This window comes from Equus asinus, chromosome 3 (genome assembly GCF_041296235.1).
Source record: "Equus asinus isolate D_3611 breed Donkey chromosome 3, EquAss-T2T_v2, whole genome shotgun sequence".
Classification (NCBI taxonomy): Eukaryota; Metazoa; Chordata; class Mammalia; order Perissodactyla; family Equidae; genus Equus; species Equus asinus.
The window spans coordinates 161,221,248-161,282,195 of NC_091792.1; the positions used below are offsets into that span (position 1 = coordinate 161,221,248).

At 59.3% G+C, this 60,948-nt stretch overlaps 2 protein-coding genes across 4 annotated transcripts; one reads left to right on the plus strand and one right to left on the minus strand.

The window, feature by feature from the left end:
- Positions 1-14,300: 14,300 nt before the first annotated feature.
- Positions 14,301-17,767, plus strand: NKX1-1 (NK1 homeobox 1). Its single transcript, XM_044766694.2, has 2 exons — positions 14,301-14,745; positions 16,870-17,767. Exons 1-2 carry the CDS (start codon positions 14,301-14,303, stop codon positions 17,724-17,726), a joined length of 1,302 nt encoding a protein of 433 aa, XP_044622629.2. The 3' UTR covers positions 17,727-17,767.
- A 9,467-nt stretch (positions 17,768-27,234) lies between these two features.
- Positions 27,235-59,208, minus strand: UVSSA (UV stimulated scaffold protein A). Of its 3 annotated transcripts, none has more exons than XM_070506377.1 (14): positions 59,165-59,208; positions 57,418-57,517; positions 55,262-55,592; positions 54,358-54,478; positions 53,117-53,464; positions 51,973-52,085; positions 51,723-51,851; positions 42,108-42,219; positions 36,347-36,491; positions 35,709-35,834; positions 34,806-34,989; positions 34,174-34,285; positions 31,289-31,463; positions 27,235-29,561 (listed from the first exon to the last, which is right to left on the minus strand). In XM_070506377.1, the coding sequence occupies exons 2-14, from the start codon at positions 57,513-57,515 to the stop codon at positions 29,468-29,470; spliced, it is 2,088 nt and encodes a 695-aa protein (XP_070362478.1). In that variant the 5' UTR covers positions 57,516-57,517; positions 59,165-59,208; the 3' UTR covers positions 27,235-29,467. The 3 variants fall into 3 exon arrangements, with proteins under 3 accessions (XP_070362478.1, XP_014695740.2, XP_044623940.2); XM_014840254.3 differs by having other exon boundaries at positions 58,999-59,194; XM_044768005.2 differs by lacking the exon at positions 59,165-59,208 and adding an exon at positions 58,299-58,428.
- Positions 59,209-60,948: the final 1,740 nt, after the last annotated feature.

The window sequence follows — 60,948 nt, forward strand, 5'->3', positions numbered from 1 at the left end:
AAATGAGATGGACGGTCAGGAATAAGAGTGTTAGCCCCGAATCCAAACACACAAATAACTATATTAAATGTCAATGGTCTAAATCACCAAGTAAAAGACAGAGATTGTTATACTGGATTAACAAAAATCCAACTACATGCTGCCTACACATATCCACTTTAAATATAACTACGCAGGTAAAAAGTTAAAGGATGTAAAAAGATATATTGTGGAAACAATCAAAAGGAAGGTGAAGTGGCTATAATATCAGATGAAGGAAAATTCCTAGGGGTAAATAGAGACATTACATAAGCATAAAAGGGACAATTCAACAAGAAGACATAAAAACCTAAATGTGGGGCTGGCCCAGTGGCCGAGTGGTTGGGTTCGAGTGCTCCTCTTCAGCAGCCCAGGGTTTCACTGGTTTGGATCCTGGGTGTGGACATGGCACCGCTCATCAAGCCATGCCAAGGCGGCGTCCCACATGCCACAACCAGAAGGACCTATAGCTAGAATATACAGCCATGTACTGGGGGCCGTGGGGAGGAGAAGAAAGAGGAGGAGGAGGAGAAGAAGAGGAAGAAGGAGAAAAAGATTGGCAACATGTTAGCTCAAATGCCAACCTTAAAAAAAAAAAAACCAAAAAACCCTAAATGTGTATTCACCTAACAACAGACCTTGAAAATACATGAAGCAAAAACTGGTAGAACTGAAAGTCAAAATAACAAACCCACCATTACAGTTGGGACCTCAATGCTCCACTCTCAGTATCACTAGAAGAAGCCAACAGATCATCAGCAAGGAGACAGAGGGGCTGAACCCCGTCAACCCATATTCCTAAGTGACAGCACACACGCTCCGTCCGACAACAGCAGGACTCATACTCTTTCCAAGCGCACACACAGCATGCTCCAGAGAGACTGGATCCCGGGTATAAAAGCAACTGAACAGATGTAAAAGAAGTCAACTGAGACAAAGTATGTCCTTGCCCACAGGAGAATTAAACTAGAAATCAATAACAGAAAATTCTCTTTAAAACCCCAGATGCTTAGAAGTTAACACACTTCTAAATAATCCACGGATCAAAGAAGTCTCAGAGGAAATAAGAAAACATCTTGAACTAAATGAAAATGAAAAATTTTAAATATAAAAATTATTTGTGGACTGCAGTGAAAGCAGTGCTCACTGGGAAACTTAGATCCTTACACGCTTATGTTGGGAAAGAAGAAAGATTGCATCAACAATCTAAGCCTCCCTCTTAGGAAACCACAAAAATAATAGCAAAGGGAACCCAAAGCGACCAAAAGAAAGGAAATAATAAAGACGGAGTCCAGATCAATGAAATTAAAACCAGAAAAACTTGAGATAAAATCATTGCAATCAAGAGCTGGTTCTTTGGAAAAGTCAATTAAATTGATGAATCTCTGGCTAGACTGACAAAGGAAAAAAAAGAGAGAAGATACAAATGACCAATAAGAGGCGAAACAGAGGGTTTGTCGCTGCGGAGCCCACAGACAGTAAAAGGATGATTTGGGAACACTCACAAACGCAACAATTTCCATGAATGGACCAATTCCTTGAAATCCACAAACTAGCAAAACTTACCCCAGAACTAATGACCTGAACATTCCTCTATCTACTGAAGCAAGTGGATTCATGGTCATTAACCTTTCAAAAGAGGAAATGCCAGACCCAGATAGTTTCACTGGAAAATTCTACAAAACATTTACAGATAAAAATAACACCAATTCTACCTCACCTCTTTGAGAAAATAGATGCAATAACAATTTCTAGCTCATTTTATGAGGCCAGCATTACCCTAATTCCAACAGCAGAAAAACACAGAACAAGATGCCAAGCCGCAGAGCAATCCTTCTCAGGAACATGTACACACATCTCCAACAAAATATTCGCAAATCAAATCCAGGAACAGATAGACAGAAAAAACCATCATGATCAAGTGGGTTTATCCCAAGAATGTAAGGGTGGTTCAACATCACAGTGCCAGCGATCTTAACCGACCTGACGGACAGACAAAAGAGACTCCACCCGAAGGAGATGCAGAAAAGACCTTTGATAAAATGCGACGTCCGTTCATGACGAAAACTCTCAGAACACTAGGAATAGGAAGCAACTTCCTGAACCTAGAACTATTGTAAATTCTTTTTAAAATTTGGAACCAGAATTTAAATACACTGATTGCTGGTGTATAGAAACTTGCCCTTTCTTAGATTGTGTCCTCTTCCTTCCTGACTTAAGGTCTTGGGAACACTTCACAGGTCGCTTGGGGTTTTCTATGGGGATGATCACGTCCTCTGTACATGGGGATAGTTTTCGTTTTTCCTTTCCAGTCTGTATACCTTTTATTCCTTTTCTTGCCTGAAATATTTACAGGTGAAGGGATTTGCTGTCTGGAGATGAGCTTCAACACATTCCAGAGAGAGAAGTGTGGCTGTGCATACATGATGTTGATTGACAAAAGGTTGATGATGGTTGAATCTGAGTGACAGCTACCAGGAGCTGACTTCATGCTTCTCTGTATTTGTGTGCATGTTGGAAATACTTTATAATAAAGGCTTTTTAAAAACCCTAACAGAGCCAGCCATGAAGGCCTAGTTCAGCACTCTCACCACTTTGGTGGCCCGGGTTCGGTTCCCGGGCACAGAACACCCGTCTGTCAGTAGCCATGCTGTGGCAGCAGCTCACATAGAAAAACTAGAAGGACCTCCAACTGGAATATATAGCTATGTACGGGGGCTTTGGGGAAGAAAAAAAAAGAGAGGGAGAGAGAGGAAGATCGGCAACAGATGTTAGCTCAGGGTAAATCTTTCCCACCAAAAATAACAAACAAAAAAAGCATTAAAAAAATCATTTAAAAAAATCCATTACAGCAAACAAGCCCAATGACTGAATAAATGGAAAAGGGACAAAGGCAGTTAACAAAAAAAGAAAAACACACATGACCAATGTTCGTTGAGGGAAATTTTCTTTCTCACCAGTATCAGCAGAAATGCAAATTACAGCAAGACAGCGGAGTGGCCACCCCATGCATGGAAGCAATGCCTCGCTGGAGACACTGGTCCCTACAACCCAGCAGCTCTCGTCTGTTTTCTCCTGAAGAGGGGACCAAAATCTACACAATGTGTTTAGAGTAAGCTGAAGCAAGGAATGAGGATGCACCCGGGCCCCGCAGTGGAACGCAGCGACCATTACAACCGGCATTACCGTCTTTGATGACGCCCGGAAGGCTTGCCGTGTAAGGTGGGGCGGAGGAGCCGCCACCAGCGCTGGGTGTGCAGCACCGGCACGTGTGTTTGTAAAGAGCTGAAAGTGAGATGAGAGGGAACAGGCGAGGGGTAAGCTGGGTCGTGGCCGTGCAGCCGGTCATGGGAGGTGTTCTGGCTTCTTTGCACTTTTTCCTGAGCAGGTGACACTTCCGTCCTCAGAATAGGTGCAGGCTGTCCAAGAACATCGTGATAGCAGGGCTTGCCAGGCCCCACAGCAGAGCTGGGCCAGGTCAGCCGGGAGCCCACATGGCACCCTCTTTACAGTCGGGAGGCCGCAACCCACGCAGGAGGATCCTGCGGCCCCCGGCCTCCACACAGGGCCGGGTGTGCCGCCCAGGGCTTCTCTGCTTACCAGCCCCGAGCTGCCCCGGATCTGCAGTGTCAGGGGAGGCAGGAGGTGACCACGACACTCACCTGTGCCATCCTCAGTGCGACAACAGAGAGGTGCCAGGAGGAGGGGTGGGGAGGACCCCAGGGGACAGAAGAGGGGCGTCTGCACTGGGGCCAGAAGAGCGAGGCTGCCACCAGGATGCACCTCGAGCACCTGACACCAGGAGCACAGCTACGACCTCATGCTCAGCAATCATCGCCAACGAAACAAGCGACAGACAATAAATGCTGACGGTGAAAATTTTCTTTCATTGAATTTTATACCATCAGTAAAAAACTAACTAAATATTACAATGCAAGAAAGGGAAAAGGTACCAGGTTGCTACTTTTATATGACATTAATGTATTTTAATAAGCTTTCTATCTTGGAATAATTCTAGAGCTACAGGAGGGCTGCAAAAGGCTCCCGTGTGCCCCAGGCCCTTGTGTCGGCACCTCCCCGCTGAGCCCCTGGCAGAACCAGGCGTCCGCCAGGGACCCTGGGAAGTAACTCCAGGAAGAGAAACTACTTGGCTTCAAGCTGTCTCCACTCACGTCCTTTCTCTGTTCCAGGACCCAGTCCAGAACACCGTGCTGCATTCACTGTCACTGTGTTTTTAATGGGAAAAGGCACAGAAGAACGATTTCCCGGGAAGTCAGCTCGGGGGACCTGGGGATGGCTGGCACCTTGACCCACGGAGGTGAGGTCACCGTGTGGTGCATCTCTGTCTCTGCGTCTGTTGATCTGGGATCTGCTGTTTACACGCAGGGCCGTGTAGGACACGTGGATGCAGACAGCGCTGCCTGAAGCAGATGGATGCTCACTCCCAGCCGACCCTCCCAGGTCAGGGGCTACAGGGGTGACCCAGGAGGACGAGGGGCAGGAGCAGCATTACCCAGCGAGTACTGAGGGCGATGCACCCATACACGCAGCTGTCACCCCACCAGCCCTCACTTCAGATGACTGTGTGTGTCCTGGTTTTACGCACAGGAGGACACTGCCCTCATCCAAGCTCTCTCCTCTCAGGAGTCATTCCTCTATTCCAGCAGTAAATAAACAAATCATGCATTCTGGACAGTCACGGGGGAGGAGTTGAGACAGGGCCTTTAAAGAGGTGCTGCTGGAGGAGAGAATGTATCAGTGAGAAGATGGGGGGCAGTCTGGAACAAAGGAATAGCCCATGCAAAGGCCCTGGGGCAGGAGTGAGCTTGGCCTATTCCTGCAGTAGCAGGAAGGCCTCCCGGGCAGGGGTGTGGTGAGCCCAGGGGAGGGATGGTCAGCTGCAGCAGGCCTCTCAGGGCCACAGGCTTGGGTTTTATTCTCTGTGTGTCAGCAAGACAGAGGAATGTGAGGTGAGGCCAGGGATCCAAGTGTTGAGCATCGTGAAGTGGGGACCCCTCCAGACCAGGCTCTCACTTCTGAGAAAGAGCAGGTGGAAGGCGGCCAGGACCTGGTACCTGCCTCCCAGCGGGACGTGCAGCCCCCTCTTCCACACCCCGGCCACTCAGAGTGGGGGGCAGGGGCCCACTTCACTGCAGCCCGTCTGTGACAACCCCACAGACCCTGGTTCCGACGGATCCGGCTGCGCCAGGCGAGGTCTGGGCCCAGGCAGGCGGCCAGTGAGTGGGCAGCTGGGTCCTAGGGCCGCTCCCAGGCCCTCCCAGCACCTGTCCCCAGATTAGATTTCTCCTTTCTCATTACCACCGTAATAGGTCCTTCAGACCTCATTCCCACCCTAGATATTATCTGACCCGTATAATTAATTAATTATAGCCCAAATATTATAGATTATTAAAAATAGCATAACTAATAGTGTAATATCTCAAGCTGTCGACTTTAATAGTCAACATTGTCTTGGCGGCGCTTATCAGCCCGGGACACCCGGTGAGAATATTGATTCCGGGTAATTTTAGCCGTCATCTGCCATCCTGACGGGATTGTCAGGTCCTTGCCCAGGCCGGGCTCATTTGAAATCGTTAAACCGCCGCCCGGCTCACAGTGGATCTTAATGTTTCCTTTTTCTCCCCCTTCAATATGTTTCAGCAACAGAGAGGAAAATAAATAGAGAAGTGGAATTGGAGAGAAGAGAGAGAGAGGGACAGAGAGGTGGGTGGGGGGGGGGGGTGATGACTGCTCATCTCTCCTCTGGACCCCCACCCTCCCCGGGCCCTCTTTTCCGGGGATTCTCCTGGCAGAGCTGTGCAGGGGGAGGCGCTGAAGGACAGGGCGAGGGGGTCAGAAGCTTGTAGACACCCGCGTGCTCCAGTGAAGAGCCAACCCAGGGCCCCTCCCGTGGGCTCCACCCAAGCTGCACCCCGATGACCCCCAAACCCACTCGCAGGCACAGGGCACACAGGCCGGAGCTGGAGAGTCAGACCTACGCTGGGCACACACCTGCGCACAGCCACACACACATGGATACACTCAGACACACACATGAACCACAGACACAGTCACACACACGTGGACACGGACACACGCACGCACAGGAGCAGACACACACAGTCACACCTGTGAATGAACACACAGGCACGTCCATGTGAAGGACACGGACACACACCTCCTTGACCAGCGTGTATTCACTGAGGGCCTCCTTGGTGCCGGCACGCAGCGCGCGGACTTGGTGGGGTGGGGCGTTGGAATACGAGGGGGGTGCAGTTCCAAAAGGCGTCGGCAGGGGGTCCTCGGGAGAAGAGGGAACGTAGAACCAGGAGCCCCTCTCTGCACCGCTGCCCCCATCTCCTAGTCCTGCCTGGCCTGAGGGCGTGCGGGAGGCCGCAGGGAGGAGGGGCCCGGCAGGGCGGGGGGCAGTGCGGGCAGGGCTCACCCACGTGAGAGCGCTGCAGTCCGGACACGCGCCCCCCGCCCGCCGCCGGCACACGCCTCCCGACGTCCCTGCCCAGCGCGCGCCCGTCCCCGCCCCCCGACCCCCTGACCCGGCGGCGCAAGGGGGACCGGTGCCAGAATCGCTCCTCCGCGGCTTCCCTAGAGCGTTACTCAAACTTCTAATTATGATTCATGCGTGTGATAATAATAATTTAATAATCAGGGAGCTGCGCAAGAGGCATTAACCTCAATTAAGCTCATTACGAAGCCTGACCCCCACCCCCACCTGCCCTCGGGACTGCGAGCGGCCCTGGAGCGGGGCGCGTGGGGGGGTGGGGGGGGGGAACACTTCACTTCGCTCATTTATCTAGCGCCTTCTGTGTACCTGACCTGGGCCCCCTCCTGGCACCCTCCTTGGCAGCTTCCATGTCTCTCAATCCCCCACACTCCGCACCCCTACCCCACTTCCTCCCTATGCCCACCCAGCTCTGCACTCTCCTCCGGGCCAGAGAACGCCCACCTTCTCACCTCCCCAGCCTGCCTGAGACCCAAAACCTGCACTAGCCTCTTCCCACCCGCCCTCATGACCTCCTCCCTCCCTCCCTCGAGCTGTGTCAGGTGGTAACTGAAGGAACACCATCCGCCTGCTGCCCCTGATAAACAGATAAACGCCCCCAGGGCTCCTTGAGGGCGGACCTGCCTATCTTGGTCATTCCCGCTCCCATCCCACCGCAGGACCCCCTGTCAGAGGTGAGCCATGGAGGCTAGCTGGACGCATGTGGAATGGAGGAATGAGCCGCCAGTGGGATATCGGTGGTGGAGGACACACTGGTACCTGAGTCTGGGTGGCTCTGGGAATGCTCAGAAAAGAGGCGAATGACTGCAGGGTAGGTGGACAGGCCAGCTGCTGGACACATAGAGGTCTGGTCACAGAGGGAGAAACTGAGGCAGGAGAGCCAGGTGAGATGGGAACCAACCAAACAAACGAGTGGGAGATATGAGAAGCCTTCCCATATGTGTGCACATGTGCACAGACACACAGCGCTGCAGGGTCAGCAATAGTTTTTCCCTTGTGCAGGGACTTCTGAGGTCAGTCTCCACCCCCTCCTGACCTGTTACCCCTGGGGAGGCCCAAGCAGAGCTGGAAGCAGAGATTCAGGCCCCTGGAATTTACTCAGGCAGGAGAAATCTAGGATGGAATGGAGCAAGGATGCCGTCACGTAAAGTCCCACCTTGGCCCCGTCTGCAGGGAGCCTTGGAGGAGGGGGCGGTGTCCCCCCAGGTGTCTCTTGGAAAGGCTTCTCCTGTCAGCCAAGGGCACTTCTCCCAGGTAGCTCATGGGTGTGGTGTGAGCTGGAGCCACCACAGTCTCAGCAGCTGGGCAGGGGCTCTGGGGAGGGACCACCCGCATCCTCTCCACCAAGGAGAAAACTGACTAGTGCCAGACCACACTGTTAGTGGAGGACAGAGCCAAGGTGGCCAGGGCCCTGACTCCCAGGCCAGGGCCATTTCCCTATCCACAGGGGCCGGGCAGACAGACCAGGAAGTCGGACCATGACGGGGCGGCAGTGGGGCACGCGGCTGAAATGCTTGCTCCACCCTTTGGCATTGCACCTTCTAATTTTCATTGTCTGTGTGAACATGTTTTTGCATTTTGCATCCTGCGTCCTCTTTGATGGAGACACAGAGCTAAGTGAGACCCACACACAATGTCCAGGAGCCGACAGTCTCGAGCCACAGCCACAAGTGAAAGGGAAAGATCCCATGACCTGTTAAGACAACAGAGTGAAGCTCAGGGTTTGGAGGGGCACCCAGGATGACACCTACCTCCACATGAGGAAGTCAGATGGCTTCCAGCTGGTGCTGCCACTAAGGTGAGTAGGAATGGTGCATGTGGACAAGTGGCCAAGGGCACTGCCAACAGAGGGAACCACATGTGCAGGCACACGGCAGCTTGACCATCTGGGTACGGTCAGGAGCTGTGGGTACAGGACACAGGTTTAGGGACCATGCAGGACAGCCTGCAGTTTCCAGGCTTACAGTCAGGAAGGCCTTGATGCCAGGCTGCAGATCCCAGACCCTGAATCGTGGCACCCGTGGGGCATTTCTGGAAGAGGAAGAGTGTGATTCTATTTGTGGTTTAGAGTGATGGAGGGTAGATGGGAGGTGGCCAGGCTGTGGCAGGGGCAGTGAGAGGTGGAGGCGGTCATTGTTGGGAGACTCTGACACCCAGTGCCCAAGGCCTCCCCAGGGATCTTCTGACCATTCACCTCTAGACAGGGAACTGGGGCATTCCCCTGGGTAAAAAAAAATCCATAGAAACCCCAGATGACCCTGGTCATCACTGACAGTGAGAATGCCTGAGCTTGAAGCCCTGTGTGCTGGCAGGACCCTGGAGGGCAGGGAGGGGAGGGGGCCATCCTGGGCGGGGTCAAACCTGGACACCGCTGCTGTGCCTCAGAGATGGACCTGTGGCAGCAAAGAGGACACGGATAGGGCAGGGGCAAAAAGGGGCAGTCTGGAGGGACAGAGCCTGCAGAGGCAAGGACCCCTCCGGGCACCCCACCTGGACTGCCTTCCCTCTGGCACCCAGTTGTCCACCATTTGTCACTTTGCACATTAAAAATGTTGGCATCAGAAGGACCCAGCAGTCACATCAAAGCTCCACCAAGTAATAGCCGGATGACCTTGAGCATGTTATCGATCCTCTCCAGCCTGAGTTTACTCATCTGTAAGGTGGTGATCCCCACTCCTTCCTGGCCTCTGGTCAGAAAACCCTTTGGCCCCTCCGAAGCTGAAAGTGGGACCTGGCCGCCACCTCTGCAGCCCTGATGTGGGAGTCAGGTACCCCTTCTCTCTACACAGCACCCTGGGCCCCTCATAGCCTGAGAGCCACTCCCAGTTGTTCCAGTTTTGACTTTTTTGTTTTAAAGGATTGAAACCTCACCTTTACATCTGAATGAGCCTTTGCCATGACCCTGCCCCAGCGCTACTTGCTTTTCATCTCTGAACTCATGCAGTTTACAAATAGGAGAATTCAAACCCAAACCCAGGCAGTGAAAAACCCTGTAAAGATCCCCTGCCCTTTGGTGGGTCCTGGTTTGGCTGTGGTGAATTGGCTGCCTTCTCATCCAGGATGTAGCATATTCTGTGCCAGAACTCCACACCACGCACAAAGCCTGTCGCCCTCTTCCTCCTCCGGGGTATCCCAGGGTTTGGGGAAGGGAGCCGAGGACGGGACACAGGCGTGAGAAACAGCGGGTTGATGCCCTGGCGAGCAAAGCCCATCAGGGTCTGTGGAGCTGTCCGCGGTCCTGAACGAGGGGAGGAGGCGCGCAAGCGCGCTGCGGGGGAGTGCCGGCGGGGCGCTGTCCGTGGTCCTGAAGGGTCGCCCTGTGCTGGCGTTGTCCGTGGTTCTGAAGATGCCCTGGCGCCGGGACCGCGCGAGGCTGAGGCCCTCGCCTTCCCAGAGCTGTAGCGCTCCGGGGGTAGTCAGCAGCCCGTACTTCTTCTCTTCTCCAGTTCTGAATGTGGGGTGCCCTTTCTCGTAGAGTCAGGAGACCCCAGGGGAGAGATGCCTTAGAGAAAATGAATGAAAAAAAACAATAAGCAGAAAGTTCCCCACTCATTTTCCAAACTCTGGGTGAGCAAGAGAGCTTGTCATCGAGCGGAGAGGGTGGAGAGGCAAGAGGAGAGAGCATAGGAATCTCCATCGCTATGCTCCGCCTCTACCTCCTGCATCCTTTCCACAGGCGCACAGGAAGGTGGCCCATTCAGAGACAGCACGATGTCAGCAGCAGGACCCAGTCTGGACTCAAGGAGTCCAAGCACTAATTTGTAGATGGGGATGGCAATCCATATCCTATATATTTCGCAACGATATTGGCAGGACCCTGGGTGGTCTGGGTTAGCGTGTGCTTTGCATGAAGCAAACATTATACAAATGTTATATTTGTATATAACATATATACATATGTATAACATAAGGGGGTTATTTATCCATATGCCCCTGGAGACCACTGAACACTGCTGCCCTTCCAGCCTGTCCAGTAAAGCTCTCCAGGTGCAAGAGGGGAAGAGAACTCCCCTCCTCACCATTTACAACGAAGGCTGTGATCTTGTTGTCATTGGACCATTGAGGGGAGGATATAGGGACCTTAGAGGTCACACGGAATCCAACCCTCACGATTGACAGATGACAACATTGAGGAGGGTTTGGAAGCACGTGGTGAGTTAGTGGCAGAGATGGTGGGATGTCCCTCCTGCTCTAGTCCCCCAGAACTTCCCGAAACTCTGATGCTGGGGAGAGCATACAGGGCATGGATTGAAAGGGCTGGGCGCCCAGCTCTCCCCAGGCCTCTCCCTCAAACACCTCCCCTCCCTCTCTGCACAGTCTCAGCCCTCATCCACTCCTTTTCCTGGATCCACTTCTAAGACATTTCACCACCAGTCCCTCCCCCAGATTTCTACCCTGGTCCCATGTCGCTTCCTGCCTTGACTCCCCCCTAGCTCGCCAGTGACCCCATCTGGTCCTGACTGATGTGCAGTGAGTGGTGGGGGCTTAGCAATGAAGGGGTGTTTCCTCCACTGGGTAGGCAAAGGCATCCCTCTCAGGCACTGATTTCACCTGTCAGTGCCCACCTGGGGCCCCGCAAGTGAAGCTGGTGGCTTGGAGATAACCCGATATGGCAGATGGGCAAAGATTGCACAAATGAGGGTCTAATTGACAATCAATTGTGATTAGGAGTGAAAGGACGTCTTTATAGCTGCAGACGCTCTGGGTTGAACTTGGGGGGAGGGGAGGGTTGTTTCTGGGTATCTAGGAGAGGAGGAGGGGTGCTGAGCATCTCTATAACTCCAGTTGTTCCTTAGAGATGGGGGATGGGAGAGGAGGGACAGGAGAGGATATGACGATCTCCCTGATCCTTGTCTACACACAGCACCCCCTTTCTCATGGGAAAGTGACCCAAGGTGCCCTATGCAGCTCTGGAGGTCCTCCTCACACCGCTGTCCCACCCCTATGCCCCTGGTCTGGACTGCGGGCTTTGCAGCTCATTACCCTGCCTGTGGCAGCTCCCATTAGATCGTTGGGGGGTGCGGAAGAGAGGGGAGGGAAGCACCAGGGAGGGGTTCTTGACACTTCCAAACTCCAGGACAGTCAGAGCACTTTCTTTCATCCAAGTAGCACCCAGCCCTGAACCAGCCCCCGCCTCTCAGCAGGGAGAGCATTCTGACTGCTGAGTGTGTGTGCGTGTGTGTTTGGGGGCAGAACACCGAGGGGCTGTATACTATGATGCATTGCTTCATTATGCTCATTACGTATCATATTCAGCGTGCTGTATTCTGCTTACTGTATTCAGAGAGGCTCGCCAAACATTATATGACATCTGCGTTATATAAAACGTCATTTTGTGTGTGTTTGTGTTCGTGTTGAATGAAAATTCTACCAAGAGGGCTCACATTTCTCTTCCTCACCTGCAGGTGTCTAGTGTGTCTAACTGGGGTGAGAGCAGACCCGTGCCCGCCCCGCCCACACCGCAGGCTGTGGGGGTTGTGGCTGTAGGGTTTGCGCCTCGCCTGGTGACCTGTGGTAGAGACAGACGCTTTGTGGCATGGAGTGTGAGTGTGCGCTTGAGGGCGTTGTGATGCTCTGTGTCAGGCTGAGACTCGACCACCCAGAGCCGGGTCAGAGGTCTGCACTTGGGACCTGCCACCCAGGGTGCCTGGTGGCGGTGCCTCCTGTGGGAGCAGTGGGGCAGCTCAGGGCCATGGCCAGGGGGCCTGTATCCCCCTCCTCAGGAAAGAGTTAAAGGGGCACCAAGACCAGTGCTAGGCTGGCGGGCAGAGGGTGAGGCTGGCTGCAGGGATGTGGGTGCATTTGCGGTGGTGTGCCTGGGTGCTCATGAATGAATTTGCGCTTGTGTATGGTGCGTGCCAGTGAATGAATGTGTGTGTGTATGTGTGTGAAAGGCGTGTGCACATCTATATTCAAACTTAGCTGGGGGAGAGGTGGAGAGAGCTCGAGAGTCCCAGCAGGAGGGTAGGGGCGGGAAGGAGATAATTACCTCCCTGTGATGAGAGATTACCCACCCTCCTTCCCCCGGAGGTGATTTATAATTTAAAGATAAAGAATAATCAAGTCCTGGCCAGGAAGGACACAGTGTTGTGGGTCTGATTAGGATCTCGGGATGGACCAGCGCGCGAGGGAGGAGCGGGTTGGGGGAGGGGAGGCCTTGCCTCCCCCCAGTCCCAGCCTCCCTGAGGCTTAGCATGTCCGAGCTTGGCCCAAATTGCAGCCGATCGGTCCCCCATTATTTCTCCCAACTTTTAATTTCTGCTTCCAAAGGATCATTGCCCGCGGTAATTGCAAAGGACCCGTCCTTGTGCGTGGAGCAGGCTCCGGGGACCGCAGAGTGAGGCGGCACGCACACCGCTCGTGCACACGCCGGCGCGCACGCTCACACCCGTCACACACAGCCGCACACCCCGAAGACACTCGCACGCGCGCTCCACCGCCGGCTCCCACCTGGGTCCCACCAGCGGTGGGTGTGCTCCTGAGCGCGCGCAGAGGGAGGAGGGAGGAGGGCGCCGCCGCGCTCGCTCGGACGCCCGACCACGGCCCGTCCCTCCCGAGGGCCGCCGGGCCTGCGGGGCAAACCTCGCCGCGGTACATAACTGTGCACAAATAGAGACCCGGACGGAGGGCTTCCTTCTCGGGGCTCCAGGAAGGGGAGTTTGCCGTAACGTTTCCCCTTAGTTGAAGGGTATCGATTTTTGCGTAGGCCGCGTGCCATTTGTACGATTTTTAGATCCCCATTTTGGGAGGCGGGGGGGGGGGGGGGGGGGGCCGGCCAGCCTTCCTCATTTTCGATTCCACTTCTAATGAGCGATCCCGGGGGCGGCGGCGCCGCCCCGCGCGGGGACACGAGGCCGGGCCCTAATTTGACGCCACGAAGGAGGCGGGAGCGGGAGGGGCTGGAGGGGCAGAGACTCTGAGCAGGCGAGACCTCCAGACGCGAGGCCAAACCCCGAGCCAGCGACCGAGAGAGGAGGGACCAAGATCCACGGAACGCGTGGGAGGGGGTTGAAGGCGCGGCGAAGACCCGAGAGTGGCCGCGAGGACCCCATCCCCGCCCCCAGCCGCCCCGAGGGGCGCCGGAGCCACAGCAGCCGCCAGAGCGCCAGGGCCCCGCGCCGGGAGCCGGAGGAGAGGCCGGCCGCGCCGCGTCCTGCGCCAGGATGTCCCAGCCAACTCCTGGAGCTCGCCCTCCCGCGCGCCCCGGCGCCTCCCCGGGCCCCTCGGCCGATTGATCCCGCAATTATTTAAAAGCCGGGCTGTCTCCTCCCCCTTCGCCCAGGAGGCAGGCACGCCGTTTCCGGACGAGCAGAGGCGCAGCGACACGCCGCTGACCGCGACTGTCACCCGCGGGCCGCACGCTGGCTCCGGGCTGCGCGTCTGTCGGTCGGGCCCGGGGCTCCGTCCGTGAGTCCCGCGCGGGGCCCGCCTCCTCCACCCGGGACCGTTCGCAGCCAATTAGGCGCGCGCGCTAACGAGGGCGGCGGAGCCCCGCGGCCGCCTGCGGGCGCACGTGTGTGCGGCGTGTGGGCGCGTGGGCGCCGCCGGCAGGGTCGCCATAAATGCGCGGGCCGGGCGCGGCGGGCGCCTGAGGCGGCGGCGGAGGCAGCGCCAGGCAGCACCGGCCAAGCGCAGGGCGCGGCACGGAGAGCGAGCAGAGCGGCGGCCGTCTGCGCGAGACCGTGCGGCGGCTCCCGGGCCGCCCGGGATGGGAGACCAGTAGCCGGCGGGGCCCGAGCGGCCGGAGCGGCGGGACGCCGGCATGAGCGCGAGCGGCCCGGTGGCTCCCGGGGACGGCCCCGCGCTGCCGCCGCCGCCGCCCGGGCCCGGTCCGGGGCCCGCACCGCCTGCGCCCGCCGCCGCCGCCCGGGACGCCATGGACGGGCGCGCCGAGCTGCCCGCCTTTCCCCGGGCCGGAGCCCCGCCGCTCGCCGCCAGCGACACAGTGCCCGCGGCGCCCGAGGGGGCTGGTGCGGCCCGGCCCGGCCCACCGCCGCGCCCCACCTCTTTCTCGGTGCTGGACATCCTGGACCCCAACAAGTTCAACAGCAGAAGACGCCGCTGTGTGCTGCTGGGCCCCGTGGCGCCCGCCGCGTGCGCCCCGGCCCCCGCCGCCCCAGGACGCCCGCCGCGCGCGGAAGAGCTGGAGCGCCGCGCCCTCGCCGCCGCCGGAGGAGCTGGAGCCGCCACCGGAGCTGAGCCGCCGCGTGAGTAGGACGCGGCCGGCTCCGGGTCGCAGGGGCAGGGGACGGGCCGTGTCTGCGCGTTTACGCCCCGGGGACCCCTGGGCGAGCCTGGCCAGCCGGGCGCCAAGGCTCGGTGGAAAGTTCGCAGCGCGCGGGGCCGGGACCGGCCCGCCCGCGGCCTCCGTCTGACCCGGACTCCGGGGCCGCACCGCCACACGCCTCCCAGGATGGCTCCGCCGGGCCGGGCCCAGGGCTGCGGGGCTGCAGAGCAGGCCCAGGTTTCCCCACAGCGCGTTTCCGGCCTTGGAGGGTAGTCGGTGCCGAGGAGGGGACGTGCGCGGTGGCTGGCCGGTGACTTCCCCACCCCCACGCGGCCGACCGAGGCCTCCTTCTCTCCTTCCTCCTTATTTATTTATTTTTTTTGGACAAATCAGACTAATTGTGACAAAACGCTGGTTATCTCTGGAAAAACAATTAAATCCCTTCGATTACAGTTAAGGGGAAATGTGCTTAGCCGCGGAAAGCGGCCGGTAATGGGGCGGCCCGCGCCCCCGGCCGGGTCGATATCCCATTACGGCAGCATGCATATCTCTTTCAAGCACCTTGCAAATTCCCCCCGAACATCTAAATTATAGGGTCAAAATTCGGATAATTACTCGATTAAAACCTATTACACTTATTAGGGGCCGCTATTGATCGAGAATTGCATTCGACCGGCTCCTGATTGCTTTTGGTGCCCCCTCCCCCGGCCTTTCCTCCCTCCAACTTCCCAGCCCCTCCGAGGCGCAGGGACAGAAGCCAGGGCTGGGGCAGGGCTGGGCCGCTGTCTCGGGGCAAGGCAGCCTCGGGCACCTGAGCTCGGTTTCCTCCAGGAAGCGGCAGGAGCAAATCCCGGCTGGCTCGGGGGAAACCCTTCCCACTTTTGGCCGGTCCGGGTTCTGAGTGTCTCCTCTCCGAGCCTCCACCCGCATGGGGCGCTGCCCGAGGTGGAAGGCCCAGTCTCCTGCTGACTTAGGGAGGGAGCTGGGTCAGGCCTCCTCTCTCCTCAGCCCACCCTGGACAGGGCAGGGGCTGGGAGGCACGGTGGTCTTGGGGTCCCCTGGAGGACAGCCCCTGCTCCTGCTAAGGGATGTGGGTGGGAGGCCAGGACACCTGTCCTGCTCGCCGCCTCCATGCCACCTCTGTGGTTGCGGTGGAGGAATCTATCAGGACTGAATTTGTTTATTCCCTGGGTTCTCGGTGCCAACCTGACCCTACAGCGGGGACTTGGTCCCCGACTGGGTGAAACTGTGTAGGACACCTGCCCTGGCTTCTCCCTTGGTTGTGTGACCACTTGTGGGGGAGGAGGACCCACAGATGCCCCCAGGCCCTGCGCAAGACAGATGCTTTCTTCCAAATTTCTGAGACTCAAAATGTAGCACCAAGGGGCCTCTGCTTGGAGGGCAGGGCTGCAGCTCAGACTCTGCCACGGGACTTCCACCCAGGCTCAGCACTGCTCCAAACCCCTCCTGCTCAGGCCGGGACCCCATCGCCAGGACAAGCCCAGACCTGCTGGGGCCTCAACAGAGGGGCCGAGGGCGGCCACGTTCCAGGACCCGGAAGCCTGAGGGAGTGATGGGGCCAGGGTGGCCGATTTTGGTCCCCAGAAGTCTGCTCCCCGTGCCGGCTCCAACCCCACCGCAGGTCTCTAGCCCAGCCCACTCTTAAATGCCCCGTAATTGGCTGACCCGGCGCCTTGCCATAATTGGAGGGTAATATACGCCGAAATAAATTAAATGGCCGTTAACTAGTTTGTACGTTACACAAAATGAGTTTAATTAAGTTTGTATCTGCCCCGCGGATCGATCGGAGATTTCCCTCCGCTGTGAACCCGCGGCACCGGCCGGCCCGCTCGCCGAAGGCGCGGCCCGGGGACGAGGGAGGAGAGGCCTCTGAAGAGAAGAAAACGGAGGGACGGGCGGGCGGGTGCGCGGGAACGAAGCGAAGAGGGCGGGCAAACGAAAGAGCCGAGCACAGAAAGAGGAGGGAAGTGAGCGAAGAGAAGCGACAAGCGGGACGGGGAGCCATTTCGGGGGAGCGGGAACGCTGGAGGGGACGGGCGAGCGCCAGCGCAGGGCGCGTCCTAACTGTGCCGTGCCCCCGCAGACGCCGGCGACCCCGACCCGGCGGACGAGGCCGAGGCCAACGGCTACAGCAGCGGCCGCAGCCCGAGCGCAGACAGCGGGGACGAGGCGCCCGACGACGACGACGAGGACCCGGCGCCCGAGGCGGGGGCGGCGCGCGGCGCGGAGGAGGCGCGGGGAGGCGGCGGCGGCCTCGGGGCCCGCGGGTCGGGCTGTGCGGACGCGGCCGAGGCCGAGGCGACCCCCGGCGCCGTGGACGAGACCGCGGGCACCGGCCCCCGCGGGAACTCGCCCGGAGCCCCGGGCCCGCCGGGGGCCTCGGCGGCGGCGGGGGTCGCGGGGACCACCCCGCAGGGCGCGGCGGCGGCGACGAAGCCCAAACGGAAGCGCACGGGCTCCGACTCCAAGTCCGGGAAGCCGAGGCGCGCGCGCACCGCCTTCACCTACGAGCAGCTCGTGGCGCTGGAGAACAAGTTCAAGGCGACGCGCTACCTGTCGGTCTGCGAGCGCCTCAACCTGGCGCTGTCGCTGAGCCTCACCGAGACGCAGGTGAAGATCTGGTTCCAGAACCGCCGCACCAAGTGGAAGAAGCAGAACCCAGGCGCCGACACCAGCGCGCCGACCGGCGGCGGCGGGGGGCCGGGCCCGGGCGCGGGGCCGGGCGCGGGGCTGCCCGGCGGCCTCAGCCCGCTCAGCCCGTCGCCGCCCATGGGCGCGCCGCTGGCCATGCACGGCCCGGCCGCGTACCCGGCGCACGGCCCCGGCGGCCTGGTGTGCGCGGCGCAGCTGCCCTTCCTGTCGAGCCCGGCGGTGCTGTCGCCCTTCGTGCTGGGCTCGCAGACCTACGGCGCGCCCGCCTTCTACGCGCCGCACCTCTGAGTGCGGCCGGCGAGGACTCGTGCGCGGCCGGTCGCTACAGGAGTTTTAAATTTATAATCGACTGTCCGCATTGGGCGGCTTGGCCCGCTCGGAAGCACTTTGCTGAACTTCCCTCAATCAATAAACCGCAGGAGGCCGCGCCCGCGTCCCTCAGGCTCCCGCGCCACCCGCGCCCTTTGGTGGGGATTTCGGCGCGGCCGAGGCGCCCCCGGGTGTTGGCCCCGGCGCGGGGCTCGGGCCCCGGTGTCCCCTCCGCCCGGGGTCCCTCGACGAACTCGCCTGGTCCGATGGCACTTGGTCCCCCCATGCGCTCGGGGTGGGCGCAGAGCACCCGCCAGCGGGCTGAGGCTCCGTCCGAGAGTCCTGGTCCCCGTGCCGCCGCCTCCCCTGACCCCCAGCCCCGTGGCCTCGGGGACGTCCCCTTACTCGCTCCTTGTGGCCTCAGGAGGCTCCTTGGGGGCGCGGAGCCCAGCGGGACGGAGCCGGGCGCGGGATCGGGGCTGAGGCACCGCTCTGGCCGGCGGCGACCCCCTCCACCGCCGTCCACTCCCCCTGAGTCCGGGCGGGGGTCGCTCCGCTCGCGTTGGGCGCGTCCACCCGGCAGCTCCTGCCGCTTTCCGGGCGGGAAACCGGGACTGGCGGGCTGAGCGACCTGCCCGAGGGTGCCTGAGCCCGGCCCGCGGGAGCCCTGTGTCCGGCCCGGCGCGGCCCCCGTTCCTCGAACGAGCCGGGTCGTGTCTGGGCGCGGCTCCCGGAGCGACAGGCGGCGGCGCGATGGCCGAGATGACAAAGCCCCGGGGGGTGGGGTGGGGAGGCGGCTCACAGGGGGCCCGGGCCTCGGCCAGCCGATTGCTCGGAGGGACGGTCCCCGCGAGTCACCTGCCACCAAGCGCTGCGGCCGGGCTGGAAGGAGACGACCCCAGCGGTGGGTGGCTGGCATGGAAGACAGTGCCCCACGTGGGCTTGTCTCGCTGGCCAGAAAGTTCAAAGGGGCAGCTCCGGGCCATCTGCTGGGGTGTGGGGGGGGGGGGCAGAGGCAGGTGCGACCACCCTGTCCCCTGCTGCAGCCCCCACTGCCTGGGCCGCTGGCCTCCCTCAGGCCCGGTGTCATCTGGTGTCACCAGGTTCCTCCCGTCAAGTGTGGCACGGGCACTGCCAGAAATTCCCCCATAAGTAGCCCGTCCGCGTTGTGAGCACCAGGGCCACACTCTCCCGGCCTGGGCAGTCACACTCTCGCTGAGTCTAAGGGGGGGGCAGGTGGGTGGGGACACCTTGGTCTCAGGGCTGAGGCCTGGGCCTCCAGGGTGTAGGCAGTTGACAGAGGAGCCCCAGAAGACTCCAGAAGTTTCCAGAAGCCTCTTGGCATCAAATCAAATCATCAGCATCACTGTGGACTTAGCTGGAGGTGGGGGCAAGGGGCTGCCAAGCAAGAAGCCCCAGCCTCCACTTCCAGGAGCTGGGGGGCGGGGAGAGACCTGCAGAGCGCGGGCGGTTGGGATCTTGAAGGAGCCTGTCTGTCTCCCGATCTCGGCCTCGCCTAAGCCCACCTTGCTGAGCTCAACTGGGCGGGCTGGGACAATCCGAGGGCTTCCCAGCCCTGGGAGGGAGAGAACAGGGGAGACCAGGTACTGATACACCCACCAGGGCCTCCCACACTCCCACACCCTTTCCTGCCCCATCAGCATCCTCCAGGGGGAGGCCGTGAGGGGGAGGAAGAGGGAGGGAGGGGCGGCCCCTTCAGACACAGGCCAGCTCAGCTCCCCCCTCTCCCCACCCCAGTCCTGCCCTGACTGACAAGGCCACACAGACGGTGTCTTCTAGGACCCTCAGAAACAGCGGCCACACCTGGACCCTCCAACATCAACCCTGGCTACAGGACAGGGTGGCAGGAGGGGAAGTGAAGCCAGGATGCTGGAGAAGCACCCCCCACGCACTCTACTCCACCTCGGGGCTCCCTCGACTCAGCTGGAGCTGGAGCCACACGCAGGGCACTCAGGGCCACTCTGGGCATCTGTGCAGGCCCTGCTGTGGGAGGGGGTCTGCGCCCTGGCTCTCCTCTGGGTCCCTCCAGTCTCTTTGGTGCACACCTACTGTGCGCCGGCCACTTTCAGGATAGACTTGGGTCAGGCCATCTGAGCCTCCCAGCACACTGTGGCATTCGTGCTGTGGTTATCTGCGCATTACATGAGGGGAAACTGAGGCCTGGAGGTTGTAGGGCTTGCTGCGAGCAGCCCCTGCCCTGGCCCAACCTCGGTGCCCTGCTCCCTCCTGGAGGAGCCCGGTCGGCCCAGCCCAGCTTGCGCTCCGTCAGGTGCTCAGGATCCGCCGGAGCTTGAGGGTGCAGGCTCCTCTGGCTGCTTCCTGGGGCCCTCAGGCTGGCCCCACCACCCCTGCTCCCACTAGGCTTGGGGGACCCCTGCCTGCCCAGTTCTCAGCCTGGGGTCCCTGTGTCCAACTCAGGGTCCCAGCTCCCTGGACCTGAGCTGGAGGCAGAGGTGAGCAGGGTCCTTGCTGGCCCCTTGTTCCTACCCCACTGCCAGCGTCCCACTTTGGTGTCAGTGCCATGAGGGGCTGTCAGTCTCAGGATCTGAGTGCACTGCGGGATGGCCCCTCCCCAAGCTCCCAGGGCCAGTCCTGGCCCCAGACAATCCCAGAATTGCACCCATGCGGTTTCCATCATGTGGAAGAGCCTTCTCTCTCTAAGCAGGGCATAGCCCGTGCAGGTGTGAGGCCCCAAAGGCCTCCCCGGGGAGACGCCCCTCCCCACACTGCCCCCCAGTCTCGCGCCCAGGCACCACTGACCCCAGAGGCAGAGCTCCCCCTGAGCCCCCTCCCCTCCCTCCGTGTCCAGCCTATGGCTGGCACTCCGTGGTCCCTTCTATGTGCTAGGGTTGGCTTTGGCTGCACGAAAGAGAAAATCGGAATGAAGAGAAGTTGAAAGGAGATTGTTCATTTTCTCTCGTGTGAGGGAATTCTGGCCATTGGCAGCCCTGGGCAGCTATGACACCTTCATGGAATCCTTGGAGACCAGCTCCATCCAGCTCTCTGCTACACCATCCCTAGGCCAGGCCCCCATCCTCATGGATCCAGATGGAGGGTGAGGCTCCAGCCATCACAGTCCCATTCTGGGCAGCAAACAGGAGGGAAGAGAGAAGAGGGGCAAGCCCCTTTCCTTTTAAGGAGCTTTCCCAGAAGCCCGTGTGACACAGCTGCTCACATCTCAGTGGCCAGAGCTTGCTCACATGACCACTCCTAGCCAAGGGGACTGGGAAATGTAGTTGTCAGCTGGCGAGAAAGGGAGGGTGGACAGGGGACCTCGGGCTCACCCAGTCCCTGCCCGCCCGCCCGCCCGCCGGCCGCAGTGCAGCCAGCTTCGTGGGCCCCCAGGCCCTGGCCTCATGTGGCTGTGGCCACACCCCCGAGTGGGTGCTCCCCTACCTGCTGTGTCCACCTGCTCTTCTCCGGGACCCCCCGCCCCTCCACCAGCAGGTTCCTGCCCCCTGCCCATCCCTGCCACTTGCCACCTCCCAGCTCTGGGATGGGCCCTGCTGGGCGCATGTCAGTGTCCAGATGTGCCCTAGAGTCTGCGCCCTCCCTCACCGACCCCATGTCGCTGCCAGCTGCCCCTGCTTGGCCCTATCTCAGAACCGGTTGCCAAGAGAACTGTCTACACTCGCTGTCTACACTGACTTCTCTGTGGCTTCTCACCTCTGCCCCCGCCCCACACTCTTTCACCCCTGCCCCACGCTCTCTCACCCCCGCAGCCCTGCCATGCTCCCTTGCCAGTTCCTTCTTCCCAAAGCCCTGGGGGGGCCCCGGCTCAGTGGACCCCCTGCACCCCACTCACCATCCCACAGAGGCCAGGACGCGCCCTGAGGATTAGTGCCTTCTGGACACAAGGGGGCCAGGCCCAGCTCTTCCCCATCTCGGACCGGCTACGGTGCCGGTCACTTCAGAGCAAACCCTGGAAGGCCCGGGTGCCCTCGCCCTCTCCTCCCCACCCCAGGACCCACCCCTTTCCTCCTGCTCCCGGCCAGCCCAGGCCATCATGCTCATCCCCACAGTCCCCTCTCCACCCGGCAGCACAGGGCTCTTCCACGGCCGCCTTTTGGGGGCAGCAGTGTCCATCTGTCCATCCGGCTGCCTGTGCCTCTCCCATCCCTCCGCCCTCCTCCCTAGGCCACAGGCCCCTCGCTCCTGGTCAGCCAGCCTGATCCATCAGGTCCCCATCCCAGGGTGGCACCTAGGGCCCAGTGTGGAGTCCATGGGTCCCTGTCCTGGGTCACTCGGCTCTGTGAAGGGTCACTTATCTCAGAGGGACCTTCCCCAGCCACATGTGGGTGCATGCGAGGCTTCCTGGAGGAGGTGGCATTTACACGGGGAGGGCGAGGCTGCACATGCGGCCTGGGGCACCAGGGGTGGGCAGGAGGGGTGACAGCGGGGGGTGCATGGAGGGCTCAAGCAGGTCATTCTCAGCGATGCAGGGACTGTCACATGAGGGGAGGACGCAGGACTGAGGCACACAGGAGCACGGGGGGGCTCGTCCATTCCACGGCCCCATCCCCCGCAGGCAGGCGACAACCCCAGGATGCCATGTCCCCCATCCCAGACAGCTCTGTGTGGAGGCCCCTTTGGAGTGGCCCTGCTGTACACTGACCCGTTCTCCCTCTTGCTGGGACACAGGGCTGATGGTAGCTGGGCACCTATCCCCAGGATAAAGACGGTATTTCCTGCTTTCCAGACAGCTAGATGGGGCCATGAGACAAGGTCTGGTCAAAGTGACATGAGCAATGTTTGTGTTGTGGGAGGGGTTCCTGAGAAGGCTCCTCACAGGAAATGGCTGAGCCAGAGTTGCACCCCTCCTTCTTTCTGTAGACCTGGTGATGGCTGGAGCCCCAGCAGCCACCTTGGGTGAAGAGGTACCCTTGGAGATAAAGGCCCTGTGCTCTGATCCTGGGAAGAGATGAAGCCCCAATGGCACCATGCAGCCTCCTCACCAGATTGGGGCACCCACCTTAGGACTTCCTATGACAGAAGCACATATAAACCCTTGTGTTTGCAAGCCACTGCTATGGAGTTGTCCATTCTGTGCAGCTAACTCTAATTCTGACACCGTTTCTGTGACAGCCCCTTCAGGCCATGACTCTGGAATGCTGCTCCCCTGACCTGTAGTCCTCCCTCCTGCGATCCTTCTGCCATATCCAGGGTGAGCTCAAGCCCGTCTGCCTGGATGAGGGAACAGCACCCCCCAGGATCTCAGGCTCCGCCAGCAGCCCCTGGGATCCCAGGACCAAGGACCTGCTCCTGCCAGCCTTGCCCACTGCCACCCCCACACTACCTGCCCTGACAGGCGCTTCCCACTGGCTGCCCCTTCCTCTGCGCTTCTGCAGAGAGCTCTGCCACACCCAAACGCTGGTGCTGCCATGCCCTTGCTCTGTGGCCTTGGGAGGCCCCGTAGCTGACTGAGCTCCACTCTTCCTGCATCTCCCCTTGGGGTCATGCTCTACTGACCTGTGCTCCCCGGGCAGCCGCACAGGGCCGCTCCACGATCGCCAACCTCGCAGATGGTTCCTGCCCACAAACTCCCAGCTGTCCTTTGTGGCCTCCCACCCGGTGCCTCACCCTCACCCCCCGGCCCAGGAGCACCTTGGGGTGGTCTGCTTCCAAAGCCTGGCTCAGCCAGCTCTCGGGGGTCCACCAGCGTGGCCGGCCGGCCAGCTCACACCTCCCTGCACAGCGCTGGGCAGGCCAGGATGCAGGGGCAGGCTGGACCCCAGGGGGGCAGGGCCAGGTGGAGAGGCCAGATGCCGTGTCACCAGGCAGCTGCTCAGGGGCTCCGGACATGGCAGGAGGCAGAGTTACTGCTGGGACTGGCGACCCCATGCCCCCAGGCTGTTCCTCCCCTGCCTGTCTGTCTGGATCCTTCTGGCCCCATTTGAGGGGCTCCTCTCCTGCAGGTGGGCTCCTGTCAGGAATCTGGGTGCAGCCGTGCCCACTGGCTCCAAACTCACCCTCCGGCCAGGCTGTCCCAGGCCCCTCACCCTGCCCAACTGATGGGGACCCAATCCACACTGTGACAAGTACAGGCGGGAAAGAGGCAGCACTGAGGGCATCAAGGGAGGGGGCCAGCATCCTCCACTTCGCCCCCGGGACCCCCCAGCACCAAGGGCTCAGAGTAGTGGAGCTGCTCCCCAGGGCGCAGTCTGCCGTACCCCACTGGCCAGAAGGGCAGCCCAGCCCCCACCGCTCCCACCACACCAGCCCCGCCGGCCAGAAACACATGACCCGCAGGCTTGTCCTTTAATAAACACTCGTGGGGTTCCCTAGAGGATCAATACAGAGACCACAGCGCAAACCAGTCCTGAGTCAAGTTCTGCACAGACACCTGCTCCTCTCCCGCCCACTCTTGGTTCTCTCACTTTACCTCAAGATGGACAGAAATAGAAGAGGTCTTTGACGTAAAGACGCATCACAAAGCTACACTGTTAGAACAGTATGATAACATATAAACAGGCAGACGAGCGGAAGGGACAGAAGAGAAAGCTCAGAAATGGAGCCAGTGCACACGGGGGCCTTAACATGATAAAGGTGCTGTTTCAGGTCTGCAAGAAAAGTGAATAAATGGTGTGGGGACAACTGGACAGCTATTTGAAATAAAAAAGATGGTTTCCTGGGTCATATTTTATATAAAAATAAATAAGTAGGTCAGTGATTTAAATGAGGAAATGAAATACATAAAAGGACTAGAACATGGAAGATTTTTTTTACATAATCGTCGAGTGGGGAAGGAATACAAAACTCAGAAGCCATGAAAGATTGGCTAAAGTCAACTACATGAAAAATCCACATGGCAAAAAACAACGTGAGCAAAGTCAGAAGACAGAGGGAATACTGGCAACTCATAACGCAGAGCCAGTTTCTTAAGGACCAAAGAGCTCCCACAATTTAATAGGAAAGAAACCAATAAGCCAATAGAAAAATTAGTGGAGGATGTGAACACACAATCTTCAGAAAAGGACAAACAATGAACGCTCCAACATATGAAAAAATGCAAAAATGCTCAATATCTTACTCAACAAATTCCAAGTAGCAACCACTAAAAAATTACCCAAAACATAGCAAGAGACACAGGGAATTAAACATCCATTTAACACACAAGAACAAACCAATAGAGGAAGAAAGAGAAAAAAAGACATGTAGGAAAACAGAAAAACAGCAGACATAAATTCTACCTTTTCCGTAATCACCTTAAAGGTAAGTGGATCAAACCCTCCGCTCAGCAGCAGAGATGGGCAGAACAGATTAAAAACACGATCCACTACATGCTGTCTATAAGAAACACTTTGAATTCAGAGATATAACGAAAGTAACAGGATGGGAAAGATAGACCACGCCAACCAGAAGCAAAGCTACCCTAATATCATACAGAGACCTGAAGACAAAACCTGACACTGGAGACAGAGAAGCCTGTCATAAAAGGGGCACCAATTGGGAAGAAATAACAAGTATAAACACATGTGCACTTAACAACAGGGCCCAAAATCCATGAGGCAAAACCCGACAAATGAAGGGAGACAGATGGGGCAGCAGTACTAGCTGGAGACGTCAGTGCCTCACTTTCGACCGCGGACAGAACATCTAGACCGAAGATCAACAAGGAAAGAGAAGACTTGAACGACACTACAGACCAGCTCGACCTGCAGACACGTCCGTGGAACACACAGAACATTCTCCAGGACAGAACAGACGTTAGGCCATAAAATTAGTCTCAGATTCCAAAGGACTGAAATCATACAAAACCTGTTCTTTGGCCAAATGGAATTAAATCAAAAATCAAATAACAGAAGGAAATTTGGGAAATTCAAAAGTATGTGGAAATTAAACAACAAACTCCTATCTAATCAATCAGGAAAAGAAGAAGTCACAAGAGAAATTAGAGAATACTTTGAGATAAAGATGAAATAGCAGAGCAAAACTTAGGAGATGATGCTAAAGCAGTGCTTAGATGAAAAGGTATAGCTGCAAACACCTAATTCAAAGGAAGACACATCTCAGATCCACAGGCTCATCTTCCATCTTAAGAAACTAGAAAAGGAGAGAAAACTAAACTCAAATAATAAAGATTAGAGTGGAAATTAATGAAATAAAGAATGAAAAGTAATAGAGAAAATCAACAAAACCCAAAGTTGGGCTTTGAATAGGTCAATAAAATTGATAAACCGTTAGCTAGACTGATTAAGAAAATAAAAAAAGAGAGAAAAGGCTCAAATTTCTAAAAACAGGAATGAAACAAGAGACATTACTACCAACCTTACAGAAATAAAAAGAATTATACAGGAATACTATGAACAACTGTGTGTCAACAAATTACAACCAATAACCTATGAAATGGACAAATTTCTAGAAATATACAATATACAAACTACTGAAACAGACTCAAGAAGGAACACAAAACCTAAACAGGTCTATAATAAGTAAAGACAATGAATCAGTAATTTTAAAAAAAAGCTTCCCACAAAGAAAAACTTAGGACTAAATGGCTTCACTGGTGAATTCCACCAAATGCTGAAAGAATTAACACCAATCCTTCAAAAACTCTTGCAAAAAACAGAAGAGGAGTGAACACTTCCCAACTCAATCCATGAGGCCAGTAGGACCCTGATACCAAAGCCAAAGACATCACAAGAAGAAAACCATATCTCTTATGAATCGAGAGGCAAAATCCTCAGGAAAATACTAGCAAACCAGGTCAATGGAATAGCAAAACACTAACAAACCAAATGCAGGAACATAGAAAAGGACGACACATCACGACAAGTGGGATTTATCCCATGAATTTGCAAGGGTGGTTCAACCTATGAAAAGCAATCGACACGGTAACCACATCAACAGAATGCAGGACAAAGCCACACAATCACCCACAGACGTAGAAAGGGCACTTGACAAAACCCAACACCCTTCACGACAAAAACACCAACAAATGAGGATTAAAGGGGCCGTTCCTCAACCTGAAAAAAGCATCTACACCACCACACTCAACGGTCACAGCTGAAAGCTCTTCCCCTCTGATCAGGATCAGGACCGCGCTGCCCCTCCCACCACGGCTCTTTGACACCGAACCAGAGGTTCCAGCCAGGGAGGCCAGCAAGAGAAAGAAAGAAAGAAAAGGAATCCAAACTGGAAAGGGAGAAATGACACATTTCTGTTTGCAGATGACATGACTGCGTGTACAGAAAATCCTAAGGAATCTACACATACAACTATTAGAATAAATAAGTTCAGCAAGGTTTCAGGATACATGACCAACATACAGAAATCAGTTGTATTTCTATACATTAGCAATAAACAATCCAAAAATGAAATTCAGAGAACAATTTTGTTTACAGTAGCATCAAAAAGAATAAAATACTTAGGAATAAATTTAACAAGTGCAAAACTTGTACACTGAAAACTACAAAACGCTGTTGAAATAAACTAAAGACGGAAATAAATCAAAAGACACCCCAAGTTCGTGAGTGAGACAGTTTAATATTAAGATGACAACACTTTCCAAAGTGATCTCCAGATCCAACAGCCCCTCTCAAAGTCTAAGCCACCTTTTTGCATAAATTGATAAGCTGATCTTAAAATTCATGTGGAAATGCAAAACAATCTTGAAAAAGAACAAAGTTGGAGGACTCACTTTCAGATTTAGATACTCACCGCGAAGCTACATTAATTGAGGCATTGACACAAGGGAATACAGGTCACGGGGATACAACTGAGTGACCAGATACAAACTCGTACATTTATGGTCAACTGATGATCAATAAATCAATGGGAAAATAATCATCTGTTCAACAAAGAGTCCTGAGACAGCTCGACATCCACATGAAAGGAGGAAGCTGGACTCTACCTCACACGCACACTAAAATTAACTCCAAATGGATCAAACACCTAAATTTAAGAGCTGAAACTATACAACTCTTAGAAGAAAACACAGGGGTACCCCTTCATGACCTTGCGTTAGACAACGGTTGCTTAGAAAAGACAAGAAAAGCACAAGGGACAAAAGAAAAACAGATATACTGGAGTTCATCAAAATTAACAACTTTTGTGCTTCCAAGGACACTGTCAAGAAAGTGAAAAGACAGAATGGGAAAAAATATTTGCAAATCATATAAGGGCCTAGTATCCAGAACACATAAAGAACTCTTACAACTCAAAACAAACAATTCAATTAAAAATGGGCAAAAGATCTGAATTGATATTTTCCCAAAGACATACACATGGTCAATAAGTACATGAAAAGATTCTCGATATCATTAGTCATTAGGAAAATGCAAATCAAAACCACAATGAGGCCACTTCACACCCATTAGGATGGCTGAAATTAAAAAGATAGTAACAGGGGCCGGCCCTGTGGCATAGTAGTTAAGGTTGTGTGCTCCACTTTGGCAGCCCGGGGTTCACAGGTTCAGATCCCAGGCGTGGACCTAGCACCACTTGTCAAGCCAAGCTGTGGAGGCATCCCACATAAGATAGAGGAAGATTGGTACAGATGCTAGCTCAGTGACAATTTTCCTCACCAAAAAAAAGGTAGTAACAAGTGTTGGCAAGAACATGGAGACTGGAACCCCAGGCACAGCTGGTGGGAACATAAGGTGGTAAGGCCACTGTGGGAGACAGATCCACAGCTCCTCAGAAGGGTAAACGCAGCATTACCACACGACCCAGGAATTCCACTCCTAGAGATAAAAACATACGTCCACACAAAGACTTGGATGCAAGCGTTCGTAGCAACCTTCCTCATGATAGTCAAGAGTGCAAACAACCCAAATGTCCACATCTACAGATCAAGAGTGGGATGTCCACACATGGAGTCTTGTTGGGCAACGAGGAAGGAAGTTCTGGCACATTCTCCAGCACAAACGAACCTTGGAAACACTGTGCTGAGTGAAAGAAGCCAGACACAAAAGGCCACGTGCTGTCATGATTCCATCCATACAAAACGTCCAGAAAGACACGGTAGACCTGGAGGCCAGGGGGAGACTGCGGGGCGGGGGGGGTGATGACAGGTTCTAGACCGGACAGCCATGGGGGCGCACGGCACTGCGAACGCACCAATGCCCGCGGGCTGGACGCCTAAAGCAGGCGGCTGTCACGTGCTCAGTTACATCTCAATAAAGTGAGTGGAAAACGCAGAGCAAGGGCCTTCTCTGCCGTCGGACATGCTCTCGTCACCAACATGTTCCAGGAGCTGGAAATGCAGGCGCGACAGTGTGGGGGGTCCACTTCCCTTTGTGTTTGGGTTAAAAACAGGAAGTACAGAAACATGTGGGTGTCCTCAAGCTCCTCGAGTGGCTGCCCCTGGGGAGGAGGCAGAAAATAGGGTGTGGGGGCCACACACACGTTCCAAGTGCTGAGCCGTGTATACATTCCCTCGACTCTGAACCACGTCACAAAACACACAGACACCCCACTGTGGACACGCCTGCCCCATTCAACACCCAGGCTCCAAGGGCCTCTGAGGCAGGCCAGACCTGTACCCTAGATGACAATGGCCAGCCCCAGCAAGGAGAGTCCATACCTCTGGGGAATTTTAATTAGAATATGCACCATTTCCTTGAATTAAATATAAGCAACCATGGTGGCCATGGTTACTGCCTACACCTGCGTCTGCTCTCCCATCCTAGTGCGCTGGTGGAGGGAGACGAGAAGGGGACGACCAGAGGGGCCCACAGCACACCTGGCCCAGCCCTCTAATTCAGTGCATAGTTAAACTGGTTTGCAAACTTCTCGTGCTTCTTCTGATCCATCTGGTTCATGGCCGTCACCACCCTCTGCACGGCTGCCCTGTGGGGAAAGCAAAGCAAGACACGATCAGGGAGGCGCTGGGCAGGGCCGGGCTCCCGAACACGGCCTGGTGTGGATCTAGTACCCGTCCTGGGGTGGGCGACACAGCTTGTAGTCGGCCAGAGTCTACCCATCCAGAGCCAGAAACCACAGTGGACGGCTCTGCCCCTGAAGGTGGGCTTGGCCATGCCCTGGGCTTCTCCCATCGCCTCCCTGAGTCCTGCAGGCAGTCCTAGGACCCCCAGTCCTGCCAGCATCAGGTTGTACCCCAGAATGAGGGCCCAGCCTGCCCAGCGACCAGGCGGGGGGTGGCGTGCAGGCAAACGCAGTTAGGAAGCACCGATTCAGACTCGGCCCAGCTCTTGCCCAGCTGCACACAGAGCGCTGCTGCCAGGTCGGGGCAAATACTGGGAACATGCAGCAAGAAGACACGCACGAGCAGCTCCAGTGCATCTCACCGCCTAGCTCGGCTGCTTGAGGGCACCTGGACCCAGCAGGTCCCTGTGCCCGGGAGGAAGCTGCTGAAGCCACGAAGCAGGGATGCCCCTTGTCCTGGAGCGCCATGGACCGCTGGGCGTTGCTCTGGGGCTCGACCGCCCTGTGAGGGGTCGGTCACTGTGGCCCTCCTGCAGGGAGAGCCCCAGCCACACGCTGCAGCGAGCAGCCAGACTTTGGGCCCCGTGGAGGAAAAGTGGAGGCCGCTTGGTGACATTCCTCTGGGCGTTAGCACCCAGCGGGCCCTTCCTTGGCTGATCCCAGAAAACCAGCTCTATGCTGGGCTGGGCCGGGCCCTCCTCTGGACACTGATAGACAGGGCAGGCCAGCAGTGAGGGGCTGGTCCATGGGCTGTGGGGCCCCATGTAGGTGCCAAGGGATCTGCCCTCCTGTCCAGCCCCACTCAGGCTGGGCACACGGCAGTGACGTGGCCAGGAGGGCAGGAGGGGCCTCGTCTGCCGGGTGAGCTGAGCTGAGTGCCCTCCGGGGTCCTGGCGGGAAAGCTGCCTCAGGAGCCAGCCTAAGGAGCCAGTGCCCACAGGGTCAGGGCACGAACCTGAGGAGGGAGACCGTGGCTGTGTGGTTTCTAAGCAGGCGGCCTACCCACCTCTAGCCACACCGTGAACGCGGCAGGCACCTCTGGCCGACCCCGGTGGACAGGCAGTGGGGATGCTGGGCTGGTGGCCTCTCTGCTCTGGCCTGCCGAGTTCCCACGGGCCAGGCTGGTCCGGGAAGATCCAGCCGACCCGTAACCCCCAGAGCCAGGCTTGGAGCAGCACAAGGCACACCTGCCCCTGGTGGCACCGGCTGAGCGTGGCTGGGGCTGCAACCCCTGCCCTGCAGCATCAGACATAACTGCCCTTGCTGAGGTCACCATGTGGACACCTCTGGGCACTAACCACGAGGGGCCAGCCTGGCCAGCACCCAGCCCTTCTGGGTCAGCCAGGGAAGGGAGAGACTTGGGGCTGGCTCTCCTCCGACCACTGGGCCGTGAGTGCACACTGGCTGGCCAGGGGAGCCTACATGGGAAGGCGTCCTTCTGTCCCCCTGGGGGACGGCTCCTGGCTCCTGACGGGCCTACAGCTGGCTGGGAGCATCTGTCCTGACGGCCCAGTGATCACCGGGAGAAACGTGCGGCAGAAGGGGAGCCAGAGAACGCCTCGGAGCACGGCCGACTCCCACCCAGCACCCCGAATCCAGGGGCTGGGGGGCACTCGGCAAGGGGCCCTTACTTGGCGAAGACTTTCTTGGAGATGCGCGCACGGGCGGTGTCAGCCTGCCGCTTCAGGTCGGTGAGGCCAGGGTGCTTCTTCCTCTTGCCTTTGCCTCTCCCGCTGGCCCTGGATGCGCCGAGGTCCACACCCGTGGCCGCCTCCACGTCCCTCATAAACTCCAGGTCCTGCCAGTCTGCAGACAGACCCCAGACCTCAGGAAACCCTGTACAGTCAGGGCGCCTCTCGCCTGAGCCCCGGCCCTCCCTGACGCTGGCTGAGGGCAGGGCTGAGCTCCTCCCCACCTGCCCGCCCGTGCCCTCACAGGCCGGGGAGGAGCCGGGGGGAGCCCGGAGGCCATTCCTGTGCATCCACTGACCTCTCAGGCAGGAAGGCAGCCAAGGGGGGTGGCTGGGGGACGGTGACACCCACAGGCTGCTTCCCAGCCTCCCAGCTGGACTGTGTCCCGCCAGAACCCCAATCGTGGCCACCAGACCCGACTGCGGGCTGGAGGTTGTGCAGCAGAGGCAGCCACGGCTGAGGGGCAGGGTGGCCGGGCTTTCCTTTTTGTTGGTCCAAAGACCACTTGGCCACAGGCCTCAGCAATGAGGGCATCAGCACACCCTGCTCTTCCTGGCCGTCACAGCCCCGGCCCTGTGGGGCAGCTAGAGACCGTGCTCTGAGGGGAAATATCACCCAGCCCCGCAGAGCCTGGCCTCGCCAGCCCCGGGGTGCAGCACAGCCAGGCCAGTGTGCTCATCTGCCAGGACCGACAAGGCATTAACTGTCTAAACGGGGTGGCAGGGGGGCTCCCGGCCTAGGGGGCACAGGCCCGGGGTTCCAACCCTGCCCTGGCAGCTCCTTGCTGTCTCAGGGTCTGCTTCTGCATCCCTGGCCGGCACTGCTCTGCCTCCAAAAGGCTGAGCAGGGGTCCATGAGACACGGTGTTGGTCCAGCCCGGCCATCTCAGGAAGGCCACCGAGGTCAGGGATGTGACAGCACAGCATCTCCCTGCGCCCAGACCTACGGACACCGACCCAGGCTTGCAGAAGGCTGCTGGACAGGCGTCACACCAATGGCACCCACCACACAGACAGGAAGCCCACAGGCCGGGGGCAGAGGGCCCATACAGTGAGGGCAGGAGCCACGCGCCCCAGACAGACAGATGGCGAGGCCACCCCAAGCTGATTTTTTGAAGTGAAGGAATACGGGGCTGCACAATTCAGATAGAAGAACGATTAATCCAAGATTAAGGAAAACTGTCTAAACAGTTTATCTCCCAGTAATAAGAAGGCGTCACAGTTTGGGATCCCAGTGAATGGAGCAATTGTTTAAACACAACGGAAAAACGCCGGCACCCAGTGGAGATGGAATGAGCATCTCAGGAAAATGAAGGAGCAATTTAAAAGCCTTTGAAAAAAATCGATAGATGCCGGGGCGTGCGGCCTTCCTGCGTGCTGACGGGCCCGGAGCTCCGCGTGCATTGTCACCGAGGTGAGCGCCAGGGAAGAGAAAATTGGCCTGCGTGCGAGGGAGGCGGGATCGATACTGTCGTTAGTAAAGAGACGCTATTTCACATCTGACTGGCCAGCCCGGCCCGCGGCCGCAGCCGGTACCTGTTGTTAACAAGCCGCCGAGGCTGGAGAGCCAGATACTCTTCAGGCTGACACAAAAAATAGCCACTTAATTTGCTCCTGAGTGTGAGCCACCAGGGAAGGGCTCGCCCCGCGGATTAGCGGGTCAGGGGCCCCTCCCCAAGGCCTCCAGGGTGAGGGCCTGGGCGCCGACCCTGCGTGTCAGGCTAAGATCTAATATTTGTCTCTTATGACAAAGGGGAAAACCCCACTGATGACACACGCAGCGGCTGGGACCCTCACGTGCACGCCAGTGCTGCCCCCACGGACACCTCCGCCTTCGTTGGGGCTCCGGGCTGCGGGCGCAGCTCTTCTCAGGAGAGGGGCCCGAGGCGGCCAGCGCCACGAGACCTCAGCCAGGCGCGACAGACCCTGAGACGTCGAGCCCGACGAGGGCTGCCTCGATGCCCCCACCCTGAGCGTGCTGACAAGCAGCCCTGCCCATGACGCCACTTGTGTGTGTCACAGCCCAGCCCTCCTGCTCAGGGCGCTCTGGAGACCGGGCAGCTGCCAGCCTGAGTGCAGCACACAGCACAGACATGCGTACCGGGAGGAGACACATTCCCCGAACTGTCACGAGAACAAAGTCCAGGTGGCTGAAGCCCATGGTCTATTTGGTCTGAAACTTGGGAGCCCTGAGGAGGACCCCGAAAGAGCGCTCTGTGGAGACCTGGGTCCCCAAAGCCAGAGGTCCAGAGGCTCAGTTGGGCCTGCCTGGACCGTGGGCAGCACCCTCGCCTCCTGCCCAGAGGTGCACACGCACGTTTAACACACAACGCACACGCCACATACACACAGCACGCATACGTGCACACACCGCCTCCTGCCTGCCGTGGGGGAGGAGGTGTGGAGCAATTGCGCCCACACAAGAGCTCACAGGGCAGGGGACTGGGCGGGAGCAGGGTAACATGAGGAGGACTGCACCAGCCCCTCTAAGTGGCACAGGGTCCAGCTCACCTCCCCTCCACTCCTTCCTCTACTTAAAAATACATCCAAGACCCCAGAACCCAAACATGCAGACAAACGACAACAAGGCAGCTTAAACTGTGGCAGTGCCCACGTCTCCCGTCAGGAGCCACGGGGAAACCTGGCCCCAGTGGAAGGCTGAGCATCCTACAGGCCCCGGGACAGCGCATCCCCTGGTGCACTGCTGCTCGCTATGACCAGCTGGAGGCCACAGGTGACCACACAGACACCACGGCCACCCTGGTGGCCGCTGTGGTCCAGGGCTGTCCCCCAATGCAGTGCTGGCCCCCCGGCCCCCAGACCTACCTGAGCGTCCTGCCGTCCTCTGCAGCTGCTGCCTCTGCTCCCGGGCCCTGTCCTCTGGGTTGAGGGGCCGTCCCGCATTGTCTCTCGGGATGATCTTCCCGTGGAAAGGGCACTACACAAAGACGGGGGGCTCTGATGGTGGGAGGGGGCCACGCCATCTCTGCTCTCGGGGAGGCTGGCCCACACCACCCTTTGATCTCACATCCCTCAAAGGAGGGGCGCTCCGGACACTGCCAGGACAGAGCCAGGCGTGGAGTGGAGTCTGGGACCTGAGTCAGCCTGGCTGAAGGACCTCCCTCTGCCCCAGCCCCCGTGCACCAGGAGGCCCCTGTGACGCCCAGGCCCAGCGGAGTGGGCTCAGGAGACGCTGTGGAGGGAGGAAAGGCAGGAGCGAGTGTCCTGGCCCTGAGAGCATACAGGGTCCTGTGCCCAGACGCCAGGCCCTCGCCCGGACAGGAGGCCCCAGCACGATTCAGTGGCTACGTGATCCCTGCCAGCCACAGACCAGCCCTCCCCGGGGAGGGGGCCCCAGCCCAGGCACTTCCCTCCGGCTGCGCTGTCCTGGCCCAGCCGGCCCGAGGCAGCCGCCCCTGCATGCCCACGGGCCTCACCAGCCACGGCCACCGCCTCACCTTCAGCCGGTCCTGGCGCTCGCAGAGCCGGCCGTCGGGCCTCGGGGCGCGGCACCGGTGCTGCACCGGCTCAAATCGCCCCGCGAAGGTGATGCGGCGGCTCCGGAGCGTCTCCGAGACGTCGGCGTTGTCCACCTCCTCCTCCACCTCGCTGGGCTTCCAGAAGCGATGCTCAGAGTCAGATCTGCGATGCAAACCAGAGACGCTCAGAGCCGCCTGCAGGGACACGCCTGGCAGCCCATCACAAGGCCCGGGCAGGCACCGAGGAAGGCAGATCCCAAGACTCCCGGAGCCAGTTTCGGGTCCCACAGGACAGACACGGGAGGCCGTGCCCACCGGCCAGCTGGGCCTGGCAGGACACAGGGCTGGAGCAGGGCGGGCACCCTGATGACGGGGGGCAGGTGGCCGGATCGTGCCCCTCGTCCGCGGCTCCACAGAGAGAAAGCAGGGCCACTGCAGTGAGGTGGGTGGTCACCCAGAGACTCGCGGCAGAGTGTCAGGCCCGGCCCACACGGAGGCCTGAGTCAGAGGACCAGAGGGCAGTGGGATGGGGCCTGGGCAGAGGCACCAAAGGACATGAAGGGCCGGGAGGGCCCTGGCCCTGGCAGCCAACCCTTCCTGGTCAGGATGCCTGACCCTCGGGGAGGACGACGTGGACGTCTCCCCAGGGAGGTTCAGGGAGGTTCAGAGAAGTCCAAACGCCTGTGGGCACAGTTCCATGGCCGCGCACCGTGCCTACGAGAGCCTGCGCATTGCCATCAGCTCGATGTAGGGGGCGCCCCCTCGTGCCCCCCTGAACCTGGCAGCACTGTGCAGCAGGCCGGGCCACGCGCCCGTGTCCATCAGGTGGGGAGGCAACCCCCACCAGGCGGCCCAGAGAACCACAGGCTCGTCTGCACTCACTTGAAGATCTTGCCAGCCGTCGGCTGCTCCTGGCCCCAGTAGCACAGGTCCACCCCAAAGGGCACAACAGGTGCCCGGGCCCGCTCTGCCGCCAGCTTCGCAGCCTCCTCTGGTCCCAGTGGTGTCCTGAAGAGGCCACAAGAATAGAGCAGGACGCACTGACCAAGCACGCCTGGAGCCGGCCACAGCTACTGCCTCTCCCTCTCGCTCTCCACACTCCCCGAGCACAGACCTAGAGCCCTGGGGTCAGCACACTCAAGCAATGACCTCTGCCCCCTTAAGCCTGGGCTCCAGGGCAGCCGCTGAGGCCCTGCAAGAAACCTGGCCCCTGGCTCCGGTTGTCCCCAGATGGCCATGCAGGGACCTGGCCTCGGATCTGTGGTGCTCACCCTGGGCCTGGGGGTGCCCTGACATCTGCCCCTCAGACCCCAGAGCCTCGGGCCCCTCCTGTGCCCTGGCTAATGCGCCAGAGCTCTGAGCCCCCATGGCCCCCACGGCCCTCACCCTAGATAGACACCAGCAGGTGCTCGCCTGGCCAGGGCTGTGCACCCGGGCTGCCTTCAAGGAGCCAAAGCGCCCCAGGCAGCCAGAGGAAGCAGGCCAGAGCTCTGGGCAGAGGCAGGGCGTCCGGGAGTCACCTGGGGCTTGGGGGCAGGGACGAGGGCAAGCGGCCCTGGAGATGATGCAGCTGGGCGGCAGCAGAGGTGGGGTCGCACGCTTCCTCATCCCTCCTCGTCCTCTTCCTCGCTTCCAAGTCCCGCGCTGCTGGGTCCTTCTCTAGCCCTAGAACAGAGATGTGTGCTCCTGGCCACAGTCCCCACGACCCTGAGAGATCCCTTGGGGCACTGTGCTCCCACCCCCTGGTGACGGCACAGCAGTGACCTCGTGGTTAGGATGCGGCCCAGGTGGGTTAGCACCAGGTCTTCCAACAGCCCACAGCCACACTCCACAGAGCGCCTGCCCTGCCACCAGACAGCCCAGGTCACGATGCCGGCACCTCACTGACGCCCCCACAGGAGATGGCCGGAGACGGCGCCACCAGGCCACTGACCTCTGCAGGCCAGCAGCCATTTCTGGGTCCCCAGGGTAGGGTGAAGGCAGATTCCCAACACTATCGGAGCCCACTCACCCGGCTCCCCGGCCCCGCTGGCCTGCCTGTGCCGAGGCAAGGACCCTGGTCAGCTCTCAGGCTGCCCACCTTGGGGCCCTCCGATCCCTGCTGGCCCCTCTCAGCTGGGCGCACAGGCTGCGCTCTCCGGCCGCTGTCCGAGCCGGTGTCCCAAGGCTGCAGATGTGGCACGGGCAGGCTGTGGGCTAGGACACCAGAGGTGCTCCTCCCGGAGGGCATGGCTTGCTTCCCAGATGCCCAACTGGTTGAAGGCGGCTAGCACCTCGAGGGCTGTGAACTGACAGGGAAGCCGAGATGCGAGAGCACGCGGCCATGAGAGAGAGAATAAACAGAGCGACACATCCTGGGAGACGAGGACAGAAGCCCAACAGGCGCACGGCACGCTCCCCAAGAGCTGAGGGAGATGCCGGAGGCACAAGCAGAGCTGAGGAAGAGGGCCAAGACGGTGTTTCTTCTAAGGAAGGCGGCGGGCAAGAGGGGAGGCTGCAGCTTGCGGAGGGATGGAGGGACAGGCGAGCGCGTGCACGAGAGGATAAGGACCCCTCACACACGAGACCCACACGGGACCGCATGCACGTCTGTTTCGAAAATACTCTTAGAGCAAGTAATCAATCCGCCAAAAGAAAAATAAGTCAGGAGGGCGGGGCCCAGTAAATGCGACAAAGGACTTCGTAAGATTCACTGCTGCTCCCTCCTCCCAGCTGGAGTCTCACAACATCCAGAACCAAGCTGGTGTCTGGATGGTCCGACGTGCTGGGGATGGCGGAGACTAGAGGGAAAGGGCCCCACGTCACGAGTCTGCAGGGGACAGTGTAGACACTGATGAACCAGGGAAATAAACAGGGAATGGTCCATAGAAGTGTGACTCCTTAAAAAGTTAGGGAGAACCCTCAGAAAAATAAACATTCTTACTACTTTATTTATACTTAATGAATAGTTTCAAAACTAGCAGAAGAAAAGTTAATCCAGCAAATAAAAGGTGGGGAAAAGGAAAAAAACAAAATGACAGCAACAATCAACAATCAGAGAGAAAGTGTGGTCAAAGCAGGCACAGGTGGGCCGGCCGACTGCAGCTGAAAACAGAGTAGCAGTGAGAGAAACGGGCTAAGATCAGTCGAGACAAACTCTGACTAGTTTCCACATATTTAGTAATTTCCTTTCTGTAAGAGACCCACTTAAAACGAACAGGTACAAAAAGCTGAAACTAAAGAGATGAAAACCACTACGCAAACAGGCACCCAGAGAAGATGATATAACAGTTGATACCAGAAAAACCGGATCTGAAGTGAAAAAGGGACAGAAAAGAAGGAACATGTGAAGGCGTCACCAACAGGAAGGGATCTGCACCCCGCGAGCAGCTCCAGAGCCCGCACTGAGGCAGCTCCACGGACCCTCCCCAGGTGGCGGTCAGAGAGCTGGGCTGGGGATCTCGAGGAGACTGAGGCATTTCTGAAGGACAGGCGCCGCCCAGACTGTGTCCTTGGGCCACCGAGTGACCATCAGAAGGAGCCAGACGTTGGAAACAGAGACAGACAGGAAGCCCATCACGCACACACAGTCCCACGTTCTTCCTGAGCACGCGCCTCTCCACCCTCCACCTGCACAGACTCACGAGTGCTCCTGGGTTGAACGAGGAAAATCAGAAGGGAGATGACACAACACTGAGACCCGGACACCAAGAGGAGTGCTGCCCGCCCACTCGGGAGCAGGGCGCCCTGGGGAAGGAGGAGGGGTGGGGAAGGAGCCGGGCCTGCTGTGGCTGTGCCGGCAGTGCCCCGTCCCCTGGGCGGCTCCTGCAGCAGGGGTCAGCCTGCCACAACCCGGAAAAGGCCACGCCCGTCTTCACTGCTGCCCTAGGGTCGGCAGCCTGGCCCACTGCCCATTTTTGTGCCCAGTTTCTTGGTGCAGGGCCACGCTTGTCTGCCTGGTGCCGTCTGCAGCTGCTCCACAGAGACCATAGAGGTGGCTGCTGCCACGGGCTCTCGAGTTTACACTCTGGCTCTTACCCGAAAACACCCTCTAGACGCCCTTCGAGCCTGGCGTGCCACCGTGCGAGTAGGGGCTACCCCTGACTTCTCGGGTTCCTGTGGCTGAGAGTAGAGGACACAGGACAGAGCCACGCAGAGTGACCAGGTCCACCCTTGGCCACCTGGAAGCACCATGAGCTCTGAGGCCGAGCTCGGGTGCACTGGGAAGGTGGCTAGGGCCCCGACCCGGCTCCGTCGTGGACACAGCTTCCAGCCCAGCTCATAAAAACTTCCAACGCCCCCACGTGGGTCACGCGGTCAGCCCCACATGCATGCACCTGCGAGTGTGCCACCCGCATGGCGAGGGGAGGCCAGACTGATGGTCGACGCTGTGGCGTCCAGATGGATACAATCACAGCCGAAAGATCAATATGAGAACTCCTCAGAGTTACAAGAATGAAATATATTTTTCATTGATTTGTTGTTTTAAACCATTAAAAAGATGGGTGAGCGTGTTCAAGCAGGGTGAATACTCAGGGCACTAAACGCACTGCCATTTCACACTGTTGTAGAAAGTCAATCTCGCTGACGTACTTTCAGAGCAAAATCCCAGAGAGCAGATGGCCCCTGCCCGAGCGCACCTGCAGGGACGAGGGTGACTCCTGGGCAGACAGAGGCCACGAGTCGCGGCTAAACACCACCAGCCGCACCCTCCCAGCCGCGGACGTCGCACAAAGTACAGGATCTGGGCTCAGAACTACTCCCACGGTTGCTTTTGGAAAGAATCATAAAAATGCCCAAACCCCCTTTTTGTTTAAATTGACGGAGGGGCACCCATTTGCCTGCAGTGCCACGGCAGCCGCGGGCGGGAGAGCGAGTCATCGATCGCGGAAACGGGGCGGCCGGAGCTCCCGTGAAGGTGGGCTGCGCGCCTGACATTATTGATTCCACCCTGCGCAGCTGGCCTTGTAATTAAAATGTAAATTTGAGAAAGAGATTATGTCCTGACAGAAGTGCCAGGATTAAGGGGAAGATAAAAGCTCCTCAGTGAAAATTCAGAGAAAGAAACGAGGAGCGAGCGCCGGCTCCCGCGCGGTGTGGATTTAGAGGGAATCCACTGCGAACCCGACACGTTCCACGGCAACGACGGAGACGGGAGATGAACTGGCCTCGTCAACTGGCTCACGCGCCATCCGCGCGCGCGCACACCTCCAGAGCTCGCTCTGTGCGAGGCGGGATGAGGCCGGGCCGCCCCGCTGGGGGTGAAGCCTGACCCTGGAGCAGAGGCCCGGCCTGGAGACCAGTCCGCCTCCCTCCCTCCCCATCTTCCGCTCTCACCCGGCGCCGGGACCCTCCTCTGCACCCAGCGGCCCTCGGCCAGGCTGGCTGGGCAGTGGCGGAGGCCTCGGTCCTGCGCTGCCATGATCTCTGCCACCCACCTTTGCGACTGGACTCTGTCTAGAGAAGACAAACCAACAGCACCTGGCCCAGACCCCCGCCAGCTGTCACCACGTCTAGGGTAGGAGGTCAAGAGCCGTCCAGAGGGAAGTGGAGGACGAGCAGCAGGACAGCTCCCGAGCCCGAGGCGCCTCCACAAGCCAGGCCCACCAGGGCACCGTGTGCGTGGGGGATGCAGGCCTTGCTGGGAGGGGCCTGGCCAGGCAGTGGGGCAGCTCTGCCCCCTCCCTGCTGGCGCCCGCTGCCCAGGTGGTAAAGTGCAGGAGGCGTGGACTGAGTTCTCAGGGACAGTGGCTGAGGTCACCCTGCTTATTATCACCGACTACCAAGCACAAGCCAGCGGCCAGAGCGAACCTCACTAGCAGGATGTGCAAAGTGCCTGCGGCGAGCCAACGAACCGAGGGTCAGAGCCGGCTCCCATACCCCAGAGGAGGGGCCCAGGGCCTCAGGGCCATGCAGCTGGGCCTCTGCTGGGCGCCAGGTGGGGCAGAGGAGGAGGGGCACACGCAGGTGGAGGGGCCTGGGCAGACAAGACTGCCCGGCACAGAGATGAGGAGCTCAGGCAGAGGCCCCAGCCGGGCTCCTGGGCAGTGGAAACTTGGAGAAGTGGCTGGGGCCAACTAGGCTATCCCTGCAGGCCTCAAGCACCTCCTGGGTGCCCCGTGGGCACGTGGGGTGACAGTGTAGTCCAGGGGTGGGGGAAAACCACTTCCAGTGCGATGGCAACTGGAAGAACAGAGCCCAGAGGGCGTAGGGAGGGGGGACGGGCAGAGAGGACAGGCAGGCCAAGGAGGAAGGCCAGCGAAGCCGAGTGGGGGTGGAGAGCCTGCTCATGGGCTGTCCCCGCTGTCCGTGGCCCCTGGAGGGCAGGACGTGGGCACCCAGATGGCAGGCATGGAGCAAACAGGGGCCATGCAGACAGAGAGTCGTGAGGGATCGTACTAATTCACCCCAATGGCACTTGGGTTGTCTAACCATCTAAATTCTTTTAACAAATTTACATTTCATCTTTCAGACTCTGACTTAAATCGGCTTGTCCACTCGCCACAAAGGCACGGGTCGTGTTTTTATTTGCTTCCTCCGGACGTGGGGTGACGCCCCGTGTGTCCGAGGTGGATCATGGAGGGGCCCTAACATGGGCACACACTCCTTCCTAGAGGGCCACAATCCTGGGTGCAGAACATGGCTTTTAGAGGCTTTTTGGAAAAGAAAATTCTAGATGGGAAAGACCAATCACAGACGGGTTTGCACAACGCGGCTCTCTGTCACGGCATAAACAGCCTCCAACCGACACCGAGCCTGTGACTCTACAAACGGTGAGGAGGAACACTGCCTTGCTCGTGACACCCCAAGAAATGGTGACTGAGGGGTGGGGGAGCCGGAGAACGTGGAGCAGCGGCCTCCTGCCATCGGCTCCCTCCCACCCCAAACCACACGCCCCCCCAACGCCCTCCCGCGTGCAGGAGCAGAGCTCGCTCACTGTCTGCCCCGGGGGGCCCGAGACTGTGCATCGAGTCAGGGGCCCTCCGAGGCCTCTGCTCTGTGTGGGTGTCCTGGCTGCGCCCACGGGGACTGGGGTAGGGCCTGCCCGGCTGGGGGACAGCAGGAGCCTGGGCCTCCTACCCAGGCCATCAGAGGAGAATTGCACGATTTTCAGTGAAAGCAGCTCGGCAGGGTCACTGGGCAGGGACGCAGCAAACTGCAGGACCACGTGGCTTGGGCTAGGGGCACCCGCCTTGGCCAGCTCGTGCACTGAGTGGGCCCTAGACCCAGACGTGAGGTCATGCCTGAAGGGGCAGAGTCCTGAGTGGGACCCCTCCAGGTGCCCCGCCCCTCGCCACTCACCATACTCGGGCCGCAGGTGGTCAGGGATGCAGGCCTCGTACCCCTCCTTCTCTGGGACCTCCACAAAGTCCTCGTCGTCCTCGTCCTCATCCTCGTCCCCCGGGGCTGCCGTCTATGGAAACACCCCAAGACTCGGGTATGAAAACAGCAGGCAGAGCACGAGATGCCTCGTCCCACTTCCGTGGAGCCCCCTCTCTGGGTTGGGGTCCGGTCCTCAGCCATGCGGATGCATTGAAGATCGTCTGCAAGTCCAGGCCTGTCCTGAAAGCTGCACCAGCCCGTGGCCCTCCGCCAGCGGCCGGTTGGGGTCCAGTTCAACCCACAACAGGGACACCTGCCAGTGGCGAGGCCCTGTGAAGTGCACACATGGGCATCACCCTGCCACCTCACGGGGCACACGCGTGTCCAAAGCCCCGAGGAGCGGGACACGAGCCGCCTCTGGGCACAGCGTGGCCACATCCAGCTTACACCGGGCCAGCTCCCCATTTGGGCCTCCGGTTGTGCCGGTGCAAGTACAGCACTTCTGGAATATTCTGTCTTTAACAATCACTTGTGAAAAAGCCACTGAAGAGTTTTCTTTGGACGAGGCCACCTCCTTGGCCAGGTCAGTGTGGTGAGGTCGCCCATGCTGTGCTGGAGGGAGCCCGGAGCCACCAGAAGAGCCAAGGCCGTAAAGCAGGAGGGGCTGCTGCCCTGGTGACCAACAGCCATGCTCCCGCCCACACGCTAGGGCCACACGCAGCAGGGGTTGGCACCGCGGCTGGCCCGGCCCTGCGGGCCTGCTGCAGAAACCCCCCCAGGGCCAGCTCAGCTTCCCCCCACCCCAGGCCCCGCCTAACATTCTCAATGACCCCACCCGCCCCCAGGACAGGGCGTGGGGGAGCGGCCCCCCCCCCCACCGGGGGACCTGTCCTCCCTCAGAGGGTCGGAGCAGGAAGGCGCCCAGAAGCCCAGCCCCACTGCCAATCCCACTGGGAACACGGGGGGAGAGGGGGCGCGACCCAGCCAAACGATGGCGCCGTCTCTCCCCTCCAGCCTCTCGGGCCAGGAGGGGGCAGCTGCCCCCAGAGTAGCAACACCTGCCACAGCCAATTCCAACCCCCCTGGAGGGAACATCCAGAAGGGAGAACCCCGTGAGACAAACACCAACCCAGGGGACCCTTCCAGGCAGTGAGAGGCAGACTTTGAGAAGCCGAACCGCCTGACACGGCCCGACAGCAGCACCTCAGGGCATAATCGCGGCCTGGATGGAGGGGGACTGGGCCGCCAGCGCTCCGTGACCCACCGCAGGAGTCCCGTGCCTGCCCTACGCCAAACCCACAGCCCCCCCAGCTGCCAGTCACGTGTGGAGCCTGCAGCACCCCAGGCCGGGCATCGCCCGCATTTGGCCATACCTGCGGGCCCGGGAGCCGCCTGGAGGCATAATCAGATGCAAATGCACTTGTTTAGGTACAACCCACGGCCGTGCATCTGGGAGCGCGGGAGACATTCATCACGGGAAACGGTAATTTTTGTTATCAGTCTAACACTGATCAAAAGGGAAGCCTGTCTCCACCGCTGACCTGTGAGACGCTCCAATTATACTCTTTGGTGATGACAGGGGCACTTAACTCCCGAGCCGAGCAAATGACGACCATCAATCACGTTTGAATAACAATGAGCCACGGACCTGAAAATTATTTTTGTATAGAATCTACCCAGGAATTTATGAAAGGTGGCGAGCAGCCCAAGGTTTAGGGCATTACGGTTCCCGCTGGTGCAGCGCGCTTCAAACACTAAACAGAATTTATGTGTTAATTTTCTAAAAGGTAGATGTGGACCGGGTGCTACAACGCGTAACACACAGTGCCAGGGTTAAATATGGGGCCATTTTCATAAAATATTATGCTTATTGCGCACACCCTTGAGTCTCACTGGGGACTTTTATTAAATTTTCATTTCCTAAAAAATATTTAGCTGCTTAGCTAACTATTAGGAATTATACCTTCTTCCGCCCCAACTAAAATTGTTTATTCCTGTGATTAAATATGGAAGCCTGGGCTCCTCTTTGCCCCTAAATTAGCACTGATAAGGCCGTGTGGGGCTGCCCGTGTCTCTAGGAGGACACGTGTCCTGTATCAACGCCCTGGGACCCCGTCTGGGCCCACAGAGCTGCGCGTGAGGTCCCCACAGCCAGTCTTCCAGGCGGAACTTTGCTGGAATGACCTGGGGCTCTCTCTGCAAGAGCCACGCAGCATGCACCTCCACACCTGCGCGTCAGAGCTTTAGCGGCTGGGGTCCCCACGCAAACTGCACAACGTAGGACTAGGGACTCTAAACAACATCCTCAAGTTCAGCTCACGTGAGGGAGCCTCGGCCGTCTGAAATCCCCGGAGCGCGTAGGGCCCCCGGATGTCTGACTCCAGGCGCACGGCCATCAGGGAAGACAGTGACGCTGACGTCACAGCACAGTCACGGCTGCGTGACACCTGTGTGACCTGCTCAAGGGCCACGCACCAAATGCCTGTTCAAAGAACAGCAACAGCTCCAGCCAGGCCGCACAGCCCTCTCCAAGACTTCGGAAAAGCTGCATGGCTCGGGGGGAACCGAGGCCCACAGGAAAGCATCCATCTGAGCTCATCGAGGGGCCAGTCCAGCGGTTCGAGGCAGTGGTGGTGGCCACCTCCTCTCAAAGCCAAAGGCCACGGATTGGGAAGAAGCCAGCACTGACGGGGAGTGGGAGGGCCAGAGCAGGGGCGTGTGGACAGGCAAGGATCCTGTGAAGGAGGGCTCTGAGGAGGCAGGTGGTCCTCAAACTCTGGTCGGACTCGTGAACTGTTCTTAAGAGCAGTTTGCTGGGTCTCCCAATCACAACGCAACAACACACCACACAACACACTTGAGAAACCAGACCCGGCCCCAGTCTAGGGGACTCAGGTCAGCCAGGCTGCCTGCTCCAGGGTGTGCGTTCACCATCCCTATCTGGTGACGTCCTCGGGCGGCCAGCCAGAGCCCTGAGGCCAATCGGACGCCTCCTGCGCTTTGTGGAGGCCACGGGCGAGTGCCAGGCGCACTGGAGGAGAGCCTCCCAGACGTGCAGCCGTGGGGAGGTGCGGGCTGCCGCGGCTTTCTACGAACTGACTCTCACCCACAGTTAAAAGGATTTAGAAAAATGAGCCTCGGCGATCATAATTAAACAAGCAATAAAATGGCTAAAATATACAACGCAATCAGTTTACAGAAGTAGGGCAGCGAGGTTACTAATTATTCGAGAAGGAACGAGAAGAGCGGCCTGGCGCAGGAGCGCTCTGCCCGCCAGCCGCGTGCCCGAGATACAGCTGGGCTGTTAAATAAATTTTGTCCAATCTAATTAACTGGGGCACAATCTCAATTACTTTTCACCCAAGAAATCACTTTTGTTCAGTTTTTATGTGTCTGTTTCCCTTTTTAAAAAAAAAAAATGATGTAAGGCCTCGTCAGACAAGTGAGCTCCAAACTGCATTTGTCTTTCAGCGGCTGATGGCCATGCATTTAAAACCCCATTCTATCTTATAAACTAAAAATTAAACGTGCTCAGCTGTGATGGTCGTCATTGCGTCTGCTATTTATATGCTAATACCCTCCCTGGAAGGCCCTGCAAATTGCCCAGCCAGGCCAATATCTCATGTGCATCTCTGGCTGTGGGACGCACCTCAGAGGGCAGAGGGCCGGTGCTCGGCTGACCACGCGAGCAGGCGGGAGCAGGGGCCCGCACACAGCACCACCCACCCCGTGACGCCTGCCTGGACGCAGACACAGCCGCCAAGCACGTCTGCAGCTGAGTGAGAATCTGAGAGTGATGCTGAAGCGAAACACCATGTTCAGAACGACTTCCCTTTCTCATCTCCTCTAAATGGGCAGCAGGAGGCAGCATCTCAAAAGGCGTCGCCATGGAAGCTGCACGAGCGCAGCGTCCAGCCTGCTGGGCGTGTGAGAGGTGGCTGCCTCCGTGGGTCAAGAGATGCCTGGAGGTCCATTTCCAGGGTGAGGCTGGGGCCAAAAGCGTTGCTGAGTCTGCTGCAGCCAGACAGACACGTAAGGGTACATTTGTCAACATCATAGGACAGTGGCCTGAGTCTATGCTGTGGCCCTGAGGGACAGCCCTCGCCTCCTGGGGGGCCAAACTGGGGCTTGCCGCAGGATTCAGTGTGAGACGCGGCCTCAGTAGAGGCTTGGACCCAGTGCCACAGGACAGGGAGTGGCCAGTGTGAGTAGGTGCACAGGGAGCAGGCCACATTCTCACCCAGGCCACCTGTACTTCACACCTGGGCCACCTGCACTTCACACCTGGGGCACACGCACATCTCACCCGGGCCACCTGCACTTCACACCTGGGCCACCCGCACGTCTCACCCGGGCCACCTGCACTTCACACCTGGGCCACCCGCACGTCTCACCCAGGCCACCTGCACTTCACACCTGGGCCACCGCACATCTCACCGGGCCACCTGTACTTCACCTCTGGGGCACCTGCACGTCTCACTTGGGCTACATGCACACCTCACCTGGGCCCCCGGCACTTCACATAAACTGACGTCACGTGCAATGGAGTGTGCAATCGCTTCCTGGTTACAGGGGCCTCCAGCTCCAGCTCAGGCGGCTCTCACTGCGTGACCCACAGAGAAAGCTAACTTGGGATGTGGGAGATACTTGCTCCTCTAGGGCCCAATTAACACCCGCTTTCCTCCCTCAGCCCAACCTGCTCAGGGGAGAGCACAGGTGGCCAGAATACCAGCCCCGGTCACAGGGGAGGGGTGGTGCTCACTGTGTGACACTGTGGACGGCATGTTTGGCAGTTCAACCTTGGGAGGAGGCCAAGGCCCACACAACTTTGCCCAGTCTTCTCTTCTGTAAATTGGAGTAATAATATAATCTACCTTCTAAGGCTGTTTTTGGAATCAAAGGGACAATTCTACCTGAAGGTGTTCAGAAGAGAGCAGGGCTGTTCGGCGAAGGGAGATGGGAAGCAAGTGGACGTGCAGTAGGGCGGCAGAGCCTGGGCTGAGGCCGTGCTGCAGGGCTGGCGGAGAGAGAGGGATAGCCCTGAGCAGCAGGGCTCCGGCCGCTGAGCCTCAGACGCCCTCCCAGTCCTCAGAGAACGGAGTGTGTGTGCAGACCCCTCCCCCAGCTCCAGCGCCGGCGCGGGCCTGGCCTTCAGCGTGATGGAAGGAGCGCGTCACCAGGAAGGTTGTTTACCGGCCCTGCCGTGCGCAAGGTCCCGACGCGGCTGATTTAGTTTTCCTGCTCCCTGGGGTGCCTGACGCGCCCAACATTTCATTCCCTGGGTTTCCTGCTCTGTCCTTTTCACCTACAGGAAGACAGCACTCACGGCTCCAACAGCACCGAGGGCCCGTCCCCACGACAGCAGAGAGCAGACCCCCAGCCTCACTGCCCTGGGCAGGAGGTGCTCTCCTCCAAAGACCAGTGTGGCGGGACCGGCTGGCCCAGAGGCAGCAGGCAGCCGGCCGGCAAGGAGGACCTCACGTAGCATGGAATGGACCAATTTCATGGTCCGCCTTTGGCGTGAGTGAGGATGTGTCGCTGTCAAGATCACATGGCTGCCACGTCAGACTGGAGATTGGTGAGTGGGTATTTTAGCCATTTAAACATATAACCCAATAATTTAAAAAAAACAACCCATGCTGCTGATACTTTAAATGGACTGATGCTTAAAATTATTTTTTTTCTGACTTACTCATTGGTGGGTAATTAATATTTTGTTAACTACAAAATACAAAGTCATTGGTGATCTGAGCTACACAAATGACAGGCAATTTAGAAATTTTCAAAGAATTTTTATCACTTTAACGAATGTAGCAGCGCAGAGTGTCACACCTCTCCTGCAACATCAAGGCTCGAAACTAATCCAACCAACGAGGCCCTGTGATCTACTTAAGATCCACCGCGGTCGGTGTCCACACGGCACCGACACAGACACGCACCACAAAACAAACTGCTAAACACAGTTAAACTGCTTAAATGTTTGTAAACGACAGAACATCGATTTCAAAAGGGAAACAATATGCAGAAACCAATGGCAACAGACAGACAAAATGGGAAATCTGGGGGAAAAAAGGCGCAGGCCGTGTTCCCGGGTCGGCTGTGGGGCAGCAGGTCCACAACGCGGGTCCCCCCAGCCTCTGAGGACAGGCTCCCGGCTGCTGTCCAGCGTCCAGGCTGCTGCCGTGCAGCTTCAGCCCCGAGCATCATGTTTGCTTCGGCCTCTTACGAGTTTCTCATAAGTCCTAACACATTTCACTCACGCGCCATTCCCTGCTCAGCCCGCTGTCTGCCAGCTACGAGGCCAGGCCCGCGTAGGTGGGAAACACCGAGGAAAGTGACTTAAACACAGGACGTTTCACTGGAAAACGCTCGAAGAACCTGCTCTTAATTCCTAATTCCCTGGAGCTCGCGGGCGGCCGCCTGCCCTGGGCGGGAGCAGATGTGCAGATACAGCCGCGTCTATTCCGGGAAGCAGCGCGCACCTGAGCGGGCGCCGCCACTGCGCCGGGCGAGCCCCAATCGCTTCATCTCCAGGCGCCACAGCCGCCAGCAGAACGAGCACAGTCTCCGAGGATTTCGGAGCAGTGCCTTTACAATCGGTCTGTGGAGAAGCGTCCGCAGCCTCCGCCAGGCTGACAGGGGCTGCGCGCGGCTCCCTCCCCCTGGAGCCTCTTCCACCTGCAGCTGCACTGACAGGGCCCAGCAGCACGCCCCCCCCCCCACCCCAAGGCCATCGGCCTCCTGGTGCGAGTCTGCTGGCTGGAGGGGGGCTGCAAGGGGTCCTGCACACGGTGGCACAGGGCCCTGGCTGGCTGCCCACCTCCACAGTGCCCCCTTCACCCTGACGGGAGCATTCAGACCTGGGTCCTCAGGTGAGCCTCACCCACCTTCAGAATGGACAGTGGTGTCTCCTCTAGAGGACGTCCCGCCCCCCAAGCCCACTCCCACCTCAGGCAGCCCAGAGCCACCCCACTTGACACCCAGGCCCGGACACTCGATGCCACCCACAGGGAGGTGCGAGGGCCCCGGGGCCACGGTGGAGACACCGCTGACCCTGGGCACAGCACCTAGTCCCACAGCTGTGTGGGGGCAGCGCTGAGGGCTGCACTAGTGAGGGTCTGAGTCACATGTGAGCTCAGAGGCAGGTGAGGTGCTGACAAGGGCGCACAGGCAGGCAGCCCCCAGCCCCTGGCCTGGCATACTGCCTTGTGGCCCCTGCCAGGCGCTGACTGGGCCCTGTACATGGCCCCCAGAGGAGGGCTCCTCCCGCATGGGAGGCCTGAGCCCCTGCAGTCTCCATGAGTGCTCAGGGTGTCCACCTGCAAGAGGACTCATCCCGGGGGCCAGCCGCCCACTGACACCCAGCGGGGCTGAGGGTGAGCCAGCCACAAAGGAGTGCCTCGTGCCCCCCAGGCTCTGGGGTGCCCAGACGCAGCTTCCGGGACATGCTGACGCTCAAGCCCCAGCTCCCAGCCCTGGAGTCGGAGCCCCACTCAGCCCGTCAGGAGACCTGCCCTTGTCTGGCAGGAGCCCTAGAGGAGACTGTGGAGTTGTGAGATGAGAGCGGGGCAGTGGCAGGCCATCCAGAAGGTTCTGCTGCCAGCTTGGGGCTCGGAGTCTTGCCAGCCCTAGCAGTGCTGCTGGTCCCCAAGGGACGGTGTGGGCTGGCCCTGGGCCTGGCGGGACAACATCATGCTGCCCAGCAACCCCTTGTGGCTTCTGGGCTCTCCCCCCAGGATGCCCACTGCACAGAAAAGGAGGGAGCCGGCCTGGGTGTGTCAGCCCCACTCCTCCAGACACAGCCACGGAGAGGTAGCCTTTGTGCAAAACAGGCCAGTCCTCAGGCCACTGAGAAGGGGGTGCACAGGGAAGGCACCCCAAACCCTACACCCTCCCTGCTCTCAGGCCCAGCCCTCTGCTGACGCCATGGCCCCGAGTCTGCTAAGGGTTAAAAACACACTCCTCCCGAAGTTCTAGGACACGCTGACCGGGTCAACCTCTTCCTCCCCTGACCAGAAACTGGTCTTTTTTACAGCAAAAAAAGCTTCTTGGTTAAAATTCACAAAAGCAATTTACCTCTAGTTAAGTTACATGCCCAGTGAAGCTCCATGAGGAGCTGATGACCACCCACGTCTGCAGGCGCCCACTGGCTGGTCACCCCCGCGCCCGGCTGCTTACACCTGCACCCAGCTACTTGCCCCTGTGCCATCCACCAGGTTTGCTGCAAGTTTCCTGGGACTCTCTGGCTTTGTGTGAGAAGGGCAGGAGCGCCCTCTGCCGGTCCCTGGGGGCCGCACACCCCACAAAGTTGAGGGCAGATGGTGAGTTGGCACCCAAGACTCCTGGGAAACCCTGCTGCTCAGAAACCCACCCAGTTCTCGCAGGCCCCACAGCAGCCGGTGGCGGGGCGCTGCGATGGGGCAGCCAGCAGCCCCCTGGGGGAAAGGACACTGGGTGTCAAGACCTAGGGTGTTGGCCACTCTCAGTTCTAGGTCTGAGCGGCTTTGAACTTGATCTTTTCCTCAGCAAGGAATGGCGTCCTTCCCACCCAGAACTTCCTTCAGAAACAAGGAGTTTCTGGCGCTGCCCCCAGAACCACGCCCCGCCCTACTCCAGGTCGCAGGGGGTGTGAACCTGGTGAATGGGCTGGGGGCTGTGGCCCAGGTTCGGTCAGGGCGAGGAGGGGGCCTGGGGTGGCAGACAAGGGCTGCCATGCTGAGTGGGACAGCTCTGGCTCCTCTGCTCCTGATGGCTCGGCTGCTCCCTCCCTGCTGGCACTCCCTACGACACTGACACCAGGAGGACCCAGCTCTCAGGTCCCTTTCAGGCGTTAAGGTCCGGGCCAGCGGGCGGGGCCCTGCCCTGCCCCCTCTGCAGCAGCCGGCCCGGATGCCACCGTCTCTGAGGCTCGGGGGTCACTGATCGGGTGCCTGGTATCCTGGGAGCGGGTGGGTTTCACCCTCACCCCATCACCAAGGGTCCCCATTCAGGCCACGCACCACCCTCAGCCTGCTCCTGCTCCACGCGCCTTGCTTGGGATGCGGCTCTCAGAGGACCAGCTCCTCTCTTGCACACCCCAAGGTCCTTGCGAGGCCTGTGGGCTCCACATGCCCAGCAAACGGTCGCCTTGGCCATCCTCCCCAAAGTGGGCACCAGCCCCCACGTTCACCCCGAATGGTTGCCGGAACTCTGCCGTGGGGCCTGCCCGGGATGGTGGCAGTGCCACCTCCCTGGGCTGGGGGCACAGCCTCTGCGTAAGCCCGGAGGGGACGTCCTGACTGTCCCAAAGGCCCCCTGCACCGCGTGCTTGGCTACAATGCCGGGGATGGAATCTCACTCTCCAACTAGAACCTTCTACCCACTCCCCTGGCTCGCTCACCACGCTCTCCTGCCCCGGACCCCATCCTAGTCCCTCCGTTTATAGGGAAATGCCTGGACTGTGGCCTCTGGTCCTCGAGTCCAGGGCTTCCATTTCTGAAAGTCAGTTCTGAGTGAAAAAGGAACCGGAATGTTCTGGAGCCCCAGCAACTCCTGCTTGCTTAGAGGATCAGAGAGAGATCCCCTCACTGCCCCCCGCCTGCAGGTGGCACTCACCTCCCTCCTGTGTGCCCCCTCGGGCTCGATGTCCAGCTCCTGGGATCTCCTCAGGGCAGTTTCCAATTCCGCCTTCAGGTCAATGGCGCCCTCCAAGTGTCCGCCGTGGACGCCTGCGCGGGTGAACAGCTGCCAACGAGGGGGCACGTCACACAGGCAGGCGGGCGCCCTCCCCTTAACCCCTGGGGCACCCTCTGAACGCCTGTGGCACCCTGCTTGCCCAGCACTCCCACACAGGGAGTGCCCTCACCTGGACCCAGGAGCACACGGCGGGCAGGAACTTGTTCCGAATTAGCTTGAGCGCGTCCCGGGCCGAGTGGATGACGGCGCAGTTGTCCTCGTCCTCCCGCACCCGCAGGCTGTCTGCAACGAGGGGCGCAGGGTCACCAGGGCGACTGAGGGCCCAGGGCGGTCACACAGCACCACGGACAGGACCACTCACACTTCTGCCCATCCCCACGCTGGCCAGGCATCACCTGGACCCAAACCTAACACCCGAGAAGGAGATTTGCTGCTTTATGATTCTGGTCAAGACCACTATGGCCTGACCCCAAGGCCTCCCTCCAGCAGCCTGAGAGCCCCATGGCATTCGCAGGGCCAAACAGATCCAGCCTGTCCATCGAGACTGCAGCAGCCCCGAGACCCTACCCACTCTGCTCTCAGGACGGAGGCCCTACCCGCCCCTCGGCCGCAGGTCCTCCCTTGGAGCCCTGCCACCTGGCCGTTCCCTCGCCTCACCCCAGCCCCCGCCCAGCCATCCACTCCAGGTCAGACAGCAGTCAGTTCCTCGGGGCTCACAGGGCTCAAGGTGGGGGGGGCAGCCAAGTCCTCTCAGAGTGAAGGAGCCTAGACACCCCCCACCCACCGTACCTAAAGGCCCCACTGCTCCCCACACCCACACAGGGAGCCGGTGCCATGAGGCCCCCCAGGCCGAGGCAGCCCAGCCACACAGAGAAACCACAGTCTTTACCCCTCCTCCACCCCGCGCCTAGAACGCTGGGGCCACATGGGGCTCTGTGTGTCACCACCCGTCACCACAAACACGGGACAGGCCATTTCTCATTCACGTTTCCTCCCAGGCAAGAGCGGGTGATGCCTGACTCCTGGCAGCCGCCCTCTGACCCCGCAGGCCTGTGCGCGAGCAGCACGCCCGCAGCCTCCCAGGGCTCCCTGTCACTCAGAGCACCAAGCCCACCCAGCCGCCACAGGACCCACGGCCTCCAGGCACCCCTCACCCCAGCCTTGGGGGTCCCTGCCCTGCTCACAGCCCAAGAAGTCTGAGCTCTCGGCAGTGTTCCTGTGGCCCGTGGCTAAGGAAGCCGGCACAGGGGCAGCCTGGGCCGAGCAGTGAGGGAGAGCCCCGACCAGCCTGTGGGAGCCGGGGAGCCAGGTACCTGAGGAGAGCTCCACGTCCAGCGTGTACTTGTGGGAGCCCAGCCCGTGGCGCCGCACAAACCCTTCCTGGTCGCTGTCCTCATCCTCGTCCTCGTCCTCTGAGGGCGGCCCCTCCCTGCCGGTGGCTCCTGGGTGGCGCGCACAGGTGGGCAAGGTCTTGCTGCAGCAGGGCTGCTCCTCGTCCTCGTGGTTGGGGGCGGCAGCCTGGTGGGGTCTGCCCTCCGCAGACACATTGGAGGCAGCAGCGGGCACGGCAGCCCCCGGGCTCGGGGCCAGGTCAAAAGGCAACAGCAGCCTGAAGCAGCTCTCCACCTCCGTGAGGCAGCGCCGGATCTCCTCGGACATTTCTGCAAAGACCAGGACGCTGCCTGTCAGGTCCCATCAGCAGAACGGCACCGGCTGCCCAGCAGGCCCGCTGTAGGGCGAGGGTCATGTGCCAGCAGGCGGCGGCCACCCGCACCCTCAGGCTTCTTCGTCCCCTCCACACAGGCCGGAGCCCTGGTGTGCACAGCGGGGCGAGGCCCCCCTCCAGGGCATCCTGGGTAATGCCCAGGTCTGGACTCGCCCTGTGGCAGTGGCTCATTGGCACGTCTGTGAATATCAAATAGGACAAGCCGACACGGGCAGAACTTCCGGAAGGGAGTAGCCAGCCGAGAGCCATCAGGACACAGGCCACTTCCCAGGCGCTTAGTCTGAGCACACCCCCACCGGCCCGCTCTGGCTGCCCACCTGGGATCTCCCTGGGGCCAGACCAGCTCCCTCCTGGGGGCACAGCGGCAGCTTTGCGGCCTTTTCTGAGGCTGGGTTTCCCAGAAGGGCCTTCAGCCGGGGCCGCCTCCTGCATCCCTCACACCCCGGCTTCCTCTCACCAGAAGGCCGCCAGGAAGCAAATGGTGGGGTCTTTGGAAGAGGCCCTGAGATGAACGGGTGGGGACGCTCATCTCCCGCTCCCTGAGCAGCCTTAGGGGAAGTGGTTGTCCCCAGCATGACCACCAGGGGGCGAGGGAGAGGCGTGGACGGCCTGCAGGGGCCCCTCCCAGCCCCAGGGTCAGAGCATCTTGCGGCAGGGCTGGGTCTGTGGCCAAGCGCCTCCCCCAGGCCCCAACGTGAAGGTCTCTGCCCAGCTTGTTTGCCTGTCGGTCCTCCCCCCGCCCCGGGGCAGACATGTGGCAGGAGGATGGACGGGCTGGACGCAGCCCTGGGAGCACTGCCTGGGAGGGAGGGGTGGGCGGGGACTCACCCTCCATCTGCTTCGCGGCCCGCTCAGACCTTTCCCTGTAGATTTTATCCAAACGCTTCTGCTTCTCCTCTTCTCGCTTTCTCTCTGCCAGAGTCCGAGCATTCACATCTTGAAAATCCACCTGAGAAATCGAGACAAAGATTGGACCTGACCTAAAGAAAACCAAAGTGAAAAGTGGGCCTGAGGCCGCAGCAGCACACGGCCAGGGCCTCTGTGGGGCTCTTAAGATCGCAGCATTTTAAAACGCAAGGAAATACACTTAACTATGATGTTTCGTCCCTGGAAAGAAGACAGCCAGCAGCATTTCCTAACAAATGACATAAAAAGACTCCAGCTGTGAGCACACGCAGGTGGGAAAGCAGCCTGCTCGCCCGATCAGCATGGAAGGCAGGCTGCTGGCCAGACCCAGGGCCTGAAAACACCACCGGAGAATGGACCTCAGACATGTGGCCAGAGAGGCAGCACCCACAGGCCACGAGCGAGCTGAGACTGGGCAGCCACACTGGGCAAGGCCTGGACCAGTGAGAGAGGGGGCAGCAGCCAGTCCTGGTGGGTTTCATCCACCCAGCACCAGCCAGAGCCACAGGGACCCAGGCGGGAACTCGCAGTGCACAGCAAGACGGGTCCCAGAGAGTGCTCGCTGTCACAGGAGAGGCTGCGTCTGAGAAGCTGCCTCTCACTTTTCCTCTTTTCGCCCCTGACCCTTCGGAAACCAGGTCCACAGGCTCAGCTCCACGCACACGAGGGGATGGGCTTACGCTCTTCCTCCCAAAGCTGCCCCACCCTCTTAGGAGTCCTGACCCCCACCTGCTGGTTGCTCTCAGGCCTGCTCCCCACAACCCGCCCAGCAGCTAGGGGCCGGGTGAGTCTCTTCCCCATGACAGCACAGCGCGAGGCTGCCCACCTGCTTGTTGTGTCTCAGGAAGTGGTAGCCCAAGGCAAGCTTCTTGTAGGCCGAGCCGTACTTCTCGTTCCACGCCTGGACGGCCCGGGTGGTGGCCTGCCTCAGCCTCTGGGCCACCTCCCTGGGGGGCGGCAGGGGATGCTCGTGGTCGGTGCCCAGGGTGAGCTCCAGGAACTCCTGGAAGTCGGAGATGACCAGCACCCGGAACTGGTGGGACCTGGCGAAAAGCTCGTCCACAATCTGGAAGGCGGAGAGACGGATCTCGGCGTGTTCCTGGCTCAGCTGGGCCTTCAGCAGATGGTAGGCGTGGCCAAGCTGTTCATCTGAAGACCTAGGGACCGAGCCGTCCTCACCAAGCGCCCGGCGCTTGAGGACAAACTAGCTAAAAGCACAGGCGGCAGGGACGTGCGCCCTGAGTCCTCTCCCTTCTTCAGAGCAGGGTGGACAAGCTACCGCCCGCGTGCCAAATCAGCCCTGCCTGTTTCTGCGTGGCCCACGAGGCAAGAACGCCTTTTACATTTTTATTTTACATTTTTAAATGGTTGAAACAAATCAAAAGGAAAATACTTCGTGACATGTGCAGATTCAGATGAGGTTCAGTGTCAGTGCCCACAAGGTTCCACTGGACACAACCGCCTGCAGCCTAAAGTTCTCACCAGCCAACCATCACAGAGAGTCACAGAGAAAGCTGTGGAGATGAAGAAAGAAACCCCCAACAGGGTGCATGGGGAAGGCCTGCAGGGGGGCTCCCGCCCATCACACGTGGTCAGTTATACCAAACAGAAGGAGGAGGCTTCTCTGCTGAAGAAAGACTGCCCCCCCATAGCTCAGCCAATGGGAAAAGCCACAGCTCAGCCAATGAGAGATGCCGAAGCTCAGCCAATGAGAAATGCTGCAGCCTAACCAACGAGAAACACCTCAGCTCAGCCAATGGGAAACGCCACAGCGCAGCCAATGGGAAACGCCACAGCTCAGCCAATGGGAAACGCCACAGCTCAGCCAATGAGAAATGCTGCAGCCTACCCAACGAGAAACACCTCAGCTCAGTCAATGAGAAGCCGCTGCCGCCCTGAACTGTTACTTTCCCCCAATGGACCTTCCTTTAGAACAACCACCTCCCTCCCCCATTTCTCTATAAAAGCAGCTCCTTTGTTCTCTGGATTTGTCTATGGCTCGCCAGAGTGTGCACGTCATGAGCCGCGATTCTTTTCGCTCTTCTCAAATAAATTTGGCTTTTCAAGTCGACAAAGTCAGCTGTGCCTGCACAAAGGCTCATAGGAGACGTCAGCCCAAGTGGAGACCACATGGCCCAGCCTCCCCTGCAGGTGCGGCCAGGTGACAGGAGAGGGAAGGGTCTGTGGCCTCCTGGGAGCTGCCCTGGGAAGGAGCTGGCCCATGCCCTCATGCTGCTTCTCTTCCTGCCCCCCCACCACCTGCCCTGTAAGCCACTGCTTTTATTGAGTTTTCTGGGGCATACAGTGAAACCTACTCTGAGGTGAAATTTTTTTATCAAAATGTAAATACTTCATCACTTAATCACTTAAATTCTCCTGTCTTGCAAATACAGGACAAGGATCATCAGTAAAAGTTGGCTTTTGTTCTGTGTCTGAAAAGTTCTCAGTAGATCCCAGCTGACACCATCCACAGAGGGAGAGACGAGAGCCGTGGATGCTCTAAAGGCAGACAGATCCCGTTGAGGAGCAACCTGCCATCTGTGACCTCTAACCTTCCTGCCATCACACATTGCAACAGTAAAGAAAAAGACGCACAACTAACCTATGAGTCACATGTGTGCACTCATTAATGACGAGCTCTATCACACACACGCACACAGGAAAGTGAACACAGACACTGCTCACAGTCCTCATGCATTCTCCCCACATGCACACCCCCACCCTGGGGCCACTGCCCCCGACCATGACCATCTGCCAGCATGGGCACTGCAGGGTCCTGGGGAAAAAAACGTCCAGGGCATGCTGTTCCTTTGCTGGTTCTTTCCCAGCAGTGAGAGGCGATTGTGGGGGCAGGCAGGGGAGGGCTGAGATATAGGCAGGTAACGGAAGGCCTGACCCCAGGGGAAGCCCATCAATTTCCCAGGGTGTCACGGATTTGCTGGGCCAGGCAGTCACCATGAAATGCCGAACCTTAAGACATACTTGCAAATTTTTTTCAGTTCCTTCATTTTCTCAGGATTCAGTTGGGGTTCTCCGGAAGTTGTGAGCTCTTCTACCAACTCTGAAAGTTTTTGATCCATATCTGGAAATATGTAACAGAGACACTAAATGGCTATCTAATCCTTCACAGTTCTTGCTTTTATTAACAAACATTTACCGAGCTCTGCTGTATGCCAGGCACTGGGGGGGCTGCAAAGCTGGGGTCCTCATGCCCTGGCCTCTGAGGTGACCTCCTGGATGTTCAAATGTAACTTTCAAGGTGATATTCCAGGTGAGCCCAGCAAGGCGCTCCTGGTGGTGACTAGGGAGAACACAGCCACAGACCAGGAACCCTGGAGACCTACAATCACACAGGGCCCCAGGTGCTGCAGGATGGCTGCGCTTGGCTACACATGTGTGTTAAATGAAGAAATATAATTGTCTAAATTATACTTAAATTAACTTTTCCCAAACGTGACTGTAGCACTTTCTCATTTGCCAACACTCTTCATTCACGACCCACAAGGCAGCCTCTGGAGACCACAGAGTGAGTTGCTGCCAACTTTTGTAACAAGAGACCCGATTTGCACCTGGGGAGCCACCTGGAGGCCAGGTGCAGAGCTAGCAGAGGCAAGTGGACCCAAGGCGCCAGCGCTGAGTGCACTGGAGAAACGCAAGAAGGAAAGGGCTGGGGTCGGGGTAGGCCGGACAAATCTGTTGCTCAGCAGGACTGAGCCTAGGGGCAGCCTGGATGCCTGGCTGGCTGGAAGGCTTTATTTGACGGAAGGAGGGACCCAGATGGGCAGCTGCACAGGGCCTCTCAGGAGCACTGGCAAATAGTAACGTTTAATCGCTGACACCAGATCAATACACACTCAACAGACCCTGGGGGCTGGGGCCGAGCGCCTGCACCGCCGAGCAACCCCAATGCCTGTAGACCTCCTCCAGGTGGACTTGGTCTGCTCCCTAAGCTGGGGGCTTCCCGGGGAGGAGAGACATCCTGAGAAGAGGGAAGATATAGCCCAGGGAGGAGCGGGAGGAGGAGGAGGGGGCATTGGCCCTGGGAGGAAGAGAGGGAGGAAGAGGGAGAGAGGAAAGGGGAGGAGGGGGAGGAGGAGGAAGAGAAGGAGGGAGTGTTGGTTCTGGGAGGAGGCGGGTAGGGGGAAGAGGGAGGAGGGAGGAAGGAGGAGAAGAGGAGGGGAAGGAGGAGGGAAGGTAGAGAAGGAGGGGGGAGGGGAGGAGGGAAGGAGGAGGCAGGGGAGGAGGGAGAGGAGGAGGGGGTATGGGGAGGACAGAGGGGAGGAGGGGTAGGGGGAAGAGGGAGGGGAGGAGGAGAGGGAATGAGGAGGCAGGGGAGGAGGGGGAAGGGGGAGAGGAGGAGGAGAGGGAAGGAGGAGGCAGGGGAGGAGGGAGAGGGGAAAGAGGTGGCGGGGGCTTCGGCCCGGGGAGGCAGAAGGGGGGGCAGGGGCGGCCCGGGAAGGGGCCCGCCCTCCGACCCCGCCCCGCCAAACCCGGCCGCAACCCCCGGCCCCGGGAGGAACTAGACGCGACCCCACCCGGCAGCGCAGAAACCTCAGCACCTACCGCGGGACCAGGCCGGTCGCCTCGCCCCGCCCCTTCCGGCGGCGGGCCCGCCCTCGTCACGTGCCCCATATCTCTACAGTCATTGGTTCGCCCTGGTCTGGGCGGTGCAGGAACGAAGGTCAGCGCGTTGACCACCGCACCTACCGCGAGACGCGGCCGCTCTCACCTTAGCCTCGCCCCTTCCTGCGGGGGATCCGCCCACTTCCGGTCACGTGTCCCCGAGTTCGGCAGTCTATGGCTCGTTTTCACCGTGGAGGCGTGGGGTCGGGGCCGAGGTCTGCGCGGTGACGCAAGCGCGCTCCCGGCGGAGGCGGAGCGCCCAGGGAAGGCGACGCGCGAGAAAAAGGAGGCGGGAGGGCGCGGCAAGTCCTTAAAGGGGCCGCGGGCGCGGGCGCCGGGGCTGGGCTTGTCCCCCGGGTGCGAGCTCGGGGTTCTCCCCGCGGCCGCCAGGAGGCCTGCGGTCCCCGGGCGGTGCCCCTGGGACGGCCGGGGTGGAGCGGGTGCGCGTTTCTCCCGGGAGCGCCGGAGCCCGCGTCCCCCGCTCGCCCCCTACGCTGCCAGGAGAGGCGGAGGGCTCCCGGGCCGCGATGGGGTCAGGACCCCTGGGGCCGGGATGGGGGTCGCGCTGGGCTCCTCCTGGTCAGGCGTGGGGTTGGGGTCCCCAAGGGCCCTGAGGCGGAGGTGTGGGCCTAGGATGAGGCTTCAGGGAGTGAAAGAGGGCGGCTTTAGGGGTCCGGAGAAGAGGGTCCGGCTGGGAGGGTCGGCGGGCTGCGCGTGCGGGGCGCTGGGCAGGGAGGGGCGGAGTGAGCAGGTCCCCGCAGGCGCCTCCAGCCCCTTCTTCCTACCCCGTCACCAGACTCCCCTGCCCCTGCCCCGCCCCTTCCTCGAGGGTTTGCGCCCACGCTGTCATCAGAGGCGTCGCCCGCTGGCCACACTTCCTAGGGTCAAGTGTCAGCCTGGGGAGCATCTCTGTGTGGGTGGACCGCCTCCCCGGACCCACTGGCCGGGCCCCTCCCTGGCTTCGTCTTTCCCCAGGACGCCCCTCGCCGCCTGCATCTGGGTGGAGGCCTTGGGGTGGCCTCCGCGGGGCCGTGGGCTGGTGGAAACAGTGGGCTCACGTCCTGGGAGGCTGGGGAACTGGACATCCTGTTTGTTGTTTGCTCCTCCTGCAGCCCAGGAACGCTAGGGCAGCCAGATGACACCCCCAGGCCCAGACCCATGGTCCAGCCACCCTTGACATGTGCCCCCAGGTTTTCCCCAGGCATCCCAACCCTATTCGGCCACCACCTGCCCTCTAGGGCTCCCAGCCAGCTGCCCAGAGGAGGACTCTGGGAGTTGCTCCCAGCACCCACTCACAGCCAGGCCACGGTGAGATGCTTACCTCCTCCTCTGCCTGGAGGTGCTGTCCCCTCACCGCCCATGTCCACTGCACCTGCCCCCTCATGGCCCAAGGGGCCTTCTCAAAGGGCAGGGCTGGTGGCCTCACCCCCAGCTTGGAGTCTGCACTCTGCTCTCCCATTTTGCTGTGTGCTCTAGCCTCCGGGCCTTTGCACACGCTTTGACCCCAGCCCAGCACTGTGCCCTCATACTACAGGTGGTGCTGTCACCAGCCTCAACAGGACCCCTCCGCCATCAGCTTTGTCTCTGCCCTTCCCGCAGGGAGGCCCCTGGTGCCTGGGGGTCTTCAGTGCCCAGCACAGCACCACCACAAACAGGTGCTCAGGAAGCAGATTGGGTGTTTTCTAGGACCTGGGGAGGTGGCAGAATGGGATGAAAGCACTAAAGACACAGGCCCCAGGACATTCATGGACACAGCAGCGCTGTTCTTAATGGCAGAAGGCGGAAACAGCCTGAATGTCCATCCACAGGTGACGGATGAACAAACCATCCTCCAGCCTTAAAAAGGCGTGAAGCGCTGACGTGTGTGACACAGACACACCTTAAGACACG

Coding starts and splice junctions, on each gene's coding strand:
- NKX1-1 (XM_044766694.2), top strand. CDS start 14,301: ATGAGCGCGAGCGGCCCGGTGGCTCCCGGGGACGGCCCCGCGCTGCCG. Junction 14,746..16,869: donor CACCGGAGCTGAGCCGCCGC/GTGAGTAGGACG, acceptor GTGCCCCCGCAG/ACGCCGGCGACCCCGACCCG.
- UVSSA (XM_070506377.1), bottom strand. CDS start 57,515: ATGGATCAAAAACTTTCAGAGTTGGTAGAAGAGCTCACAACTTCCGGA. Junction 35,835..36,346: donor TCCCTGCCCCCAAGCCCCAG/GTGACTCCCGGA, acceptor TGGCCTCTTCAG/GACACCACTGGGACCAGAGG. Junction 31,464..34,173: donor GAGGACGGCAGGACGCTCAG/GTAGGTCTGGGG, acceptor GTCTGTCTGCAG/ACTGGCAGGACCTGGAGTTT.